Genomic DNA, 72,089 nt, shown 5'->3' on the forward strand with positions numbered 1-72,089 from the left:
TTTCTTTCGGTTCTCACTGTGCCATCGCATCAACTTGGCATGCTCTTCGGTTTCTGAACAGACGTTTCAACCGTGGTATTATAGGAGCATACCACATCACCTTCGCAGGAACCCTCTTCCTGAGGGGCTCGCCGTCAACATCACCAGGGTCATCTCGTCTGATCTTATACCGCAATGCACCGCATACCGGGCATGCGTTCAGATCCTTGTATGCACCGCGGTAGAGGATGCAGTCATTAGGGCATGCATGTATCTTCTCCACCTCCAATCCTAGAGGGCATACGACCTTCTTTGCTGCGTATGTACTGTCGGGCAATTCGTTATCCTTTGGAAGCTTCTTCTTCAATATTTTCAGTAGCTTCTCAAATCCTTTGTCAGCCACAGCATTCTCTGCCTTCCACTGCAGCAATTCCAGTACGGTACCGAGCTTTGTGTTGCCATCTTCGCAATTGGGGTATAACCCTTTTTTGTGATCCTCTAACATGCGATCGAACTTCAGCTTCTCCTTTTGACTAATGCATTGCGTCCTTGCATCGACAATGACCCGGCGGAGATCATCATCATCGGGCACATCGTCTGGTTCCTCTTGAATCTTCAGCAGCTTCACCCGTGGCAGCATCATTGGGCACATCGTCTGGTTCCTCTTGATCTTCACCAGCTCCCCCCGTTGCAGCATCACCGTATTCAGGGGGCACATAGTTGTCATCGTACTCTTCTTCTTCGCCGTCTTCCATCATAACCCCTATTTCTCCGTGCCTCGTCCAAACATTATAGTGTGGCATGAAACCCTTGTAAAGCAGGTGGGAGTGAAGGATTTTCCGGTTAGAGTAAGACCTCGTATTCCCACATTCAGTGCATGGACAACACATAAAACCATTCTGCTTGTTTGCCTCAGCCGCATCGAGAAACTCATGCACGCCCTTAATGTACTCGCGGGTGTGTCTGTCACCGTACATCCATTGCCGGTTCATCTGCGTGCATTATATATAATAAAGTGTCCAAATTAATAGAAGTTCATCATCACATTAAAACCAAAGTGCATACATAGTTCTCATCTAACAACATATAGCTCTCCAGAGCATCTAATTAATTAAACCATACATTGAAACTATGTAAAACATTTCAATGCGAAAACAAATGCGATCATAATCGCAACCAAGGTAACAATTGATCCAACGGCATCATGATACCAAGCCTCGGTATGAATGGCATATTTTCTAATCTTTCTAATCTTCAAGCGCATTGCATCCATCTTGATCTTGTGATCATCGACGACATCCGTAACATGCAACTCCAATATCATCTTCTCCTCCTCAATTTTTTTTATTTTTTCCTTCAACAAATTGTTTTCTTCTTCAACTAAATTTAACCTCTCGACAATAGGGTCGGTTGGCATTGCCGATTCACATACATCCTAGATAAATAAAATCTATGTCACGTTGGTCGGCATAATTTTCAAAACAATAAATGAACCAATAGTTATAAAGATAATATACATACCAAATCCGAATCATAGACAGGACGAGGGCCGACGGGGGCGGATACCAAAACCATCGCACTATATAAGATGCAATAATAAATGTAAGAAAATGATACAAGTATCTATCTAAACATACAAGTAAGAATATTTTTCCTTTCAGAAAGAAGATAAGAACAAGAGGCTCACCACGGTGGTGTCGGTGATGAGATCGGCGCGGGTGATCGACGGCGGTGAAGACGGGGACGGGGCGTGACGGACCGCTAAATCTAGACAAATCTCGAGGAAAATGGAGCTTGGAGGTCGAGCTTCGAGAGGAGAAAGCTTAAGTAGTGTGGCTCGGGCATTCCATCGAACACCTCATGTGCATAGGAGGTGAGCTAGAGCACCACAAAGCCCTCTCCCCCTCGGCCAGAAAAAACAGAGCACTGTGCTCTGCTCTTGCGCGAGGGGGTATATATAGGCACCTCATTGGTCCCGGTTGATGACATGAACCGGGACTAAAGGGAAGCCTTTGGTCCCGGTTCAAGCCACCAACCGGGACCAATGGTGGTGGGCCAGGAGCGAGGCCCATTGGTCCCGGTTCGTCCCACCAACCGGGACCAAAAGGTCCAGACGAACCGGGACCAATGGCCCACGTGGCCCGGCCGGCCCCCTGGGCTCACGAACCGGGACCAATGCCCACATTGATCCCAGTTCTAGACTGAACCGGGACTAATGGGCTGAGCCGGCCTGGACCATAGCCCTGTTTTCTACTAGTGCTTTTTTGTACTTTATTGTCACTTGCTCTAGTTCTGAATATGTTCTGTGGGAAAACCCGAGCGAAAGGACTGCCGGGTATGAATACAAGCTTTTGTATATTTCCCTTCTTTTGTGTGGCACACCGTTATTCACCATTTTGTACTTTGATGTTATTTTTATTTGGTCCTGTCCAATATGATTAGAACTCGCTAAGGCTTAGGGCAACTCCAACTCGGATCACCAAAACAAACAACTCCAAATGTCTGGGACACCAGATGTTGCATTGATTTTCTGATTTTTTTAATACATATCAAAAGGCCATAACTAAAACATCTAAAACACCCAAAAAAATTACTACTCATCAGAGTCTGCCTGGTCATCGTCGCCGGTGGAGGTGGGGTCGACGATCCCCATGCCGGACGGACTGGCCTTGTCGTTGTTGTGTGCTGGTGCGAATGAGGTGGAGCTACCAACGTTCGCCTTGCTTCCATAATCAACATGCTGGTCCGACGCGTTGTTAGTCATCACCTCTAGCACGTAAATGAGGCAGTTGTGCTCCATCTCATTGTAGAGGAGCTGCCAGCGCTCGCGGCAGATGATGCAGCACTATGCATGGAATCGATCATTGCTCCTACTCGTCGACAATACTCGAGTCTGCCGCGACCATGGCCATGCCGACATCTTTCGACGTCCGCTCCGTCGAGAGTTGGTCCTCCACTAGCCGGTGCTCCTCGAGGTGTACTTTGTTGTACTTGCTGCTCCTCCTGAAGAAGATGAAACACATAGACCGGCAGCTCCTCTAGTGGTGCAGCGCTTCCTCCTCCTTCGCCTCCGCCAGCACCCGGTCGTAGTGCTGCCTCGATTATACAATGCAGAACCTAGAGACCAGCTGTCCTCCTATGATGCAGGCTCTTGCTCCACAGTGACGCTAACTCCATGATGATCTCTGCCATGGCCATGGGTGGCCCTCCTTCATCTCCTTGGAACGCACCGGAGAGCTCTATGGTTGGCCCGCATAAATGCAAGCATGAATTCAGGCCTCCGCATCACAGACCTCCAACGTGATTTGCGTGAGGCACGCCGGCGTGAAGTTGTTGTACCACATGGCAAAGGAATGGGCCATGACCACAGTGGATGGAGGCTTGGATGGTGGGATAAGGGCGCAGAGAGGTCTAGTTTTGGGGCCATGGCTAGCCATCATAAATAGTCGGGGCGGGCGGAGCGGCCGGTTGAATGTGGAGTGCCCGATTAGGATTCTCATTCGCCACACTGTTGTGAATGTCGGAAGGTGAATGGCTGGTCAGCCAGCATGAATGTCGGTACATAGCCATCCCGTTTAGTTATGTCCCCTCTGACTGGCATTAATGCGGTGCCGAGAGTGATCAGATGCAGCGGGAGACAGGGTTTTAGGTGGGTCTGGGGTGTCTGGTTCCGATGGGGCAGACATCTGGTATCCCCCAAGCCTCCCCTTAGTTTGGTTCCGGTTGTTTTGGAATTTTGGACGTTTGGGCAGGGCTGGACAAATTTTGTGACCACCGTTCGATGGCAAAAAATGTCTGGACTGTTTGTTCCTCAGATTTATTTGGGATTTTGGAGTTTCTCTTATCCACTAGTGAGTATTTTCTAGTTTTCTCTGACTTCATTCTTGCATACACTGCTTCAATCACAAGCTGAGTACCTTTGGTCCTGATAGCAACTAGCCTTCTTCAGTCTTCATGAGCATGTGTGTCCTTACATATTCTATTGCCATCTAATTTTAGTGCAACTCTGAAATTTTGGTACTACAACTTATTAACATTGTTACTTTTTACTGTTTTGATCAATGCAAATTCTCTTGATGTATGTTGGAAGTAAACAAAAAGAATATCAATGGAGTCACTGTGATGTTACTTTCAATATAACATATGTTACTGATAGCATTTACAAATATATATTGTGTCTTTACACTACTCATTTTATGAATCACGCTGAAGATAATATTATGGAAGGTAATGTCTATGGAATATACAACTGCAGTTCAAAGAAAGTTTCCATAAAATAATTATTACTAACATTTTCGATAGACCCACTTTATGCTTGGCAACCGGTAAGGCTGGAGATGGCCTGTTATTGTAGTTGACACCACTTTAGAAAGGTTTGTTGTCTCAAGTAAGAAACAAACGGTGCTTATGGTTCTTTTTTTTTGCGCTGATAGCTAACTCGCATCCACATCCAATGCATCATTCAGCATAATACATATTTCTATATACTGTTGCGTCATGGAAGTCATTGAACACAGTTTACTAACATATAATTGAAACCAATATACCTATTTCTACTTGCACCCGACCGGGGTTTAGGGGTGGGGGTGCTCACTAGCTGAAACTCCGATGAACAGCTGATGCCAACCACCTGGTTTTTTGTTGATGCAGGCGTTCAAGGCATTCAGGTGGAAGCACTCACCCAGACCTCGAGTTCTTCCAACAAGATCCAGACTTCTTCTGAGACTCGGCTTCATGCCCGCCTGCATCCTGCGTTGAATGCTGCTTTGTTTCTGCTGTGCTCGATCGTGAACGCTTTACAGTACCAACCTGCTATGTATCGCAAATTGTGTTTGAAATAGATTCTGCTTGCGCTTGAGAACATGAATGTAAACTCCTATATTCACCTTCGAAACCGTGCTTTGTCATACTCGACTGTACAATTGTATGTAGAGTTGTCTTTGTAACCCTCTGTGCTTCTTATCTTAGCTAAGCTATTGCTGGAATGTCTTCCTCGTTGCTACTCAGTAGGCTTAATATTTGTTTCCAGTTTCTCCATATGCAGTATCACCCAGACCTCGAGTTCTTCCAACTAGACCCAGATTTCTGCTCTGTCTTGTTGCCGCTTTCCCTCGGCCTTGCAGCATCATTTTTTTTGGAACAAAGGCTCAAGAAGAGCCCGACTTTGAATTAACAAAGCCATCAACCGGCCAGAAGTACAAGACTGCAACTTATAGCAAGAAAGGGGAAAGCGGGAAGAAAAAGATAGAATGTGCTCAGCAGAACAACTCGAAGGAAAAGAGCACACACCACTCTTGCCATCGAACGACGCAAAGCCAAGAACTAGCTAACCTACGGAGATGCCAGGAGGAGGGCACCACCATTCATGATTTGTGTCGCTGGCTGCCACCAAAGGGATCAAATAGGGCAAACATGATTTGACTCCGCCGCCGCAAAGGGCCCCTACCCTACCACCCGGGTTCGATGGGTGCCGCACCGGCGGCCGATGGAGTGATTCACCCTAGAATCCAAATCAGAGTGCCCCAGCTGCCAAAGGAGAGGCACAAGGGACAAACCCACATGAAACGGAGAACCGACCACCAAAACACCATCGTCGGCAGCAGCAAGGCAAAACACCGAAGGAGTGTTATCGGACGCAGACGCTGAAACCTCAGAGAAGGCCAAAAGGATGCGACACCATGCCCCTGGTAATGGATATGAATCGCCACGCCGAAGGCCTACCGCGGGCATGGAGGCAGGGACTCCAATTCCCTCGAACCAACGGCTGGAACCCTCCGCACCTGGACCAGAGAAGGATGCCGTTGATGAAATCAGGCCACCACATGCCGCCCTCGAACCACACCCAACTCCACCACCACTAGAGTCATCCCCGGACGACACCCTCAAGAAGGAACACGCCACCGGAATGCCGTTGTCGCAAGGAAATGGGGACCTGAGGCTTTCACCTGCGCTCTTGGACGAGATGGGAGGAGGAGGAGTCCCACCGAAGCCTCCAACAAGGTAAACGACGCAAAAAGGCACCGCCTTCGGTGTGGCCGCCGCGCCGGCCAGGGGTTTCCCCCGGATCCGCCCCAAGCACCAGATCCGCGCACCCAACGCCGAGATCCAGCGACCATAGCCGCCAGAGGCCGAGATCCGCGCGAATCGGAGTAGATCTAGGTTGAAGACACTTCTCCAGGGCGTAAACGACTGGCGAGGAGTCGCCGCCGCAGCCGACGCCCACCGCCTCCGCGCCGCCCTCACGGCCAGGGAGGCGGCCCGCCTGCACCCGCCGACGCCACCCGTTGCATAGGCCACGTCGCGCGCCGCCGCCCCGGAAGCCGAGGCCCTCCACACAGGGTGAAGCCGCCGAGATCCCCGTCGCCACCTTCATCAGAGCCGCGCGGGCTCGCCGGGGTGCTCCTCTGGCGGTGGCGGAGGGGGGGGAGGGGGAGGGGAGGGGGTAAAGTGTGGCGGCTAGGGTTGGCCCTCGAGTCGCCTCGGAGGAGACGACGCAGGGGGGGTGATCGGAATCAAGGGCCTTCCCCTTGTAGCATCATCATTGCCGGAGCACCGACAGTCCTGCTTCATAGCAGCACAGACCGTCCATCAGAACCCCTGGTCTCTCTTCGCTGCACCACCACCATCCCACTACTGATCGCAGCATCGCCTAGCCATGGTTGTAGAATGCCTGCTGCGGCTCACAACACGGATGGTTGCCATCCCAGCCCCCTGCTCCGTTTGACATGGCTTCACTACTAGGAAAAGGGCTATTAATGGCGCACCAGTTTTGCCTACTAATAGCGCATCACTGGTACGCCATTAGTATCACGCCACTAGTATTTTTTACTAATGGCGCACCACTGGTGCGCCATTAGTATAGGCCACGGTGCGCCATTAGTATAGGCCACTGGTGCGCCATTAGTATAGGCCACTGGTGCGCCATTACTATTTTTGAATTTTGAAGGCGGGAAAATAGTAGTGGCGCACCGTCTAACCCCCACCGTGCGCCATTGCTATTTTTGAATTTTGAATTTGGATCTGGGTCGTGATTTTTTTGCCCATTTTTTGCTCGTTTTTTGCTCTTTTTTGGCATGATATTTTTTCAAATTTTGTTCCTGTTTTTGGATCTTGTACGTTCTTTTGCCGTGTTCTTTTGCCGGAGAGGAGTTCGCCGGAGAGGAGGAGGAGGAGGTCACCAGAGAGGCGCTCGCCTACATCGCCGGAGAGGAGGAGGAGGAGGAGTTCGCCGGAGAGGAGGGAGGAGGAGCTCACCGGAGAGGAGGAGGAGTTCGCCGGAGAGGAGGGAGGAGGAGCTCACCGGAGAGGAGGGAGGAGAAACCGTGAGGGGAGGGGAGGGGAGGAGAGGAGGCAGGAGGAGGTCACCGGAGAGGAGGAGGAGAAGGCCGCCGGAGAGGAGGAGGGTAGTATGGTGGAGGAGAGAAGGGAAGACGGAGTGGAGGAGAGGAGGAGATGGAGTGAAGGAGAGGTGGAGTGGAGGAGAAGAATGAAGAGGTAAGGAGGAGAGGACCACGCCCAGCCATATATACGGCATAGTAATGGCGCACCGCGGGCAGGTGCGCTATTACTAACCTTTTTTTTTATATTTTTTATTTATTTTGAATTTTGAAGGCGGGAAGATACTAATGGCACACCATGGGCAGGTGCGCCATTAGTAAATTTTTTATATTTTTTTAACTTATTTTGAATTTTGAAGGCGGGAAGATAGTAATGGCGCACCTATGGCGCACCATGGGTAGGTGCGCCATTAGTAAGTTTGAATTTTTTTGAATTTTTTTGCCTCTCCAGATCTTAAAAGCCCCGTATCTTTTTTTCTGTTAGGTTTTTGAGGATTTTGAAAATGTTTAACGGAGTCCTATTAAATTTGGATATAACTTTTCGAGTAGATGATTTTTCATATAAAAAACTTTTTCATCCGAGTTCGTACGCAAAAGTTATGCCCATTTTACAAATTCTCGAGAGATTTCGCAAATAAAGTCGAAATTCATATTTGTAAATTTTCACAACTAGACCACATATCACATGGGAAACTTTTTTTCTTTTATTTTTTTGACATTTCCATCATTTTTTTAAAAAAAACTGAAAAGGCGGTCCACGAGGGAGGGGGGGTGCATTCGGTGGAAGTGGTGGCCAAGCTACTAGTTCAACTAGTAATGGCGCACCAGTCCCACGATGCGCCATTAGTAAAAAAAATTTAATTTTTTTTTCAAAACTACTAATGACGCACCGTGGGAGTAGTGCACCATTACTAGTTCAACTAGTAATGGCGCACCACTCCCCCGATGCGCCATTAGTAGTTTTGAAAAATTTTAAATTATTTTTTTACTAATTTCGCACTGTGGATGTGGTGCACCATTAATATTTGGACACTAATGACGCACCAACACATGATGCACCATTAGTATATAGTAATGGCGCATCACATATCTGGTGCATCATTAGTGTTAATTCTATTTATAGCCCTTTTCCTAGTAGTGCTTGCAGCACTGCTAAGTGTCGTCATAGCACCATGGGCCATTGCTCACAGTCCCGGTGATCGCCGTCCGTAGCACCGCTCGGTCGTCATTGCTACACCAGGTTCTTGCAATCACTCGTGGCGGCTTCAGCTTCCCCATAGCAAAAACACTGGCAATCTTCGAGCGCCGCCGGCTGCCCTCTATAGCGGTGCCATCTCTACTCTCTTTGTGAGGATGGGGTAGAAGACAGCGGAGAGATTTGGGGATTTTGTGGAACAAAGGTGCACGTGGAGAATCTGGAAGGTAATACCCAAAACATATTAGGTTTGGGTCCTCTATCTTATAGGTAATCGAATAAGTGTTTTTACCGGAGCCGGGAGGTACCGGTGGACTCTATCCAATAAGCTGATGCCACCTTGTCTTGTACTCCCTCCGTTCGGAATTACTTGTCGCAGAAATGGATGTATCTAGACGTATTTTAGTTCTAGATACATCCATATCCGAAACAAGTAATTTCGAACGAAGGGAGTATCTGACTCCTATAGGATGTATTTGATTCATTCGCTGCTTTTGCGGTGATGGTATTTCTCTGCCAAGGCCCATCAACTTTATGATATGGGACCTACAAAATTCCCATCTCACAGACACTATCACATGCCCTATCTCATCCCACTGTCTCTTGAACTAGGAAGTGACTTTAACTATTTACTATTTCTAAAAATAGTACTAGTTATAGCTCTCTATTCTCTCAGAACAATGGCTTTAACTAATCACAACATCATTTTGAATTATTTGAACAATTTTAATTGGTTAAAAAGATTTCAAATATTTCATTAAAAGTTGAGGCCAGGTCCTTTAAAGAGCATATTTCAATTTTTTCAAATACATAATTTCACTAATTTTGTTCATTTTGAAAGACTAAATTCACTTGTATGAATAAACTGATTTCAATAATTTAAGAAACCGATTTCATTTCTTCTGGGAAATAGATTTCAGTATTTACCAAAACACATTTGTATTTCAGAAACTCAGTTCATTATATGAAATACTCCCTCCATTTTTATATACAAGGTCACTATGGAATATACGTTTTGCATCTATACAAGGCCACCAACAGTAATCGAGGCAAATTTAATGATATTTTCTCATACTAGCAACCCTGTTTAATAGTTGCATGCATGTAGTCATAATGATAGTCAGCTACTTCCTCCACTCAGTTTTCTTCCATGCATGTGGGGTATTAATGATCCCAGTAAATGAAAAGAAAAATTGACTTGCAAAGCAGGTATTAAATTTTACATTGGTACCTGTAATTTAAGTTTGTGGCCTTGTATATAAAAATGGAGGGAGTAACTGATTCCAACTCTTTCAAGTAATAGATTTGTATTTCAGAAACTCATTTCATCATATCAAATAACTGATTCCAACTCTTTCAAGTATTAGATTTGTATTTCAGAAACTCATTTCATCATATCAAATAACTGGTTCCAACTCTTTCAAGAAATAGATTTGTATTTCAGAAACTCATTTCACTCGCTTGAAACAACTAATTTCAATTCTTTCAAAAAACACAATTCAATCAATACAAAAACTAATTTCACTTATTAGAATAGGTTTAAGTTCTATAAAAGACTACCCTATTTCAGTTATTTCAAAAACAAATTTCAATAAAACTTGAGGTCAGGTCCGTTAAAGAACAAGTTTCAATTATTTCAAATACGTAATTTCACTAATTTCGTTCTTTTTGAAATACTAATTTCACTTATATGAATAAACTGATTTCAGTAATTTAGAAACCGATTTCATTTCTTCCAGGAAATACATTTCAGTTTTTACCAAAACACATTAGACTAATACAGAGAAAATGATTTCAATTGTTTCAAAAAATAATTTCATCTTATCAAATAACTGATTTCAACTCTTTCAAGTAATAGAATTTTCTTTTTCAGAAACTAATTTCACTAGCTTGAAACAACTAATTTCCATTCTTTGAAAAACTGAACTCAACTCTTTCAGACCATATTTTGGTTACTGCAAAAACAAATTTCAGTTGTTCCAAAACACATATTTGACTTGTTTCAAAATACTAATTTTACTCAATTGTCGAAACTGATTTGAACTCTTTTTAATAACATATTTCAATTCTATTTCAGCTATTTCACTAATTTCAGCAATCACAAAAAAATCAATATCATATATTTGCACATTAATTTTGACAATTCCAGAAAGAAATTTAGCTTAATTTCAGAATATCAATTATATCCATTGATTTCACTGGATTTCAAAGTGCACAAGTCGTGTTTCACAATTTCACAATTGACATATTTTGTAATTGGTCTCAAAGTCTGATGTATTTCACACAAATTTCACATTAAATACATCTATTGAATTCTCATTTCACCTCAAGTAAACAATAACCAATCATCTCAGTCACAAACATAACAAGATCTGAAATTAAATCCACGGCAAGGAGCAGGGGAGGCCAACCATCTGGGGAAAAAGGAAGGGAAGTTCAACTCATGAACAATAAAACCGAAATCATGAGGAACACAGAGAGAGATGAAATGGGAAGTGGGTTTCATAGTTCACTAGTCGTTCCCGTTGTTGAGAGACAGGGTGCGGCAAGTGGTTCGTCGCGGTGCACTCAGGTCCGAGAGAGAGAGAGAGAGAGAGAGAGAGAGAGAGAGAGAAACGGGAAGGGATCTGGTGGCGGCCATGCTTGGAAGTCGCCGGATCCGGCGACGACCGTGTGCAGGGACGTGTCGTGTAGGCCGTGCTGCAAGATCCACTCACGGCGAGCACGGCGGCCAGGCAGCAAGACAAAGGAGGACGGGGAACTGGCGCTGGCGCATAGGTACTGCCGTCGGCAGAGTTGGATCCGAGGATGTCCGGCGTTGGAGAAGACGCACAGCCAGCCGCCCATTCTGGATCGAGAGGCGAAGCACTATTAGATCGAGCGAATCTGAACAACGAGGTCGTGGGTAGGTACTCCCTCCGTTCCAAAATAGATGACTCAACTTTGTTTACAAAGTTGAGTAATCTATTTTGGAACGGAGGGAGTAGATATTTACTCGGGCGTGGGGTCCATTGGCTGTATTTAGGACGGTATATTGCTTTTGTATAGGAGATAAGGAGAAATATTAGCTGCAGGGGCACGAATCATGAAGCATCTGTGGAGGGCGGATGTTTGACCGGTAGCTCCCGCCTCCGGTAAAAAGGACTTTGCATATAGGTAATACCCTACTCGCACTGAGTGTTCTAATCAAGCCTCATATGATAATTTACATGTACCCTAGAAGGCCTCCAGTTAGATCATCATGGAATAAGAGGTGACAACAACGTGAAAAATCCTCGATAAATATTTTTTTAGAGGTTTCAGGAGTATGGAAAGGCTGGGGGCCAAGAGGCGGCAGAGGGGTGCCCTAGGGCCGCCACGCGCCTCGCCTCGTGATCAGCTCCCGAGCCGCATGGGCCCACCACATGGATCCTCTGGGGCTCCTCTCTGCCCCCTTTGGCACCCTTGGCTTCGTTCTGATCAAAACCTATGTGAAATATATTTTTGTATCCAAAATGGTGTTTTTTCTAAAGTCCAAAAATATGCAGAAAATACCAATTGCTCGTGGGTATTGGATTGATAGGTTAGTAAAATACTCCCTCCTTCTGGAAATACTTGTCGGAGAAATGGATATATCTAGACGTATTTTAGTTATAGATACATTCTCTTTTATTCATTTTTCTGACAAGTATTTGCGGACGAAGGGAGTAGCTGGTATGAAATCGTGTCAAAACTATGCAATTATGGTATAAAAGTAGCACAAATATAGCAAAAACTATAGATACATCTGAGTCTCTGAGACTCGCCATGGGCCTATACCATGGGATACCATTGTAACTAGACCCCGGGTCTTTTAGGGTCTCATTGTGATAGACAACTCTTTGGAAGAAGTTCTGTTTTGGAAGAAGTGTAGCATGTACCGCATAGTTCGCTTGCAAATAGACCCTGTTGGACTCAAAGAATGCTTGAGGAGGTCATATATGAACTACTCATGGTAAAGTCTTGACGACCCATGAATTTTTCTTTTAGGAATTGGCAGATCATCTGCCTATATATTGAGAAGGAGTAAAACAAATATAAAGGTCCTTATAGGACGAAGGGAAATAAAAGACTAACCTAATCAGGTTCAGGATCAGGAGAATTTTGGGTGTCGCTAGTACAATGAAAGGAGAGCAAAGGCTGGAGGATGTCTTGCTTGTTCAGCATAACTAGCTCATCTTCATGATGAACTTGCTTCTCAAACACCCATCGACTCCGTTCTTTCCAAATGTTCCATCGCGTGTAGATGGCAGTCTTAATCGCCTTGGTGTTTCCCTCCCGGGGCAACGCCCTCGGCAATTTTGGTGCCGTTCTGGGCTGATTTTCGGCGACGTATTCATCCATCAATAGGCATGTGCATATTCGGTGACGAGTCTCAGTGTCACAGTAAATGTTGGTGGGTCCTTTTTTGAAAATTCATTAGAAAAATAATAGGTAATTGTTTTTCAGCTAACTCATTTAGCGGGATCTCTTTTCATAATAGCGTGAAATTGGAATTGGTATCATCCGGTTCCCTCATAACAAAGGGAATTGGGAACGTTGGCTTAGGGCCATCCTCTCATACCATGCCCCGGCAAGTCGACAGGCTGCCACAGTGAGGTGCACGCGGCTGCGCGCCCCTTTTGAATGGAGAAGTCACACGCGACTGAGGCAGTGTGAAACAGGGGCGATTTCAGATGAGATCTTTTTACTGAAAGACATAGTAGCAAATTTCAGGTGTGCTGTATTTACTTTTGATCTTGTACAAACATTGGATTGTGGATGGATTACTCATGGAATGAAGCTGACGCCACCATACATGGCTGGTGTGAATCGGTGTATGAAATTCACGCTTGCTCAACAATGAGGCAGAAGATATGTTGCGCCCATGCAAAGATTGACGTAATGGGATCCGCCAAGCTATTGATATTGTCAGATGTCATGTAAATATCACTGATATGCTCGGGACCTATACGAGGTGGATCTATCATGGGGAATCAGTGCAAGCTGTGGTGCTGCCAATGATGATGGTTGTGAATCTGACGACTCTGATAATTTTAAGCTGTACAATCAATTTGTGTATGATGTGCTCGGAGCTCTTGTGGATGACATGAGCAGAACATCTGGAAATAAAGAAGATGCATCTGGTGGGTTGGACATTTTTAAAAAGCTCAACGAAGAAGCGATGAAACCCCTTGACGAGCGATGCTGCACTATGACACGGATGATGTTCATTATCAGGGTCCTTCATATTGAAACATATACCCGTATGACCAACAGGATATTCAATATGGTTTTTCAGCTATTGAGTCTTGATTTGCCTAAGGTGGAATTTCCAAAATCTTATGCTGATGTTAAGAGAATTATTTCTGATCTTGGTCCTCATTATCAGACAATTCATGTACGCAAGTATGACTACATTTTGTATTTGGGAGACCATTCCAATAGTACTCACTGTCCCCACTGTGGTACATCAAGGTGGAGACACGTCGATGGGAAGAAAAAGTTTCCTCACAAGATCCTTCGATACTTTCAAATAATCCCATGGTCACAAATAATTTTATTTCTTCGAGGGAAATATCAGAGCACACCCGGCGGCACGAGGAAAAGAGGGTTGAAGAGGATAATGTAATGAAGCACCCCGCTAATAGCAAGCAATGGAAGGCCTTCGACGGAATACATGAACACTTTTGCTGCAGATCCTCGTATCTTGATCTTAGGATTTTCAATTGATGGATTCGATCCCTTTGGACACATGAGCAGTGCATACAATATGTGGCATGTTTTTTCTCATACCTACAACTTCCCACCTTGGATGTGCATGGACCAATCCAATTTCATGATGGCATTGCTGATTCCTGGAAAATACTCACCAGGAAAGGATTTTCATGTAATTATGCAGCACTAATAGCAGATATGCGGAAGCAAAGAAGTTGATCAGTACTTACAACGTGCTATGGATAATTTCAAACTGGGGAAGTACCATGGTAGTGCAAGTAGAAAGAGAAAGCGCATGGAGAATAATCCCGCATGCCACCTGAGGGCGAGCTTACATGATTTGCCATACCAGAAGGATCTTTTGTTACCGCACAACCTGGATGTTATGCACATTGAGAAGAACATATGTGAGAGTATCATTGGTACACTCCTTGAACTTCATGGTAAGAACAAGGATACCATCGGGAAAAGATCGGATTTACAACATCTAGGGATGTGGGACAAGCATTGGTTGCAAAATAATAAGAATAAGGAGGGTTCTTACAAGAAGTATCCTACATCATGGACGCTTAGTAAGGAAGACAAAATAAAGTTGTGCCAGTTTCTGGCTAATGTCAAATTCCCATTTGGTCACGCTGCAAACCTGACAACATACGTGGTTGTTGAGACTAGTAAATTACACGATATTGAGACATGTGATTACCACATACTTCTGCAAACTATCTTACCAGCCAGTCTTAGAGGCATTGTCCCCAAGCAGACGTATGAGGCTATTACCGAACTAGGCAGATTTTTTAAGGAATTGTGTGGCAAGACATTAAGAATCGACATCTTGGAGCAATTGAGACTTGATATTCCTCAAATTCTTTGCAGGCTTGAGAAGTTCTTCCCACCTTCTTCCTTCGATGCAATGGTGCACCTAGCTGTACATCTTCCGGACGAGTCACTACTAAGGGGGCCTGTCCAATATGGTTGGATGTTTCTAATTGAGAGAAGGCTTGGGTACCTCAAGTCAACAATACGTGGCAAAGCAAGGCCCGAAGGTTCAATTACGGAGGCCTATATCGACGATGAGTGCTTGACTTATTGCTCTAGATATTTCAAAGATGACATAGAAACCACATTTAACAGGGAGATAGGAACATGCGTAAGAATGATAGGAAAGATAAGAACCAGGAATCTAGGAGAGGAAGCCTAGGAAGATGGTGGTGTTGTTGGCATTGAGGTGGCCCATAAGAAAGAATGCTTGGAGGAATGGGGCAAAATGCATAGATATGTACTTGACAATTGTCTAGAAGTACAACATTACATGGAGTAAGTTTCAATCATCCAACTAACTTATATAACAACGTTGTGAAGTATATTTTAACTAATTTCTTGACTATTTTACTTCTTTACTCGGTTTATGTCTGTGTAAGCCCAGAACCCATATTTTTACACACAGCTTAGGAGAAGAGTACAAGGCAATGCGTGATTTTCCAGTAGTGTTCACTATCCATGGACACGACCTTCCAAACATGTTTGCGAGTCCATTTTGATGTACGCCCATTAGAGATACCCTTAGTTACGAAGCGTTTCCTGTCCTCATGCATCGCCAGGTTAGTTAGATCACATTTACTCCTCTCTTGCCGCCTCCATGATGGACCGCTGGGCAAAGCCCTCGCAACGCCAATGGTGGTGGGGATGTCCTTCCAAGTTGTGGTTCCCTGGTGGGGAGCGTGAGATGGTGGGAGGTTGACTGCTCCACGTGTTGAGTCGTGTACATCAGCGGTGGCTAATGATGGTCTTGGCTGGTGGCTAAGCTCCAGCGCTTGGCAACCTTCGGTGGTGAACCCGCATGGCCAGGTCATCGGAGAAGTGGGCATCGCGTCGGGTTCTCAGTGGCGATAGGTTCTAGGTCGTCTTAGTCCATCCTTTGTATGAATAATGTTCCCCTGTCCTTTTCTACTTCCATTGGTGTGTTTATTCTCGACGGAGGGCGTGTGGAGCTATGTCTCCGATTGGTCTTCTGGGATCCAACTGGTTTAGGTTTCCGGTGGATCCCTTTGGATTCAACCGGCTTTGGTGGTCTTCGGAGTTTCTACAGGCTCTTCTCGGCATTTTCTTCCCGTGGTCGACGATTGCTTCACAGATCGTGGCCGCCGACATCTCCTTGTCTACATCAATGACTTCCTGGCCGCTGCTTCTACAAGCTCCCGGGTTCAAAAAATGTTTGCTTGGTCGAGGAAGAGGCCTAGAGGCAGCATCGAGCTACCTCACTGCGCCCGCCGGTGGATGCAGGAGAAAGAAGACTTTGGATCCCCCAAGAATTTATATGCAATTTTTTTGTATGGGTGAGTTTGTAAAGACCCGGTTTACTTAATATATCTGGCCTTAGGCCTTTTTGCAGAAAAAACTTAGTGCCATAGAAATGAATGTGCAAGCATTGAAGGTGATGATGGACGCGATGGGAACTGAAACTGAAGATCTCGGTTTGACTCTTTATTGAATGCTAGAGCTAGGTTGGAGGGCCGACAAGTTGAAGAGATGACTTCCTTTCACAAACTCGCTAACAACGAAAAAGAAAAAACTCTTAAATAAGGTGCAAAGACTTCGCCTCCCTTCCCGGGCTGCTTGCACGGGCAGCTCCGGAGGGTCAAAACCCTAGCCGTCGCCGCGACCCCTCCCCTCAGGTCTCCCCCACCGCCGGTGCCAGTGGTGGTGGCAGGGGTGGTCTGTGTGCCCCAGCGGGCCTCCCTCATGCGGGGGAGCGGCGCCAACTGGGCGGCGGGGGAGGTCTTCCCTGTACAGCAGCACATGGCGAAGAGCGCAAGGAGCGACGACGTGTAGCTTGGAGCTTCTAGAGGAGGTCGCGGCATGAGGTGGTCCTCCTGATGAGCATAGGCGGAGGAGGCGATGCAGTGGTGACCTGAAGGCAGTGATGCGGTGGCGCTTGGCCTGGTGTTCGTTTATGCATGATTGTTATAGCCTCGTATTTCTTTTCTGAATTATTCGTTTGGTTTGGCCAACTAGATTGATTTACCTGGCCATGGGGAGAAGTGATTTGTGACGGGACATGAATTTAATACACTAGATGCATGATGGATAGCGGTCGATGTGTGGAGTAATAGGAGTAGATGCAGGCAGGAGTTGGTCCACTAATCTTGAAAGTAATGCCTATATACATGATCATTGCCTTGGATATCGTAATAATTATTTTCTTTTCTATCAATTGCCCAACAGTAATTTGTTTACCCACCGTATGCTATTTTCTCGAGAGAAGCCTCTAGTGAAAACTATGCCCCTCGGGTCTATTTTGTATCATATATTAAAACCAAAAATACCTTGCTGCATTTTTTATTTTGTATTTTGTTATGTCTATTTATCAAAACCTATACAATTTAATCTTTCTCTTGATAGTTGAGGCGTTGACAACCCCTCTACGCGTTGCGTTTCAAGTATTTGTTGTTTGTGTGCAGGTGTTGTTTACATAGTGTGGTTTGGTTTTCCTACTGGATTAACAACCTTGGTTTCATAACTGAGAAAAAAACTTATCTCTACAAGTAGAATGCCCGTGCGTTGCTACGGGCAAAAGCCGAATACCCATGCGTTGCCACGGAATAATAAAAATATGGACACATTGATCAAATTATTCTTCTAATTTAGAAATACGGGTTAAGCATGGTTACATCCTGTTTTCATCATGCAATGACAAATATAAATTCTCTTTCACTTTTTTTCCCTCTCCGCTATCTTCCTATCTCCTTAAGCAGCCAAATTGCTCGCCACCCAAGAACTTATAACTAGATATATATATCATCCATTTATAAATAGTATTAGTATTCTCACTGTAAATACTCTTATATTTCTTTACAGAGGGAGTATCACTCAACTTCATGCATCCACCTGTCACTATTACATGGTACACAAAGATTGACAGTCAGTATTACAAGGTACGCAATGATTGACAATCACTATTACAAGGTACGCAAAGATTGACAAATTCATAAGCCTCTTATTTCAGCAATAATAGCATAATTGATGCAACCTTCAATAATAAGCTCATTGTATATAGGAAATGTTCCATTTATCTTGAATCAAGATTTTCAATAATAAGTTTGATAACCTAATGTTTTCAAAGCTGGGGGATTTGTATACAATTAGTATCCTTATTACCAACTCCATCCTCATGGACGTGGTCATGGCAGCAGGCGTCGAGGTCTTCACGGCACCACCGCTCTCCTTCTGCGCCTCCACCAAGTTCAAAGACGGTGCGACAGCGACTAACCTATCACCGGTATTTAGGTCTGTCAGCTTCACGCTGGCCACGATGGCCAACTTCGCCCCGGGCTTCGACTTCTTCAGCTGCGTGATGGCGGTTGCCGCGCTCTCCCTCAAAAACAACATGATGGCCACGGTCGCCCCTGTCCTGCCCGCCGGCTTGGTCATCATCGCATGCATCACCTTCCCGTCTAGCCCGCGCTCACGAACCGTCTCTCCCACGACCCGCTCCACAACTACTCGGCTCCTGCTTCCATGAAAACACAATATATTTCATATTCACCAAGAAGCAACAGAAGTTAGATCACTAATTAAATCCTAGTATGATGGACCATTTATGCTGAAATAGCTACAGAGCAACTCTCGTAGATTGAAGTTAAATCTAGCAATATGGTACACTTGGCCCCGGAGTAAACCCCAGATTAAACAATGTACTATGACTTCAGAAGAATATACATTAATTTGCCATATTGTAGGGAAAACAAGTCTGGAGCACAAAGTAGAGTGAAACACCTGTAACATACGTGCACGATATAACATGACCTGAATGTAACAAAATATAGTTGTATTTTCTAATGGAACAAAATATGTATCTGGGCATGGTACTCAAGATGTTCTTTTTTTCCCTCATTATTATTTTTGTTGGAGAAGAAGTTACATTTGTTACGTACTAAAAGGCACCAGGTAGCATATCAGGTCATCCGATAATCTTCTGTGGACTGGAGTTCTACTTCCTACTGCTTTATGATTTCTTTATAGTTGCTAGAAAAAATGAGAATGGTGTCAAACAGAAGCTTCCTTCGGCCGGCACACCTGCCACCGATTGATGTGTGATATTACATGAGCAGCTTACAACCTTTTCTCAAGGATGAGACGATTGAGCAGCTACAACTTGAATACTGTTCCTGGTAGTCTCATTCTTCCAAAGAAAATAGGAAAACAAAACCCATACATTTCAACACAGTCCCTTCTTCACATAAACTTCCAGTTAAATGAAAATACTATTATTTTTCGATGAATGACGCTTTATTACTTTAAAGGTTTAAAGCATTACACCCGGCCTCTGCATAAATGAAATAATAATAGCAACAGAAAAACTTAATAAGAAAACTCCGACAATATGGACCAAGATTAATTGACTTGGTAGTAGATCAAATCACATGCGTCCAAGCATGAAATCAATATTTCTCTTACAGAACTAAATTTCGACAACCACGTAAGCTCTGAACATTGTTCTTGATTAAAAGGACAAAGGATAAAGGAATGGAAAGTCTCACCATCAGTACTCAATAATGTTTGCATGCAATATTTTTGTCCTAACAACCACAATCAATATACATCCACACTTGCCTCAAGAGGCAAAGTAGAACCCCCCCTGCAAAATAGTATAGGAAAAAGAGGATAAAACAAGAACAGAGACATTAATAAAGCATAGAGAAATCAGTAGGCCAATAATGGAAGACTTTCGCGCAAGAGGAAAGAACTCACCATGTACACTTAGACATAAATATATTACTTCAAGTATACGCAATAAAGATAAATGTTGAAAGAAAAAGGATCTATGTTAATACTCTATACATCAAGTTTACATCATCTCAAAACAAAACCAACACGTGAATTGCTCTATTGACCAACATGACCCAAGCAGTTAAAATTTTTGTCATATATTACCCAAATTGTTGGGGCTCCAGCTATTGGGTTATTTGAAGTGTGGGTAACTTGTAGAGGTCAACAGCATGGACATCATTCCAGTTTGAGGCACGGGCAAAAACATGTCTCAATGCAAGTATTTAGGTCATGTATCCCGTTGTTTCTGCTTCTGCAATGAATATGTTGAAAGTTGAGTTACCTGTTAGGGAGAGACTCAACTCTTAAGTTACCCCAACTGAAATCAGTGTATCCTCTTTCTGTCGACCTTCTATATCTTTGAAATCTTCAAGCTCATGTCATGGTATTTGCTTCAAGGACAAAAAACAAATCAGGTATGTGATCCAACAAGAGAAAGGCAATTTAATAAATCCATTCAAAAATTGAGAAGATGTTAGTTTTATTTATGTGATGACTGCCTCGACCAAAATCCATACATCTCAGGAGATGCAGGGCGCCAATCAGAACCATATTAAAGCAGCGGACAGAGAGGTCCGAGAAGAAGAAATAAATGCAAGAACATAAATAGGGAAAAGGAAAAGGAAAATGAAGTGTATTGATGCCTCGAGAAGATACGACCTCGGCTCCTTCGCACCTAAGGAATGAAGAAACAATTTGCAATCCCAAGACTGATGGTGGTTTCTACACTGTTGAATCTTTAGATACATTGGTAAATGGATATATAATGAAACTGCAACAATACAAAGCTACATAGATTCTTATAAAAGAATTAACTACTCAAGTCAAGGCATGTCAGAAGATGAAAATTATTTGCATCAGACCCATCAGAATTAGCTTTTGCCATGTAGTGTATGAGCTAAAACTGAGCATTTACTTATCGATAAAAAAGCATCGAGCATCATCAGCTATAAAACAAAACTATATTTTCCTAATAGATGGTACAGGCATGAAATACCCAAGAAGCAGTCATGAGAAATCTGAACCTTCCTCGGGTTTCCTTTGTGTAAATAGGAGGCATTTTTGTCTGTGTAACCCTCAGAGCACAGAACCAAGCATGAGAAATCTGAACCTTCCTCGAGTTTCCTTTGTGTAAATAGGAAAATTGAAATCCTTTGCCACACATCTGAACCTTCCAAGAAGCTGCTATCAGGGTTACACAAAGCCAACAAAAACTACTCTGAAAATTTCATTTATAGCTAGAGATCTTGATCCTGAAAAGCAAAATAGACAGTCATGTTTTTATTTGACAAAAGATTTTGGCATATTTACCTCAGTTTAATTAAACCTCCAACGGGGATGATGCAGCCATCGTTGCAAAAGCTTCACCAGCATCAGAAGTTGGAACACCCCGCTGAAAGGGATAAGGTACTCTTATCCTGTCATTGTAGTAGAAGAAACAGAGACGTTCATGTTACTAAACAGCAAGGTTGGTGCAAATGGAATAAGCATATCTTTAGAAAAACAACAGCAGCGGTCGAGGATACCTAGCGCGGCAGTCGCCTGCATATGGTGCCTGGCCATCCAGGCGGCCATGGTGCGTAGGATACAGCGCCGCCGTTGAAGTCAATGTTGTCGATGTCCATCCCTTCCCCAGAGAAGCTCCTAACCCCTGCACACTGCTAACAATAGCTCTCTATCGTGGGTTAGTTCTCTCGCACGATCAACAGCACACCCATCGGTAGCTCACATTAGATTTAGAGTATCAAATATAGTAAAGTTTCAAACAATATGAGCACTGTCCTAACCAGCCCCAAGATACTTATGTGGATTTAGAATTCTTTCCCTGACATAAAATATTTTGAATTTCCTTTGCCCATATTAATATATACTCCCTCCGTCCCAAAATTCTTATCTTAGATTTGTCTAAATACAAATGTATCAAGTCACTTTTTAGTATTAGATACATCTGTATCAAGACAAATCTAAGACAAGATTATGGGACGGAGGGAGTATGTATCAGTGCCAAGCAGAGAATGCAAGTTTAGTCAGATAACCCACAATAGGGATATAGTTTTCAGAAAATAAACATTGTACTTGCCAAATTATATTAAGAAGTGAAATGTACAAGATTCACCTTATGCTTGGAAAGAGCCTTTCCAGTCATCTTTATCGGTCACCCTGGGTGAGAAATAGTTATTCTTCACCCCCCTCTATTTTACCATCAATGCACCGTAATTTTACGTTCCGTAAGTTTTGTCTTATTTCTGACGCAAAAAGAGACCGTAAGAAAATATATAATCACCGTAAAAAATATTTTATGTTATGTAAAATTACAAACGTAAAAACATAGTCTAAAATACACATAAACAGCAAAATTTCTTGTCTTATAACCTATGTTTTATTTTCTTATGTCAAATTTTACGTACTGAATCAATAGGAATGTAACTATTTGAATTCCAAACGTAATTTAATTATAAAATGATCGTAAGATTACCTCGGGTGAAAAATAACTTATTCTGCACCCTGGGTGATGAATAGTAATACTATATATATATATAATATATATATATATATATATATATATATATATATATATATATATATATATATATGTCCTGGGTGTCTATTCTTATCCTTTTTAGGTTCAAAGCTAAGCGCGCTCATTAGATTAAATTTTGGTATTGCATATATATACATAAAAAGCAGCCACCTCATACCAACAAATCAGAAGAGAAATTTCTTCAAACAGGTTGTGGGCAAGGTGAGTAAATATACTCCATATATCTACTGAACTCCAAATGGACAGCTTGGCTGGTGAGCTTACAGATCAGGTACGAGCTTCTCATAAAAAGTAGAAATCTAGGATTCTAAGTCTTTTTCCAGTTGCCAACGCAAACAAGATAAAAAAAATTAACAAGAAAAAATGCAAAGAGGAAAAAGAGGGCACAACCATCCACACAGATGAGCCGCCTCAAATTCTTCTAGATTCATACGATCTATGGTCATGCCATCGCCATTAGAACATGTACGCATCCAAGGAAACGCCAGCTAGCGAGCTAGCTACCCCCGCCGATCCAGATGCATCAGCGCCGCGATCGGACCAAGGAGCCGCCACACCGTCTATGCCATGGTAGGGACGCCCGCGCCTGACGCCGCCGAGATGAGCGGCGGGTGGCCTGCCTCCAAGAGGGGGGGGGGTGAGGGCGTCAAGCTTGGAGGGAAGATAGGGGCAAGGCGGCAGAAGCTGGGGCTGGTCGAGGAGGGTGCGGCTTTGATGTGCGGGGCGACGGCGAAGGGATGGATCGGCGGCGGAGGGATGGAACGGCGGCGGCGAAGGGATGAATCGGCGATGGTGGAGAGATGGATCTGGGGCGAAGGGATGGATCGGCACGGGCGTTGCAGTGGGGAAGAGGGTGGCTCTAGGTGGAGCGGCGGCGGCGAAGGGATGAAGGGTGGCGGCGAAGGGAGACCTCGCTCGAGGGCAGGAGTTGTCGATCGCACGTGCGGGCGATAGGTTTAGGTTTTCTTTTGTCGCTGGTTAGTTTCCCTAGGTCTTTTTTCATTGGTTAACCATCGTAGGTCTTTTTTCGGTCGTACGTGCATGGATGCGGGTTGGGGCCTCAGCACGAGGTTTTTTCGGTTCTTGGTGGCTAAGTCGGAGGTGGGAGGAGGTACCAAAAAAACCATGGGAGATGGGACGAAAAAAAACTGGAAGCGAGATTACCAACTGCTCCATTAGGAGTAGAGATTGTACTGCATCATCCTCTCCTCTTCTGGGAAATCCCAATACAGCTCATAAGTAGCATAGCTCTCATGAATTTTCGGGGATTTAAACCGCAGCAAACCACATGCTGCCGGCCAACCCTCGCCCCACCCCCCACCCCCGCACACCCTCTCAGTTGTGTGCGCAAGGCCTGGAAATAGACCAAAGACAATTGGCAGGTACTTCCTGCCCTTCCCGTCTAAGATTTTATGTGGCCAACGCCCCGTTCTTGAATTTTGGCATAAACCCCTGGAAATGCAGGAAATGCATGGAATGTAGCTGGCGGCCCCCGAAAAAACCCTGGACCTGGCACATGTCTTTCAGCGGGCTCGTGTGAGCGTAGAAAATGTTTGGAGGCCAATAGAGGAACAGGCCCACACTCCCTTCATAAACTGAATGCATCCCCGCTACAAAGCTAGATCTCTTGTGGGAGAAGGTCCCGTTTCCACACAACCTCCACGAAGACATATTCCAAACGGTATATGGTTTTTAGCACAGCCTCCAAGGCCCGTGTGAAGATGTCACGCCAGGTCCCGTCATTTTTCGGGCTCCCGTGAATTTCTGGGGATGCAACAGGCTACCCGTTGACGGCCTCCCCGTGCACCACCCACCCCCCCGGGTTAAGCCCACCCTCTCGATTGTGTGTGCAGGGCCTAGCTAGGCATGGACCGAAGACCGTGGGCAGGGACTCCCAGCCCTTTCCGTCCATGATTTCATGTGCCCGCTGCTCCGTTCTTAATTTTCCGGCATAAACCCTTGGAAATGCAGAAAATGCACGGAAAAATGACTGGCGGCCCCGAAAAAGGCTAGGTCCTGGCACGTGTCTTTCAATGGACTCGTATGAGCGCAGAGAAAGTTTTGAGACCATCGGAGGAACGGGCCCCAAACCCCCCTTCACAAACCTGATACATCCCCGCTACAAAGCTAGATCCCTTGTGGGAGAAGGTCCTGTTTCCAAACAACCTTCGTTAAAGGTTACGAGCCACCGCCTGCCCTGATCGATAGAATTGTTTCGGAGTGACGCCTAGGGCTTGGTTGGTTAAGTACCGCACAGTTCGCCGACTACCATTCATCGGGGTCTCGGCACAGGTCGCCCACCGTCACGGGTCAGCTACAAACGGCCATGCCACGTGGCTCCTATTTGTCAGGTGCCTCTGACTAGTTTCCCGGCATATTGGGCATAAGCTGGGTAGCTTTGACTAGGTTCCCAGCAAAGCGTCCCCACCGTCACGGCCGTCAGCTGTAGACAGCCAGGCCACATGGCTCGTATTTGTCGGGTGCATTTGAATAGGTTCTCGGCACACTACGCATAAGCCGAGTTCTTCCATGTCTGCCAAGTGCATTTTGCATGGGGCTCGATAGTGCCTCCCATGTGTCGTGTCCTGTTGTTCACCGAGAGGCAAACTCGGTGAACACAGCTTTTGTCATGATCCCGTGTTCTAGTATTCGGCAAACAAAAAAGAAAGAACTCAGTGACGACGATTTTCTAGTAGTGTCTTCTTGGTGTTTTGTTCTGTGGGCCGGCGATGTGCTTCACAGATCATGGCCGTCGGCATCTCCTGATCTACATCGATGACTTTCCCGCCGCTGTTTCTACAAGCTCCTAGGTATAAAAATGTTTGCTCAGTCGAGGCGGCATCAACCTATGCTCACGGCACGCCGCTGGTGGATGCAGGAGGAAGAAGACTTTGGCTCCCCTAATAATAATTCAAATATAATTTTATTTTCTGTACGGGTGAGTTTGTGAAGACACGTGTAACTTAACATATCTGCCTTAGGCCTTCTCGCAAAAGAAACTAAAAAAAAACTTAGTGCCATAGGAACGAACGTGCAAGCATTCAAGGTGACGATGGACGCATGATGAACTGAAACTGAAGACTTCGCTTTGACTGAAACTGCCGCGACGACTTCCTTTTGCAAAGTCACTGATGCGCTCGGGCAAGCCATACTCAGATGGGACCTACTCAGATCTCAGTTACTAGTACTTGTTAGTCCTTTTCATTCCCCCCCGACCCAGCCTCTCCTCTGCTCCCTCGTCCCCTTCCTTTTCTAGGGCGCCGCCACTCCACCGCCGCACCGTCCCACGCCGCCCCGTTGCTCCGCCGCGTATCCCCAGGACTCCCTCCCATCACCGCTGCAGTCTCCGGCCCTTCCCCGATGTCTGACCCGGCATCACTGCCTCCGCTCTGCTGGCCGCGCCCCCACGCCCGACCCGCCCTCGCTCCCTCCGTGCTCACCTCCAGATCCACGCCTGGTAATATGGATTTTCTAATTTGGACGCTGCCTGTTGCTGCCCATGTAGCCTGACGTTGAGAGCGCAATTCGTCAATAAACAGGTACTTCTCCAGAACGCCGCGAGACCACCGCCTCCACGACCGAGCGCAGTGACCGACGACCGACGCCTACAGCGTCAGGATGGTGACCGCCGAGGCCGCGATGGCGGTCGTGAGGGCCGCGCGCCCCGTCTTCATTTCCGCCCACGACGGCATCGTGTTCGCTGCAAACGCCGCGTTCCTCGCCGACGGATACTCCCTCTGCGCCGCCGGTCCTGCCGCGCTCATGGATCGCCTGCCCGCAGGTGCGTTCCGCCTTACGCCCTTAGCCCTAGGGGTTATGTTATGTACGTATATATGTGTTTTTTAGTGTGAGCGTACTGTAGTCTGCAAGTTAGGATTTGACAGACCCCATGTTTAGGGCTCCTGTTGCATATCTATGATGATTCTCCGGTTGAGTTCCCGAGCAGATTGATGTAGATCTATTTCAGGCATGGTCGATTTGGGGAATGTGTCCCTGAGTCAAACAGTTTAACGGCTCCATGTTTAGGGCTCCTGTTGCATATCTGATGATGATTCTCGGGTTGAGTACCCAAGTGGATAGATGTAGATCGATGGTTCGGCTATATTTAGGTGTAAATGGTGCAATGTCAGTAGCAGCTTCTTCTATTTCAGGCGTGGTTGATTTGGGAAATGTGTCCCTGAGTCAAAACACTTTAAGTGCTTAATTGTCAACTTAATTCAGAGAATCAGTCCCTTCCCTAGATTTATGATCTATTGTTTGATCTTCTCCGGTAGTTAGTACTCCCTCACGTCCAAAAAAAAGTTGTAATCAAAGACACTTATTTTAGGACGGAGGGAGTAATACAGTATGCCATTTTAGAATTCTGAATCCTTTTTGAGCTGAAGTTTATGTTTATATATTCTGATCTAAAATTAGCAGTTCAATCCATGAAGTGGAGAGTGAAACTCCTATTTCGGAATTGGTAATTCAAATTTGCTGTGTGACTGAACTTAGTAGTGTACTGTATGTTACTATGCTAAATTTCGTAAGTTCTGTATTGAACCTCTGGCTTCAGACTTGGATCACTACGGAACTACAAAAGTACTACTACTTGATCGTTGCAATGTTATGTTCTATATATACTAACATCTCTATTACTGTAGTTAATACACCGGTTTTGAATTTACCACCTCACCTTCTGTTTTCCCACCTAAAGATATAGCATGGCAATCATAGTATTAAATAGCGCGTTACCTCGGTGCTATAGCGTTTGCAGGGGCCTCGTGCCAAAATGCATCACATACAATTTGGCTTCATTTAGCGCGCTATAACGTCGATTTAGCGCCAAACATAGAATCACATAGCCTGCTATTTAAAGCTATGATCTCAATATCCACCATTGAATTTACAACCTTTGATCTCCACCCTACATAAATCAAAATAACCACCGAATCGTATGGCCAAAGACCACTGGATTAATTCACTCAGCCTTCCTGATATTCATGCCGCACATTACTTGTCAAGTGAAGACATAAAAACAAATGGCATCACGAGCCTTGCCAACATCAAGAAACAGCCAGCAAATTCTAGTCACCTCATCATGTGGGAGTCTCTTTAATTATTCGACGGTTTACTTGCTGCCTTGCTCCGTGCTTGCTAAACATGGCAGAATTTTTTCAAACATAGTAGATCAGTATGTTGTAGTGCTTGGCCGGCAGAACTTACCAAAAGCTAATATCAAGTAATTTGAACCTTAAACGAACTTGGTTACACATGCATGTAACTGAACAACTCAATTTGAACTACAGATTGTGAATCAATTAAAACATAAACCTTCAAAAAAGTACATTTCCTTATGCTTGCACATGCTTGCCATTGTATTCACAAATTCAACCACTTCCTTCTGTTCGAAATTATTAATTGAAACAATGATTAAGCGATTGGTTTTAAGTTTATATACCAAGGTACATTTCAATGTTGAAGTCTTCTTTGATTGGATTGAAATATCTTTGAAGGAATTTTTGCAGCACTTCTGTTACACATTTATTTTCATTTGATTTTTGGCGAGGGTTTTTTCCTAGCAACTGGCAGGAACGCCACCTTTCTATTGAACAAGAGTTTAAAGCTCTTACAAATTCCTTTTGTGTATTGTATGTGTATTCACTCTCTCAAATTGTTGTGAAATAACATCATTGCAAATTCATGTTCCTCGGATTCTCGTGAAATTAACAAAGGCATGGTCACTTTATTATATAATTTCTACTTTTGTCTTTGTGCATTCGAGAATCCATCATTGCAAAAACTATGTTTTTTTGGACTTAAGAGAGAACGTTCATATTACTCATGTGTTTTGTATTGTAAAGGCCGTGATTTACCTACTACTTTATTGTTTATGTGATTGCGTACTTTAGCTTCCAATTGAATCAATACTTATTTGCAAGGATCTACTACTAACATAAACCTAATTACTGAAAAGTAGATAAAAGTAAAAAACAATAATCTTCTCTGCTTTATTGAGATGGGTCAGCCAAGAAGCCGGTAGATCTATTCAAATACATGACCAATAAGTCAATAAATCTATTCAAACTCTACGATATCCAAATTAACTAGACCCTTTCCTAACAAAGTTTCTTAATCAACTAGCACTCTAATTAAGGGACAAAACTCCACATATGATGAGTTAGCCACATAACATTATCTCCCTTCCTCGAAAAACAGCATATCTGCAAGTTGTAGGTTGTCAATTACCTCCTAGGGGCCATGGGTGCTATCAGTTGTGGAGCTATCTTTGTCGTAGTCATCTGCCTCGATGAAGAAGAATCGCATCCACCGGTGATCCCGAACATAGATCTGTCACAGTTGAGGCAAAGGCCTTGACTATGACATTCTGCAAACTCAGCTGGAGTCAGGCGCCGAACCTGTTGTGGGTGGGTTGGTTCTGTAGTGTTCAATGGAAGAACATGTGCTAGTAGTGGTGTTGGAGAAGAAGGTTATGTAACTGCATTGACCGCAGGAAGATCGGAGGGGTACAAGGCCCCGTAGGCCCAAAAGGCTGGTGTGGTGATGTTGTTGGAGGGAAATGTTGCTGCTCATAGGCCTTGTTAAAGGATATGGCAGTGTGGAGGTCAGATGGCCGCTGAAGCTTAACGTTAATACGAAGACCATGTACCAAAACCGTAAATGGGGTGATGTTAATGGATCATTGTTGTGGCACTTGACCACTAGCAACCTGCTGATGTAGTCTGCAAGAACGGCAGATGCGCCAACTCACTCAAGGAATTTGCACGAAGTGATGGCCCAACTAAGCGTGGTAGGCCTCCTTGAACGGCTCCCATGTTGGCATGCCAAAGTCTAGCTCAAGCTGTAAGTAGCACAACTGAACCCCATTGGTGAGGTGGCAGGCTATAGTCCAAACATTGTCGGCCTCATTATGTGCGCTACCCACGAAAAAACTACTTGCACATATTGAGCCAACCAAGGGGATCGACTGAGCCATCATATGTTGGGAAGTCGAGCTTGTGGAAGCGGGGCAATGGCAGAACTTGATCCTGAGTCGAGGTGATAGTCAGTGGCGGTGGCACGAGTAATTTTTAGGTGTGGCAGAGTTTGTGAAGGAGAAACATGTATAAATACAACTGTGTAAGAGCGAGATCACTAGAATACTAGATATATACTACTTGTGCAAAAAATACGACTACAATCTAAAAATAAGTACCGGCACTCAAAATATCTCACTAGATATTTTAGTGAGTTGCTGTCGCCAGTCGATGACCCACACACAGCGGGTCGCCGCCTCGCCGATTGACGGCCGTTGGTCGCCACCTCCTTCTGGGTCCTACCGCTGCTGTTACGCATGATCATGTTTTCAGTATGAGTACAAGAGTAGTTTTAGTCGCAAGTTCGGACATATCGCTAATACTATGGTAGACTCGCGTACATGCATTGACAAGGCCCAACAAAAGGTAGCTTTAGACATAAATATTGACTAGTGCAATATGTACGTACGTATATGTACAGCAAGCAGCAGCGTTTAGGTATTGACCGTGTCAAACATAACCAAATAGTTGCGCTCACCACCGGTGATGGTTAGGCAAGGTCAGAAGGGAGGTGATGGGCGGGGTGGTTCAGTAGATGGGTTTGGAGGGGGTCACGGCCATAACGGCATATGAAATAGGTTGGCAGGCGGAGGCGTGAAGGTGGCTGTGATTTGTAGCTGCTGCTTCTACTACATACATAACCCACCATAATTACTGAGAAGTACATAAAAGTAAACGGCACTATTCTTCTCAGCTTTATTTAGAGGGTCCGGCCCTTTTCTAAAGTATAGAAAAGACTTGACCAACAATCCCGTACATCTATTCAAATTCTAATACAGTCTGTAAACTGACTTGACTCTTTGCTAACAAATTTGCTTAATTAACTAGGACACTAATTAAGGGATAAGACACCATGTTTGATGGACTGACCCTCATAACATTATTGACTTACCAATGAAACATGATTTTATTTGGTAAAAATAAGAAGTGGGGCAGTTTAGTTGGTTTTCAAGGAATCGGTGGGAAAAATTAAATAAAATTGAGGTGGCATGGGGACAGAGCTTACGTAGGGAGGTGAGGGGAATTGGACGAAAAGACAACGTAAGGCAGACCTTACCATTTTTTAGAAGAGATAAAATTGGAATTATTTTCAGGGTCAAACTTATCTTAATAGGCGAGGAATTGAAATCCGAATTTTAAAACATAGCTTTACGCTAAATAGTTGTGACCAATAGTGAGGGACGGAACATCCGGTCATTAAATGAATGGAACCGGTGGCTTTCTTTTCCTGCTTGCATTGTGGAACTAATGTACTCGTCATTCTAACTGGAATATAATAAATTGTAAATATCTAATGGGAGTTTCAAATCTGTCTAGTTGGTTCACTCGATGGGAATTAATTAAGTTATATTTTGGTGTGAGATGAAAGAGGAAAGTGACTCTGCAGAGTCCTGAATTGCATTGTAATTGCCAGCCTTTAATTATATATTTAATGTTTTTATTTTTCTTGATTCTAGACGAGGTGGAGGTGGGATTTGAGGGTTGGAACAGTATGTACAACTGCTATGCCTTTTTGTACTCCAAGGAGGAGGAGGGCAAGAAGAAGTGCATCTTAATGGAATGTCTACGGATTGCTGACTTCCTTGCTATTAATGCGCGAGATCTTGAGGCACGACACAAGAAACCCTGCAATGTCCACATAAAGTATGTTCCAGTCTTGTTATTATTGTTGTATATCATTCTTAGATTCCATGTGCTTTTCTTATTATTGTTACTAGAACACATGTCACTTGCTTCACACGGAAATATGTTTTGTGATCTAAGACATGTACATTATGTGGTAATCTTCACTCCAAAAATATTTCAGTCGGTAGTGATGATCTTTTCACCTTCCCACTATTTGGTTACTAACAAGTGGGGCTAAATTAGAAATTTGTTGATGGTCGGTTTACTCTATCACCATCGTTGCCACCTCGGCTGACTAAAATATTTGGTAACATAATAACATGAATTGTAAGCCATGCATGGTTTTCACTTTCAGTGAGATTTCACTGAATTTCATTAATTTCAGTAGAAACTGAAATATTATGTTTCGGTCAAAATATTTCAGCAAATTCAGTAGTACACAGGAAATCAAATATTTTTTGAAAATTTTAAATATTTAATTAAATTCAAATGAATATTTCGGCCTTTTGGCTGAAATGCAAACTGAAATAACTGAATTTCAGTGATTTCAGTTGGTGCTGAAATTTTGTTGAAACTGAAATTGAAACCCATGAAGCCATGCTATTTGAACTCAAGACCTGCTTCTTTTTTATGTGTGGAGACATTTTATATATGTAAAGACTACTTCAATTAATGGTTGAGCTACTGTGATGGTTTTTTGTGCTTTGTTGTATGCACATTCTTTTTGTCAAGTCCCTTCACTTGTATTAACAAGCTTTATAGAAATGATGTCGCTATAAGCGGAACAGTATAAATGGTATAACTAGTGACGATGAGCTAGACTTATAGAGACTGTTTATGAATTCGGCCAACCTGTTAGTGTGCTTGCTCTATTCTACTATGTGATGACTTGGGTTGCTACAACTATCTTAGTATAGAAATGTATTCTGTTTGATTGAGTATGATTTTCTGCACAAGATATGGTTATCGATATCCAGTGTGATACAAGGGGCAATAAGTGATATTAAATCTATTTCTAATTTATTTCTTAAGAAAGACCTAGTGCAGCCAAGAGGACAATTTTGTCATGTTTAGTTTATCATTATGTAAAATATTTTGAGTACTTGCTCTGTTGACTGGCCTTATGTTGAATAGTCTGGATATTCCAGTTTATAGTTTCGAGTTTTTGACCCTGGTTCTGTGTATATAGTGTGAAGGATTTCTTCTCTGAAGAACAGACCAGGAAGTATAAAGATTTGTACAAGAATTTTCCGGACTTCATTAATATCCTGAACTTAAGCTTATTGGCTGAATTGAATGGTAAGGATGCTGCTGCCGCCCAGAATCCTAATGTTGAGAGCAGTTCGTCAATAAACAGGTATTTCTATGCTGGGTTTTAAGGCATGTCCCATCTCCATCTTTGACACTAAAAATCAGACTAAGTTTCTGTTTATCTCATCGCAAACAAATAATCTAGTATATTACCCTCTGTAATTACTTCCATGTTGCACTTTTACTTGGTACAAATGAATTAATATCATTATTTGGGGAATTTGGGCTTTTATGGTAATATTCTGATGATTTTACTCCTTTGCCTAAAGTTTAACTTCCAAAGCTTTTCTGTTGTAGCTGACTCCATTTTTCAATAATTCTAACACGTGGCACTTCTCCTTGCAGTTCTGGAAATGTTCCGTGCGAAAACCCAAGTACAAGGATAACTGAACCAGCCGGGTAAGAATACCACCATTTGTATTTCCCCTTCTTCTTTTGTGTGGCACTCCTTTTATTCACCTTTTTGGTACGTTCTTGGAACTTCTTCCAGTTCTGAATATGTTCTGTGGGAAAACCGGAGTATAAGGATGATTGAACCTGCCGGGTACGAATACAACCATTTCTATTTCCCTTTCTTCTTCTGTGTGGCACTTCTTTATTCACCTTTTTTGTACTTTGTTGTCACTTCTACTTCCAATTCTGAAAATGTTCTGTGGGAAACCCCAAGTACAAGGTACAACCATTTGTATGTCCCATTCTTCTGTTGTGTGGCACTCCTTTATTCACCGTTTTGTACTTTGTTGTTATTTTATTGAGTCCTGTTCAATCTGATTTGAAATCTCTAAGGCTTAGCCACTAGTGAGTCTTTTCTAGTTTTCTTCTACTTCATTCATGCCTACACCGCCTTCAATGACAAGCTGAATGTCTTGGAACATGCCTTCGGTCCTGATATCAACTGGCCTCGTTCACTTTTCATGGGCATGCATGTCCTGACGCATATTCTATTGCCATCTAATTTGGTACGCATATATATAAGAACATCATTTTGCTCTATACTTATACTCTGTCCTGTCCTTTTGCTACATCACGCATATGATTATTTATTTATTTGAAATTTGGTACATGTGCCTGAATTGACACTTTATAGTACTCTGAATTTCCTAAGAATTTTCTTTACAAGTGCACAAACTAGTGAAGGGGCCTGTTCATGTCAACTTAATTCCGGTTCTACCAAAATTTGCACTCACTAGCACTCTTTGTAGGATAAATAGGCTACCAGTGAATTGGTTATAGGATATTGATAACGGGGCTAATATTTCTGTTTATGTATTGTTGTACAGGCTGATTTATCCTCCAGTAGCTCCAGTTGGTCATGATGACACCTTCCCTGTTCCTGATGTTGGCTTCTACCCTCACAGGTCTGTCTCCAACCATAATATACATGTAAAAGCATCGACAGATCAGTTCTTCCGCACATAATTAACCATGTGTCTTATTTTTTGCAGTGGTGGGACAGGTGGTAGTATGCACGTTGGTAATATGTTAACTGAGTATCTGTGGAATCTCTTTACATTTGCTCCTCTGTACTGTCTAACATGGAACCTATTTGATTACTACAGGTCCAAATGATCCACGTTTCTTTCCTACAAATCCTTCTACTCCTTTTGGTGACCTTGGGTATGTTCATTTTACCTTTACTAAATATACCATTGCAGTATTTGTTCTATCATAAACGGAATCAAATATTAATAGGAGTGTTCCGCCCGGTGGTCGCTACGAGCCAATTGGCCCGCCTGATGTTCCAGGTTTTGAACCATCTCGCTTTGTGAGGTAAGTTAGCTTTTCTTAACATTTTCTATGTACCCACTTTATGCTTGGAAACCGGTAAGGCTCAAGATGACCTGTTATTGTACCTGATACTACCGCTTTAGAAAGGTTTGTTGTCTCAAGTAAGAAAAAAACCGTTCTTATAGTTCATTTTTTTCACACTGATTCCTAACTCACATCCAATGCAACATCATGACCGTTCTTATATATATTCTTGTGTCATGGAAGTCATTGAACACAGTCCACTAACATATAATCAAAACAACTATGCTTATTCCTAGTTGCATCCTCCTCCTAGTTGCATCCTCCTGGGGTTTAGGGGTGGTTACTGGCTGAAACTCTGATGAAGAGCTGTATGCCAACCTCCTAGTTTTCTGTTGACGCAGGCATTCGAGGCATTCAAGTCCTTCAGGTGGAAGCACTCACCCAGACCTTGAGTTCTTCCAGCAAGGCCCAGACTTCTTCTGAGACTCGGCTTCATGCCCACCTGCACCCTGTGCTGAATGACTCTGCTTTGTTTCTGTTGTGCTCGATCGTGAACGCTTTGCAGCACCAATCTGCTATGCATCACAAATTGTGTTTTAAAAAGACTCTGCTTGTGCTTGAGAACATGAATGTAAACTACCGTATCGCTGTATTCCCCTTCCAAACCATGCTTTGTCATATTCGACTATACAATCGTATGTGGAGCTGTCTTCATACCCCTCTGTGGTTCTTATATTATAGATAAACTATTGCTGCAATGTCAGTCTTGTCGCCGCCTAGTAGCCTCAAAATTTGATCCTAGTTTCTCCATATGCAGTGTCACCACAAAGATTTCTGCAATGTCTTTGTTGCCACTCGCCCTCACTCTCGTACCATCATTATTGCTGGCGCACCAAGACTCCTGCTTGGTAGCAGCGCCGACCGCCCATCTCAGCACCCCTGGTCCCTCTTCGCAGCAGCACCACCGTCCAACCACTGCTTGCAGCATCGCCTCACCATGGTTGTAGGAAGCCCGCTGCGGTTTACAACACCGATGGTTGCGCCCCCCCCCCCCCCCCCCCACTCAGTGTTGTTGTAGCACCAAGGGTCATCGCTTGCAGCCCTGGTGATTGCCATTCGTAGCCCGGCCCGGTCGTCGTTCCTACACCAGGTGCTTGCAATCGCTCATAGCAGTCTTCAGCTTCCTCGCAGAAAAAACATCGGTGAGCTTCGAGCGGCACCGGCTGCCCTCTATAGTGGTGCAATTTCTACTCATAACAGCTAGGTGAGGTGCTTGAAGCAGCGATGATTGGGGGTGCGCCAGTGGCAGCAAGCTTGTCGTGGTGTGGTGCGGATGGGGAAGAAGATGACGGATAGGGAGAGGTGAACTTGTTATAAATAGGCTAGTGAGTAGAGTGTTATTATGTGGTAATAAAATAATTCATTTTCTTTTGTCGAAAGGTCACAGGTATTCGCGGCTATACTCATGATTTGGGGATTTTGTGAAACAAGGTGGGCGTGGAGAATCTAGGAACAGGATTCACAAGAGAAATATCAACTAGGTTTGGGCCCTCTATCTTAGAGGTTATATCCTACTCGTGCTGAGTGTTCTAATGGTGTTCTAACCAGGCCTCGTATGTGTTGACACTAGATTTGGGCATAGTCAAAAACTTGATTAAGATGGCCACAAATAGGGAAGTTCTCAATACGAGAAAGTGTCATATCGTCAAAATGAGAAAGTTTCATGATTGGGTCATCACCATCCGATCTCATCTAAAGAGCCGAAACTATGTTTGAAATACTAAAAATTTGTATTCAGAGTACTGTTCGGCTGATTACGCCTTCAAGACAACCTCATATGAGAAAATGTTCTCTTCTTCTCAGTCAGTGTGACCCATTGGTTGGGCAGAAACTTCAACAGACTGCATTTTCCTGTGAATAAGAATAGACGTGAGGTAAACGGGGTAGGGTTACAAATGCACACAGCAAAGATTTTCAAGAGAAATTATTTTTCGAAGATGTAGACCTAGACTTTCACTACTAGGGAAAATCTTATACACGGTCTTACCAGCAGCGCGGTTTAAAATAAGGCGCTATTGCTACTTAGCAGTAGCGCGTATCAACGAAACGCGCTACTGATACACACGTAGTAGTAGTGCGTCAGCAGTAAACAACGCTACTAGTATAATTGCCACGACCTTGCCGCCAAACTAGTTATAGCAGTAGCGTCTGTTTAATTAACGCGCTACTGCTATTGGGCTTAGCAGTAGCGCTTTGCCGTAAAGAGCGCTACTGCTAAAGCCATCCTATCTTCTCCACCCGGCCCGGCCGCCCCTCATTCTCCCCTCTCCACTCCACTCACTCTCCCCCGCAACCCGCGTCCGGTGCAGCCGCATTGCCGCCAGCTGCTGCCGCCGTCGACCCCTCCCTCCCTAGCTCCCTCCTCCATCCCCTCCCTCCTCCATCCCCCTTCCATCCCGCCGTCGTCGCCCCCCTTCCCCCCCCCCCCTTGCCATCACCCGCCACCGAGGTAGCTCCTCCTAACTCCCTCCCCTTCCTTTCCCGCCTCCTCCCTCCTTCCTCCCCCTCCCTCCCTCCCTCCTTCCTACCCCTCCTCCCTCCCTCCCTCCCTTGTCTCTGTTCTTGTAGAATGTAGGTAATTTAAATGTAGATTTTAGAATGTAGACATTGTAGAATGTAGGTTTTTTAATAGAATAAATTTTTAAACTATTTTAGGTGTTTTGAATAAAATAGAAGAAAATTTAGGGTAGAACTAGGGTACTAGAATTTTTAGCAAGTGTTTAATAGAAATAGTTTATTTAGTAAGTGGTTAATATAACTAGTTTATTTATTGTAAGTGCTTAATATAACTAGTTTATTTATAGTAAGTGCTTAATAGAACTAGTTTATTTAGTAAGTAGTTAATAAAACTAGTTTATTTAGTAAGTGCTTAATAGAACTAGTTTAGAGAGAGACCTATATTGGCAAATTTAGTTATGTTAGGATTATATATAAGATATTTTGAAATGTCTATCTAGTGTTGCTCAAACAGGATATGTGCTTGCCCAACTGGCCATGTTTTGCAGGGAACACATATATTGGGAATTTGGGCTTTTCTGGTTATATTCTGATGATTTTCCTCCTTCGCATAAAATTTAACTTCCAAAGCTTTTCCTGTTGTAGCCGACTCCATTTGCTAGTAATTCTCTTAACACGTGGCACTTCTCCTTGCAGTTCTGGAAATGTTATGTGGGGAAAGCCGACTACAAGGACTACTGAACAAATCAGGTATGATACAACCATTTGTATTTTCCCTTCTACTTTTGTGTGGCACTCCTTTATTCGCCTTTTTTGTACTTTATTGTAACTTGCTCCAGTTCTGAATATGTTCTGTGGGAAAACCCGAGCGCAAGGACTGCCGGGTATGAATACAAGCTTTTGTATATTTCCCTTCTTTTGTGTGGCACACCGTTATTCACCATTTTGTACTTTGATGTTATTTTTATTTGGTCCTGTCCAATATGATTAGAACTCGCTAAGGCTTAGGGCAACTCCAACTCGGATCACCAAAACAAACAACTCCAAATGTCCGGGACACCAGATGTTGCATTGATTTTCTGATTTTTTTAATACATATCAAAAGGCCATAACTAAAACATCTAAAACACCCAAAAAAATTACTACTCATCAGAGTCTACCTGGTCATCGTCACCGGTGGAGGTGGGGTCGACGATCCCCATGCCGGACGGACTGGCCTTGTCGTTGTTGTGTGCTGGTGCGAATGAGGCGGAGCTACCAACGTTCGCCTTGCTTCCATAATCAACATGCTGGTCCGACGCATTGTTAGTCATCACCTCTAGTATGTCAATGAGGCAGTTGTGCTCCATCTCATTGTAGAGGAGCTGCCAGCGCTCGCGGCAGATGATGCGGCACTATGCATGGAATCGATCATTGCTCCTACTCGTCGACAATACTCGAGTCCGCCGCGACCATGGCCATGCCGACATCTTTGGACGTCCTCTCCGTCGAGAGTTGGTCCTCCACTAGCCGGTGCTCCTCGAGGTGTACTTGGTTGTACTTGCTGCTCCTCCTGAAGAAGATGAAACACAGAGACCGGCAGCTCCTCTAGTGGTGCAGCGCTTCCTCCTCCTTCGCCTCCGCCAGCACCCGGTCATAGTGTTGCCTCAGTTATACAATGCGGAACCTGGACACCAGCTGTCCTCCTATGATGCAGGCTCTTGCTCCACAGTGACGCTAACTCCATGATGATCTCTGCCATGGCCATGGGTGGCCCTCCTTCATCTCCTTGGAATGCACCGGAGAGCTCTATGGTTGGCCCACATAAATGCAAGCATGAATTCAGGCCTCCGCATCACAGACCTCCAACGTGATTTGCGCGAGGCACGCCGGGGTGAAGTTGATGTACCACATGGCAAAGGAACGGGCCATGACCACAGCGGATGGAGGCTTGGATGGTGGGAGAAGGGCGCAGAGAGGTCTAGTTTTGGGGCCATGGCTAACCATCGTAAATAGTCGGGGCGGGCGGAGCGGCCGGTTGAATGTGGAGCGCCCGATTAGGATTCTCATTCGCCACACTGTTGTGAATGTCGGAAGGTGAATGGCTGGTCAGCCAACATGAATGTCGATACATAGCCGTCCCGTTTAGTTATGTCCCCTCTGACTGGCATGAATGCGGTGCGGAGAGTGATCAGACGCAGCGGGAGACGGGGTTTTAGGTGGGTCTGGGGTGTCTGGTTCCGATGGGGCAGACATCTGGTCTCCCCCAAGCCTCCCCTTAGTTTGGTTCCGGTTGTTGTGGGATTTTGGACGTTTGGGCCGGGCTGGACAAATTTTGTTACCACCGTTCGATGGCAAAAAATGTCTGGACTGTTCGTTCCCCAGATTTATTGGGGATTTTGGAGTTTCTCTTATCCACTTGTGAGTATTTTCTAGTTTTCTCTGACTTCATTCTTGCATACACTGCTTCAATCACAAGCTGAGTACCTTCGGTCCTGAAAGCAACTAGCCTTCTTCAGTCTTCATGAGCATGTGTGTCCTTACATATTCTATTGCCATCTAATTTTAGTGCAACTCCGAAATTTTGGTACTACAACTTATTGACATTGTTACTTTTTACTGTTTTGATCAATGCAAATTCTCTTGATGTATGTTGGAAGTAAACAAAAAGAATATCAATGGAGTCACTGCGATGTTACTTTCAATATAACATATGTTACTGATAGCATTCACAAATATATATTGTGTCTTTACACTACTCATTTTATGAATCACGCTGAAGATAATATTATGGAAGGTAATGTCTATGGAATATACAACTGCAGTTCAAAGAAAGTTTCCATAAAATAATACATTCTCCCAAAAATTTGGTACAGATGACAATGAACTCATGTCCATATGCACCCGTTCCTGAGTTTATAGATTCAGACATTTTCAAGATTCTCAAAAAAAGTTATGGCATTAGAACTCTCTCTCTCTCTCTCTCTCTCTCTCTCTCTCTCTCTCCTTTGAAATTTGGTACATGTGCCTGTATTAAAACTTCATAGTACTATGAATTTCCTGATAATTTTCTTTACAAGTAGTGCACAAACTAGTGAAGGGGTTCATGTCAACTTAATTATGTTCGGTTTTACCAAAATTTGCACTCTAGCACTGTTGTAGGATAAATAGGCTACCAGTGAATTGGTTATAGGATATTGATAACGGGGCTAATATTTCTAGTTATGTATTGTGTTACAGCCTGATTTATCCTCCTGTAGTTCTGTTTGGTCATGATGACACCTTCCCTGCTCCTGGTGCAGGCTTGTACCCTCACAGGTCTCTCTACACATCAGTTCTTTCAAACATAACTAACATATGGGTCTTATTGTTTGCAGTGGTGAGACAGGTGGTAGTATGCACGTTGGTAATATGTTGTCAACTGAATATCTCTGGAATCTCTTCACATTTGTTCCGTTGTACTGCCTAACTAACAATCTATTTGATTACTACAGGCCCAAATGATCCATGCTTCTTTCCTTCAACTCCTTCTACTCCTTTTGGTGACCCTGGGTATGTTCAGTTTTCCTTTACTATATATTCCATTGCAGTATTTGTTTTGTCATAAACGGAGAATCAAATACTTCACAATAGGAGTGTTCCACCTGGTGGTCGCTATGATCCAATTGGCCCGCCCGATGTCCCAGGATTTGAACCATCGCGCTTTGTTTTTTCGATAATTATTACTAACATTTTCTATAGACCCACTTTATGCTTGGCAACCGGTAAGGCTGGAGATGGCCTGTTATTGTAGTTGACACCAATTGAAAGGTTTGTTGTCTCAAGTAAGAAACAAACGGTGCTTATGGTTCTTTTTTTTCGCGCTGATAGCTAACTCGCATCCACATCCAATGCATCATTCAGCATAATACATATTTCTATATACTGTTGCATCATGGAAGTCATTGAACACAGTTTACTAACATATAATTGAAACCAATATACCTATTTCTACTTGCACCCGACCGGGGTTTAGGGGTGGGGTGCTCACTAGCTGAAACTCCGATGAACAGCTGATGCCAACCACCTGGTTTTCTGTTGACGCAGGCGTTCAAGGCATTCAGGTGGAAGCACTCACCTAGACCTCGAGTTCTTCCAACAAGATCCAGACTTCTTCTGAGACTCGGCTTCATGCCCGCCTGCATCCTGCGCTGAATGCTGCTTTGTTTCTGCTGTGCTCGATCGTGAACGCTTTGCAGCACCAACCTTCTATGTATCGCAAATTGTGTTTGAAATAGATTCTGCGTGCGCTTGAGAACATGAATGTAAACTCCTGTATTCACCTTCGAAACCGTGCTTTGTCATACTCGACTATACAATAATATGTAGAGCTGTCTTCGTAACCCTCTGTGCTTCTTATCTTAGCTAAGCTATTGCTGGAATGTCTGCCTCATTGCTGCTCAGTAGGCTTAATATTTGTTTCCAGTTTCTCCATATGCAGTATCACCCAGACCTCGAGTTCTTCCAACAAGACCCAGATTTCTGCTCTGTCTTGTTGCCGCTTTCCCTCGCCCTTGCAGCATCATTTTTTTTGGAACAAAGGCTCAAGAAGAGTCCGACTTTGAATTAACAAAGCCATCAACTGGCCAGAAGTACAAGACTGCAACTTACAACAAGAAAGGGGAAAGCGGAAAGAAAAAGATACAATGTGCTCAGCAGAACAACTCGAAGGAAAAGAGCACACACCACTCTTGCCATCGAACGACGCAAAGCCAAGAACTAGCTAACCTACGGAGACGCCAGGAGGAGGGCACCACCATTCATGATTTGTGTCGCTGGCTGCCACCAAAGGGATCAAACAGGGCAAACATGATCTGACTCCGCCGTCGCAAAGGGCCCCTACCCTACCACCCGGGTTCGACGGAGTGATTCACCCTAGAATCCAAATCAGAGTGCCCCGGCTGCCAAAGGAGATGCACAAGGGACAGACCCACATGAAACAGAGAACCGACCACCAAAACACCATCGTCGGCAGCAGCAAGGCAAAACACCGAACGAGAGTTATCGGACGCAGACGCTGAAACCTCAGAGAAGGCCAAAAGGATGCGACACCATGCCCCTGGTAATGGATAGGAATCGCCACGCCGAAGGCCTACCGCGGGAATGGAGGCAGGGACCCCAATTCCCTCGAACGAACGGCTGGAACCCTCCGCGCCTGGACCAGAGAAGGATGCCATTGATGAAATCAGGCCACCACATGCCTCCCTCGAACCACACCCAACTCCACCACCACTAGAGTCATCCCCGGACGACACCCTCAAGAAGGAACACGCCACTAGAATGCCGTTGTCGCAAGGAAAAGGGGACCTGAGGCTTTCACCTGAGCTCTTGGACGGGATGGGAGGAGGAGGAGTCCCACTGAAGCCTCCAACAAGGTAAACAACGCAAAAAGGCACCGCCTTCGGTGTGGCCGCCGCGCCGGCCAGGGGTTTCCCCTGCATCCGCCCCCAAGCACCAGATCCGCGCACCCAACGCCGAGATCCAGCGACCATAGCCGCCAGAGGCCGAGATCAACGCGAATCGGAGTAGATCTAGGTTGAAGACACCACTTCTCCAGGGCGCAAACGACTGGCGAGGAGTCGCTGCCGCAGCCGACACCCGCCGCCTCCGCGCCGCCCTCACGGCCAGGGAGGCGGCCCGCCTGCACCCGCCGACGCCACCTGTTGCATAGGCCACGTCGCGCGCCGCCGCCCCGGAAGCCGAGGCCCTCCACACAGGGTGAAGCCGCCGAGATCCCCGTCGCCACCTTCATCAGAGCCGCGCGGGCTCGCTGGGGTGCTCCTCTGGCGGTGGCGGAGGGGGGGAGGGGGAGGGGAGGGGGTAAAGTTTGGCGGCTAGGGTTGGCCCCCGAGTCGCCTCGGAGGAGACAACGCAGGGGGGGGATGATCGGAATCAAGGGCCTTCCCCTTGCAGCATCATCATTGCCGGAGCACCGACAGTACTGCTTCATAGCAGCATAGACCGTCCATCAGAACCCCTGGTCTCTCTTCGCTGCAGCACCACCATCCTACTACTGATCGCAGCATCGCCTCGCCATGGTTGTAGAATGCCTGCTGCGGCTCACAACACTGATGGTTGCCATCCCAGCCCCCTGCTCCGTTTGACATGGCTTGCAGCACTGCTAAGTGTCGTCATAGCACCATGGGCCATTGCTCACAGTCCCGGTGATCGCCGTCCGTAGCACCGCTCGGTCGTCATTGCTACACCAGGTTCTTGCAATCACTGGTGGCGGCTTCGGCTTCCTCATAGCAAAAACACTGGCAATCTTCGAGCGCCGCCGGCTGCCCTCTATAGCGGTGCCATCTCTACTCTCTCTGTGAGGATGGGGTAGAAGACAGCGGAGAGATTTGGGGATTTTGTGGAACAAAGGTGCACGTGGAGAATCTGGAAGGTAATACCCAAAATATATTAGGTTTGGGTCCTCTATCTTATAGGTAATCGAATAAGTGTTTTTACAGGAGCCGGGAGGTACCAGTGGACTCTATCCAATAAGCTGATGCCACCTTGTCTTGTACTCCCTCCGTTCGGAATTACTTGTCGCAGAAATGGATGTATCTAGACGTATTTTAGTTCTAGATACATCCATATCTGAGACAAGTAATTTCGAACGGAGGGAGTATCTAACTCCTACAGGATGTATTTGATTCATTCGCTGCTTTTGCGGTGATGGTATTTCTCTGCCAAGGCCCCATCAACTTTATGATATGGGACCTACAAAATTCCCATCTCACAGACACTATCACATGCCCTATCTCATCCCACTGTCTCTTGAACAAGGAAGTGACTTTAACTATTTACTATTTCTAAAAATAGTAGTAGTTATAGCTCTCTATTCTCTCAGAACAATGGCTTTAACTAATCACAACACCATTTTGAATTATTTGAACAATTTTAATTGGTTAAAAAGATTTCAAATATTTCATTAAAAGTTGAGGCCAGGTCCTTTAAAGAGCATATTTCAATTTTTTCAAATACATAATTTCACTAATTTTGTTCATTTTGAAAGACTAAATTCACTTGTATGAATAAACTGATTTCAGTAATTTAAGAAACCGATTTCATTTCTTCTGGGAAATAGATTTCAGTATTTACCAAAACACATTTGTATTTCAGAAACTCAGTTTGTTATATCAAATACTCCCTCCATTTTTATATACAAGGTCACTATGGAATATACGTTTTGCATCTATACAAGGCCACCAACAGTAATCGAGGCAAATTTAATGATATTTTCTCGTACTAGCAACCCTGTTTAATAGTTGCATGCATGTAGTCATAATGACAGTCAGCTACTTCCTCCACTCAGTTTTCTTCCATGCATGTGGGGTATTAGTGATCCCAGTAAACGAAAAGAAAAATTGACTTGCAAAGCAGGTATTAAATTTTACATTGGTACCTGTAATTTAAGTTTGTGGCCTTGTATATAAAATGGAGGGAGTAACTGATTCCAACTCTTTCAAGTAATAGATTTGTATTTCAGAAACTCATTTCATCATATCAAATAACTGATTCCAACTCTTTCAAGTATTAGATTTGTATTTCAGAAACTCATTTCATCATATCAAATAACTGGTTCCAACTCTTTCAAGAAATAGATTTGTATTTCAGAAACTCATTTCACTCGCTTGAAACAACTAATTTCAATTCTTTCAAAAAACACAATTCAATCAATACAAAAACTAATTTCACTTATTAGAATAGGTTTAAGTTCTATAAAAGAATACCCTATTTCAGTTATTTCAAAAACAAATTTCAATAAAACTTGAGGTCAGGTCCGTTAAAGAACAAGTTTCAATTATTTCAAATACATAATTTCACTAATTTCGTTCTTTTTGAAATACTAATTTCACTTATATGAATAAACTGATTTCAGTAATTTAGAAACCGATTTCATTTCTTCCAGGAAATAGATTTCAGTTTTTACCAAAACACATTAGACTAATACAGAGAAAATGATTTCAATTGTTTCAAAAAATAATTTCATCTTATCAAATAACTGATTTCAACTCTTTGAAGTAATAGAATTTTCTTTTTCAGAAACTAATTTCACTCACTTGAAACAACTAATTTCAATTCTTTGAAAAACTGAACTCAACTCTTTCAGACCATATATTGGTTACTGCAAAAACAAATTTCAGTTGTTCCAAAACACATATTTGACTTGTTTCAAAATACTAATTTTACTCAATTATCGAAACTGATTTGAACTCTTTTTAATAACATATTTGAATTCTATTTCAGCTATTTCACTAATTTCAGCGATCACAAAAAAATCAATATCATATATTTGCACATTAATTTTGACAATTCCAGAAAGAAATTTAGCTTAATTTCAGAATATCAATTATATCCATTGATTTCACTGGATTTCAAAGTGCACAAGTCGTGTTTCACAATTTCACAATTGACTTATTTTGTAATTGGTCTCAAAGTCTGATGTATTTCACACAAATTTCACATTAAATACATCTATTGAATTCTCATTTCACCTCAAGTAAACAATAACCAATCATCTCAGTCACAAACATAACAAGATCTGAAATTAAATCCACGGCAAGGAGCAGGGGAGGCCAACCATCTGGGGAAAAAGGAAGGGAAGTTCAACTCATGAACAATAAAACCGAAATCATGAGGAACACAGAGAGAGATGAAATGGGAAGTGGGTTTCATAGTTCACTAGTCGTTCCCGTTGTTGAGAGACAGGGTGCGGCAAGTGGTTCGTCGCGGTGCACTCGGGTCCGAGAGAGAGAGAGACAGAGAGAGAGAGAGAGAGAGAGAGAGACGGGAAGGGATCTGGTGGCGGCCATGCTTGGAAGTCACCGGATCCGGCGACGACCGTGTGCAGGGACGCGTCGTGTAGGCCGTGCTGCAAGATCCACTCACGGCGAGCACGGCGGCCAGGCAGCAAGACAAAGGAGGACGGGGAACTGGCGCTGGCGCGTAGGTACTGCCGTCGGCAGAGTTGGATCCGACGCTGGCCGGCGTTGGAGAAGACGCACAGCCAGCCGCCCATTCTGGATCAAGAGGCGAAGCACTATTGGATTGAGCGAATCTGAACAACGAGGTCGTGGGTAGGTACTCCCTCCGTTCCAAAATAGATGACTCAACTTTGTTTACAAAGTTGAGTAATCTATTTTGGAACGGAGGGAGTAGATATTTACTCAGGCGTGGGGTCCATTGGCTGTATTTAGGACCGTATATTGCTTTTGTATAGGAGATAAGGAGAAATATTAGCTGCCAGGGGCACGAATCGTGAAGCAGCTATGGAGGGCGGTTGTTTGACCGGTAGCTCCCGCCTCCGGTAAAAAGGACTTTGCGTATAGGTAATACCCTACTCGTACTGAGTGTTCTAATCAAGCCTCATATGATAATTTACATGTACCCTGGAAGGCCTCCAGTTAGATCATCATGGAATAAGAGGTGACAACAACGTGAAAAATCCTCGATAAATATTTTTTTAGAGGTTTCAGGAGTATGGAAAGGCTGGGGGCCAAGAGGCGGCAGAGGGGTGCCCTAGGGCCTCCACGCGCCTCGCCTCGTGACCAGCTCCCGAGCCGCATGGGCCCACCACATGGATCCTCTGGGGCTCCTCTCTGCCCCCTTTGGCACCCTTGGCTTCGTTCTGATCAAAACCTATGTGAAATATATTTTTGTATCCAAAATGGTGTTTTTTCTAAAGTCCAAAAATATGCAGAAAATACCAATTGGTTGTGGGTATTGGATTTATAGGTTAGTAAAATACTCCCTCCGTCCGGAAATACTTGTCGGAGAAATGGATATATCTAGACGTATTTTAGTTATAGATACATTCTCTTTTATTCATTTTTCTGACAAGTATTTGCGGACGAAGGGAGTAGTTGGTATGAAATCGTGTCAAAACTATGCAATTATGATATAAAAGTAGCACAAATATAGCAAAAACTATAGATACATCTGAGTCTCTGAGACTCGCCATGGGCCTATACCATGGGATACCATTGTAACTAGACCCCGGGTCTTTTAGGGTCTCATTGTGATAGCCAACTCTTTGGAAGAAGTGTAGCATGTACCGCATAGTTCGCTTGCAAATAGACCCTGTTGGACTCAAAGAATGCTTGAGGAGGTCATATATGAACTAATCATGGTAAAGTCTTGACGACCCATGAATTTTTCTTTTAAGAATTGGCAGATCATCTGCCTATATATTGAGCAGGAGTAAAACAAATATAAAGGTCCTTATAGGACGAAGGGAAATAAAAGACTAACCTAATCAGGTTCAGGATCAGGAGAATTTTGGGTGTCGCTAGTACAATGGAAGGAGAGCAAAGGCTGGAGGATGTCTTGCTTGTTCAGCATAACTAGCTTATCTTCATGATGAACTTGCTTCTCAAACACCCATCGACTCCGTTCTTTCCAAATGTTCCATCGCGTGTAGATGGCAGTCTTAATCGCCTTGGTGTTTCCCTCCCGGGGCAACGCCCTCGGCAATTTTGGTGCCGTTCTGGGCTGATTTTCGGTGACGTATTCATCCGTCAATAGGCATGTGCATATTCGGCGACGAGTCTCAGTGTCACAGTAAATGTTGGTGGGTCCTTTTTTGAAAATTCATTAGAAAAATAATAGGTAATTGTTTTTCAGCTAACTCATTTAGCGGGATCTCTTTTCATAATAGCGTGAAATTGGAATTGGTATCATCCGGTTCCCTCATAACAAAGGGAATTGGGAACGTTGGCTTAGGGCCATCCTCTCATACCATGCCCCGGCAAGTCGACAGGCTGCCACAGTGAGGTGCACGCGGCTGCGCGCCCCTTTTGAATGGAGAAGTCACACGCGACTGAGGCAGTGTGAAACAGGGGCGATTTCAGATGAGATCTTTTTACTGAAAGACATAGTAGCAAATTTCAGGTGTGCTGTATTTACTTTTGATCTTGTACAAACATTGGATTGTGGATGGATTACTCATGGAATGAAGCTGACGCCACCATACATGGCTGGTGTGAATCGGTGTATGAAATTCACGCTTGCTCAACAATGAGGCAGAAGATATGTTGCGCCCATGCAAAGATTGACGTAACGGGATCCGCCAAGCTATTGATATTGTCAGATGTCATGTAAATATCACTGATATGCTCGGGACCTATACTAGGTGGATCTATCATGGGGAATCAGTGCAAGCTGTGGTGCTGCCAATGATGATGGTTGTGAATCTGACGACTCTGATAATTTTAAGCTGTACAATCAATTTGTGTATGATGTGCTCGGAGCTCTCGTGGACGACATGAGCAGAACATCTGGAAATAAAGAAGATGCATCTGGTGGGTTGGACATTTTTAAAAAGCTCAACGAAGAAGCGATGAATCCCCTTGACGAGCGATGCTGCACTACGACACGGATGATGTTCATTATCAGGGTCCTTCATATCGAAACATATACCCGTATGACCAACAGGATATTCAATATGGTTTTTCAGCTATTGAGTCTTGATTTGCCTAAGGTGGAATTTCCAAAATCTTATGCTGATGTTAAGAGAATTATTTCTGATCTTGGTCCTCATTATCAGACAATTCATGTACGCAAGTATGACTACATTTTGTATTGGGGAGACCATTCCAATAGTACTCACTGTCCCCACTGTGGTACATCAAGGTGGAGACACGTCGATGGGAAGAAAAAGTTTCCTCACAAGATCCTTCAATACTTTCAAATAATCCCATGGTCACAAATAATTTTTTTTCTTCGAGGGAAATATCAGAGCACACCCGGCGGCACGAGGAAAAGAGGGTTGAAGAGGATAATGTAATGAAGCACCCCGCTAATAGCAAGCAATGGAAGGCCTTCGACGGAATACATGAACACTTTTGCTGCAGATCCTCGTATCTTCAGGTTAGGATTTGCAATTGATGGATTCGATCCCTTTGGACACATGAGCAGTGCATACAATATGTGGCATGTTTTTTCTCATACATACAACTTCCCACCTTGGATGTGCATGGACCAATCCAATTTCATGATGGCATTGCTGATTCCTGGAAAATACTCACCAGGAAAGGATTTTCATGTAATTATGCAGCACTAATAGCAGATATGCGGAAGCAAAGAAGTTGATCAGTACTTACAACGTGCTATGGATAATTTCAAACTGGGGAAGTACCATGGTAGTGCAAGTAGAAAGAGAAAGCGCATGGAGAATAATCCCGCATGCCACCTGAGGGCGAGCTTACATGATTTGCCATACCAGAAGGATCTTTTGTTACCGCACAACCTGGATGTTATGCACATTGAGAAGAACATATGTGAGAGTATCATTGGTACACTCCTTGAACTTCATGGTAAGAACAAGGATACCATCGGGAAAAGATCGGATTTACAACATCTAGGGATGTGGGACAAGCATTGGTTGCAAAATAATAAGAATAAGGAGGGTTCTTACAAGAAGTATCCTACATCATGGACGCTTAGTAAGGAAGACAAAATAAAGTTGTGCCAGTTTCTGGCTAATGTCAAATTCCCATTTGGTCACGCTGCAAACCTGACAACATACGTGGTTGTTGAGACTAGTAAATTACACGATATTGAGACATGTGATTACCACATACTTCTGCAAACTATCTTACCAGCCAGTCTTAGAGGCATTGTCCCCAAGCAGACGTATGAGGCTATTACCGAACTAGGCAGATTTTTTAAGGAATTGTGTGGCAAGACATTAAGAATCGACATCTTGGAGCAATTGAGACTTGATATTCCTCAAATTCTTTGCAGGCTTGAGAAGTTCTTCCCACCTTCTTCCTTCGATGCAATGGTGCACCTAGCTGTACATCTTCCGGACGAGTCACTACTAAGGGGGCCTGTCCAATATGGTTGGATGTTTCTAATTGAGAGAAGGCTTGGGTACCTCAAGTCAACAATACGTGGCAAAGCAAGGCCCGAAGGTTCAATTACGGAGGCCTATATCGACGATGAGTGCTTGACTTATTGCTCTAGATATTTCAAAGATGACATAGAAACCACATTTAACAGGGAGATAGGAACATGCGTAAGAATGATAGGAAAGATAAGAACCAGGAATCTAGGAGAGGAAGCCTAGGAAGATGGTGGTGTTGTTGGCATTGAGGTGGCCCATAAGAAAGAATGCTTGGAGGAATGGGGCAAAATGCATAGATATGTACTTGACAATTGTCTAGAAGTACAACATTACATGGAGTAAGTTTCAATCATCCAACTAACTTATATAACAACGTTGTGAAGTATATTTTTACTAATTTCTTGACTATTTTACTTCTTTACTCGGTTTATGTCTGTGTAAGCCCAGAACCCATATTTTTACACACAGCTTAGGAGAAGAGTACAAGGCAATGCGTGATTTTCCAGTAGTGTTCACTATCCATGGACACGACCTTCCAAACATGTTTGCGAGTCCATTTTGATGTACGCCCATTAGAGATACCCTTAGTTACGAAGCGTTTCCTGTCCTCATGCATCGCTAGGTTAGTTAGATCACATCTACTCCTCTCTTGCCGCCTCCATTATGGACCGCTGGGCAAAGCCCTCGCAACGCCAATGGTGGTGGGGATGTCCTTCCAAGTTGTGGTTCCCTGGTGGGGAGCGTGAGATGGTGGGAGGTTGACTGCTCCACGTGTTGAGTCGTGTACATCAGCGGTGGCTAATGATGGTCTTGGCTGGTGGCTAAGCTCCAGCGCTTGGCAACCTTCGGTGGTGAACCCGCATGGCCAGGTCATCGGAGAAGTGGGCATCGCGTCGGGTTCTCAGTGGCGATAGGTTCTAGGTCGTCTTAGTCCGTCCTTTGTATGAATAATGTTCCCCTGTCCTTTTCTACTTCCATTGGTGTGTTTATTGCCGATGGCGGGCGTGTGGAGCTATGTCTCCGATGGGTCTTCTTGGATCCAACTAGTTTAGGTTTCCGGTGGATCCCTTTGGATTCAACCGGCTTTGGTGGTCTTCGGAGTTTCTACAGGCTCTTCTCTGCATTTTCTTCCCGTGGTCGACGATTGCTTCACAGATCGTGGCCGCCGACATCTCCTTGTCTACATCAATGACTTCCTGGCCGCTGCTTCTACAAGCTCCCGGGTTCAAAAAATGTTTGCTTGGTCGAGGAAGAGGCCTAGAGGCAGCATCGAGCTACCTCACTGCGCCCGCCGGTGGATGCAGGAGAAAGAAGACTTTGGATCCCCCAAGAATTTATATGCAATTTTTTTGTATGGGTGAGTTTGTAAAGACCCGGTTTACTTAATATATCTGGCCTTAGGCCTTTTTGCAGAAAAAACTTAGTGCCATAGAAATGAATGTGCAAGCATTGAAGGTGATGATGGACGCGATGGGAACTGAAACTGAAGATCTCGGTTTGACTCTTTATTGAATGCTAGAGCTAGGTTGGAGGGCCGACAAGTTGAAGAGATGACTTCCTTTCACAAACTCGCTAACAACGAAAAAGAAAAAACTCTTAAATAAGGTGCAAAGACTTCGCCTCCCTTCCCGGGCTGCTTGCACGGGCAGCTCCGGAGGGTCAAAACCCTAGCCGTCGCCGCGACCCCTCCCCTCAGGTCTCCCCCACCGCCGGTGCCAGTGGTGGTGGCAGGGGTGGTCTGTGTGCCCCAGCGGGCCTCCCTCATGCGGGGGAGCGGCGCCAACTGGGCGGCGGGGGAGGTCTTCCCTGTACAGCAGCACATGGCGAAGAGCGCAAGGAGCGACGACGTGTAGCTTGGAGCTTCTAGAGGAGGTCGCGGCATGAGGTGGTCCTCCTGATGAGCATAGGCGGAGGAGGCGATGCAGTGGTGACCTGAAGGCAGTGATGCGGTGGCGCTTGGCCTGGTGTTCGTTTATGCATGATTGTTATAGCCTCGTATTTCTTTTCTGAATTATTCGTTTGGTTTGGCCAACTAGATTGATTTACCTGGCCATGGGGAGAAGTGATTTGTGACGGGACATGAATTTAATACACTAGATGCATGATGGATAGCGGTCGATGTGTGGAGTAATAGGAGTAGATGCAGGCAGGAGTTGGTCCACTAATCTTGAAAGTAATGCCTATATACATGATCATTGCCTTGGATATCGTAATAATTATTTTCTTTTCTATCAATTGCCCAACAGTAATTTGTTTACCCACCGTATGCTATTTTCTCGAGAGAAGCCTCTAGTGAAAACTATGCCCCTCGGGTCTATTTTGTATCATATATTAAAACCAAAAATACCTTGCTGCATTTTTTATTTTGTATTTTGTTATGTCTATTTATCAAAACCTATACAATTTAATCTTTCTCTTGATAGTTGAGGCGTTGACAACCCCTCTACGCGTTGCGTTTCAAGTATTTGTTGTTTGTGTGCAGGTGTTGTTTACATAGTGTGGTTTGGTTTTCCTACTGGATTAACAACCTTGGTTTCATAACTGAGAAAAAAACTTATCTCTACAAGTAGAATGCCCGTGCGTTGCTACGGGCAAAAGCCGAATACCCATGCGTTGCCACGGAATAATAAAAATATGGACACATTGATCAAATTATTCTTCTAATTTAGAAATACGGGTTAAGCATGGTTACATCCAGTTTTCATCATGCAACGACAAATATAAATTCTCTTTCACTTTTTTTCCCTCTCCGCAATCTTCCTATCTCCTTAAGCAGCCAAATTGCTCGCCACCCGAGAACTTATAACTAGATATATATCATCATTTATAAATAGTATTAGTATTCTCACTGTAAATACTCTTATATTTCTTTACAGAGGGAGTATCACTCAACTTCATGCATCCACCTGTCACTATTACATGGTACACAAAGATTGACAGTCAGTATTACAAGGTACGCAATGATTGACAATCACTATTACAAGGTACGCAAAGATTGACAAATTCATAAGCCTCTTATTTCAGCAATAATAGCATAATTGATGCAACCTTCAATAATAAGCTCATTGTATATAGGAAATGTTCCATTTATCTTGAATCAAGATTTTCAATAATAAGTTTGATAACCTAATGTTTTCAAAGCTGGGGGATTTGTATACAATTAGTATCTTTATTACCAACTCCATCGTCATGGACGTGGTCATGGCAGCAGGCGTCGAGGTCTTCACGGCACCACCGCTCTCCTTCTGCGCCTCCACCAAGTTCAAAGACGGTGCGACAGCGACTAACCTATCACCGGTATTTAGGTCTGTCAGCTTCACGCTGGCCACGATGGCCAACTTCGCCCCGGGCTTCGACTTCTTCAGCTGCGTGATGGCGGTTGCCGCGCTCTCCCTCAAAAACAACATGATGGCCACGGTCGCCCCTGTCCTGCCCGCCGGCTTGGTCATCATCGCATGCATCACCTTCCCGTCTAGCCCGCGCTCACGAACCGTCTCTCCCACGACCCGCTCCACAACTACTCGGCTCCTGCTTCCATGAAAACACAATATATTTCATATTCACCAAGAAGCAACAGAAGTTAGATCACTAATTAAATCCTAGTATGATGGACCATTTATGCTGAAATAGCTACAGAGCAACTCTCGTAGATTGAAGTTAAATCTAGCAATATGGTACACTTGGCCCCGGAGTAAACCCCAGATTAAACAATGTACTATGACTTCAGAAGAATATACATTAATTTGCCATATTGTAGGGAAAACAAGTCTGGAGCACAAAGTAGAGTGAAACACCTGTAACATACGTGCACGATATAACATGACCTGAATGTAACAAAATATAGTTGTATTTTCTAATGGAACAAAATATGTATCTGGGCATGGTACTCAAGATGTTCTTTTTTTCCCTCATTATTATTTTTGTTGGAGAAGAAGTTACATTTGTTACGTACTAAAAGGCACCAGGTAGCATATCAGGTCATCCGATAATCTTCTGGACTGAGTTTCTACTTCCTACTGCTTTACTGATTTCTTATAGTTGCTAGAAAAATGAGATGTGTCAAACAGAAGCTTCCTTCCGCCGGCCACTGACATGCCACCGATGATGTGTGAATATTACATGAGCAGCTACAACCTTTTCTCAAGGATGAGACGATGAGCAGCTACAAACTTGATACTGTTCCTGGTAGTCTCATTCTTCCAAAGAAAATAGGAAAACAAACCCATACATTTCAACACAGTCCCTTCTTCACATAAACTTCCAGTTTAAATGAAAATACTATTATTTTTCGATGAATGACGCTTTATTACTTTAAAGGTTTAAGCATTACACCCGGCCTCTGCATAAATGAAATACTAATAGCAACAAAAAAACTTAATAAGAAAACTCCGACAATATGGACCAAGATTGACTTGGTAGTAGATCAAATCACATGCGTCCAAGCATGAAATCAATATTTCTCTTACAGAACTAAATTTCGACAACCACGTAAGCTCTAAACAAAGGATAAAGGAATGGAAAGTCTCACCATCAGTACTCAATAATGTTTGCACGCAATATTTTTGTCCTAACAACCACAATCAATATACATCCACACTTGCCTCAAGAGGCAAAGTAGAACCCCCCCTGCAAAATAGTATAGGAAAAAAAGGATAAAACAAGAACAGAGACATTAATAAAGCATAGAGAAATCAGTAGGCCAATAATGGAAGACTTTCGCGCAAGAGGAAAGAACTCACCATGTACACTTAGACATAAATATATTACTTCAAGTATACGCAATAAAGATAAATGTTGAAAGAAAAAGGATCTATGTTAATACTCTATACATCAAGTTTACATCATCTCAAAACAAAACCAACACGTGAATTAGTCTATTGACCAACATGACCCAAGCAGTTTAAAATTTTGTCATATATTACCCAAATTGTTGGGGCTCCAGCTATTGGGTTATTTGAAGTGTGGGTAACTTGTAGAGGTCAACAGCATGGACATCATTCCAGTTTGAGGCACGGGCAAAAACATGTCTCAATGCAAGTATTTAGGTCATGTATCCCATTGTTTCTGCTTCTGCAATGAATATGTTGAAAGTTGAGTTACCTGTTAGGGAGAGACTCAACTCTTAAGTGACCCCAACTGAAATCAGTGTATCCTCTTTCTGTCGACCTTCTGTATCTTTGAAATCTTCAAGATCATGTCATGGTATTTGCTTCAAGGACAAAAAACAAATCAGGTATGTGATCCAACAAGAGAAAGGCAATTTAATAAATCCATTCAAAAATTGAGAAGATGTTAGTTTTATTTATGTGATGACTGCCTCGACCAAAATCCATACATCTCAGCAGATGCAGGGCGCCAATCGGAACCATATTAAAGAAGCAGACAGAGAGGTCCGAGAAGAAGAAATAAATGCAAGAACATAAATAGGAAAAAGGAAAAGGAAAATGAAGTGTATTGATGCCTCGAGAAGATACGATCTCGGCTCCTTCGCACCTAAGGAATGAAGAAACAATTTGCAATCCCAAGACTGACGGTGGTTTCTACACTGTTGAATCTTTAGATGCATTGGTAAATGGATATATAATGAAACTGCAACAATACAAAGCTACATAGATTCTTATAAAAGAATTAACTACTCAAGTCAAGGCATGTCAGAAGATGAAAATTATTTGCATCAGACCCATCAGAATTAGCTTTTGCCATGTAGTGTATGAGCTAAAACTGAGCATTTACTTATCGATAAAAAAGCATCGAGCATCATCTGCTATAAAACAAACTATATTTTCCTAATAGATGGTACATGCATGAAATACCCAAGAAGCAGTCATGAGAAATCTGAACCTTCCTCGGGTTTCCTTTGTGTAAATAGGAGGCATTTTTGTCTATGTAACCCTCAGAGCACAGAACCAAGCATGAGAAATCTGAACCTTCCTCGAGTTTCCTTTCTGTAAATAGGAAAATTGAAATCCTTTGCCACACATCTGAACCTTCCAAGAAGCTGCTATCAGGGTTACACAAAGCCAACAAAAACTACTCTGAAAATTTCATTTATAGCTAGAGATCTTGATCCTGACAAGCAAAATAGACAGTCATATTTTTATTTGACAAAAGATTTTGGCATATTTACCTCAGTTTAATTAAACCTCCAACGGGGATGATGCAGCCATTGTTGCAAAAGCTTCACCAGCATCAGAAGTTGGAGCACCCCGCTGAAAGGGATAAGGTACTCTTATCCTGTTATTGTAGTAGAAGAAACAGAGACGCTCATGTTACTAAACAGCAAGGTTAGTGCAAATGGAATAAGCATATCTTTAGAAAAACAGCAGCAGCGGTCGAGGATACCAAGCGCAGCAGTCGCCTGCACATGGTGCCTGACCATCCAGGCGGCCATGGTGCGTAGGATACAGCGCCGCCGTTGAAGTCAATGTTGTCGATGTCCATCCCTTCCCCAGAGAAGCTCCTAACCCCTGCACACTGCTAACAATAGCTCTCTATCGTGGGTTAGTTCTCTCGCACGATCAACAGCACACCCATCGGTAGCTCACATTAGATTTAGAGTATCAAATATAGTAAAGTTTCAAACAATATGAGCACTGTCCTAACCAGCCCCAAGATACTTATGTGGTTTTAGAATTCTTTCCCTGACATAAAATATTTTGAATTTCCTTTGCCATATTAATATATACTCCCTCCGTCCCAAAATTCTTGTCTTAGATTTGTCTAAATACGGATGTATCAAGTCACTTTTTAGTATTAGATACATCCGTATCAAGACAAATCTAAGACAAGAATTTTGGGACGGAGGGAGTATGTATCAGTGCCAAGAAGAGAATGCAAGTTCAGTCAGACAATTAGTTTGACCATTGTTTGACCACAGTTTGCCCACTGTTTGCCCACTGTTTGAATATTTTTCAATTTTTTCCACTCTAGATCTTAAAAGCCCCGTAACTTTTTTTCTATTAGGTTTTTGAGGATTTTGAAAATGTTTAACGGGGTTCCCCCAGTTAAATTTGGATGTAACTTTTCGAGTAGATGATTTTTCATATAAAAAACTTTTTCATCCGAGTTAGTATGCAAAAGTTATGCCCATTTTTACAAATTTCAGAGAGATTTTGCAAATAAAGTCAAAATTCACATTTGCAAATTTTCCCAACAATTAGACCACATATCACATGAGAAACTTATTTTCTTTTTTTTTTGACATTTCCATTATTTTCTTTTATTTTTTTAAAAACTGAAAAGGCGATCCACGGGGGGGGGGGTAGAGTTTGAAAATGGGACCTTTAGTACCGGTTCGTGGCACGAACCGGGACTAAAGGTCTCAACCCCATTAGTCCCGGTTCGTGCCTCAAACCGGGACTAAAGGTCTAATCTTTAGTCCCGGTTCGAGGCACGAACCGGGACTAAAGGTCATCGCACCCTTTAGTCCCGGTTCATGTCTTAAACCGGGACTAAAGGGCCCGAGTGAACCGGGACTAATGCCTTAGCCGCACGAACCGGGACCAATGCTCACATTAGTCCCGATTCTAGACTGAACCGGGACTAATGGGCTGAGCCGGCCTGGACCATAGCCCTGTTTTCTACCAGTGCCACAACAGGGATATAGTTTTCAGAAAATAAACATCATACTTGCCAAATTATATTAAGAAGTGAAATGTACAAGATTCACCTTATGCTTGGAAAGAGCCTTTCCAGTCATCTTTATCGGTCACCAAACACCATCATAAGTCTTGATGTTTTACGCTTGTGCTAAAAAAAGCATAAATGATTTATAAGTGATGCTTGATGCTTGTTCTAAAAAAGCATAAATGATTTATCAGTGCAATTGATTGAACATGTAAAAAATCATAACATACCTATTATTACTACGGGGAGGTAGCACTCTAGTGTTTTTAAGATATACACAAATTTAGGAGCTTAGAGCTGATTCAGTTCAACCAAGTTGCCATTTTCCGGTGCTCATCTGGACAACCTGAAAAAAAGGAAAACTGCACAATAGAGGCTATAGAACATTCACAGGATGTGCTCAACAATGCAATACCAAAATTTAATCTAATGAGCGCGCTTATCTTTGAACCTAAAAAGGAAAAGAATAGACACCTAGGACATATACATTCACAGGAAGTGTTACTATTCATCATCCAGGATGATTCATCAGTTATTCTTCACCCGAGGTAATCTTACGATCATTTCATAATTAAATTACATTTTGAATTCAAATAGTTACATTCCTATTGATTCACTATGTAAAATTTGACATAAGAAAATAAAAATGTAGGTCATAACATAAGAAAATTTGCAGTTTATATGTATTTTAGACTATGTTTTTACGTATGTAATTTTACATAACATAAAATATTTTTTACGGCGATTATATATTTTCTTACGGTCCCTTTTTGCGTCGGAAATAAGGCAAAACTTACGAAATGTAAAATTATGGTGCATTAATGGTAAAATAGAGGGGGTGAAGAATAACTATTCCTCACCAAGGATATATCAAGGATATATCTATACCAAGGACTAGCACCCACATAAAAATTACGAAGAAAAACTGAAGTAGATTGCTTCCTGGTAGCTCTGTTTTGAGCATTGCAAATTCTATACCAAGCGTCTTTCAGATTTTCTGCCTCCCTTTGTTTAAAATTTAGAACTTCGTTCTCGAGAGATAACAGAGAAGATATAAGACTAGCCATGATGACAAGACAAGCGAGAAAAAGGCAAATGGAGAAGGAGAAGGAGAAGGGGAAGGAGAAAGAGAGGGCGAATAAAATGGCAAGGATGAAGTGGGGGAGAGGAAAACGAGAGGCAAACACTGGTAGAAAAAGGGCCTGTTGTCCCGGTTCGTAAGGGCCTTTAGTCCCGGTTCCTGAACCGGGACTAAAGTGTCGGTACTAATGCCCTGTCCCTTTAGTCCCGGTTCAATCCAGAACCGGGACTGATGGGCCTCCACGTGGCCTATGCGCGGAGCCCAGGCAGGAGACCCTTTGGTCCCGGTTGGTGGCACCAATCGGGACCAATAGGCATCCACGCGTCAGCATTTCTGTGGCTGGGGTTTTTGTTTTTTTTGAAAGGGGGGCGTTGGGGGTTTTGGGGGGTTAATTTAGGTGTTTCATATATTGTGTTAGCTAGCTATAATTAATAGAGAGAAGTGTCCTCTCTTATGTCCGTGCTTGGTCGACGCTACGTACTATACATACGTATAGAGAGGACTAGACACGCTAGCTAGCTAGTAAGCAAACGAAGGAAACAGAAGATCGTCATGAACATATATGCATACAGAGAGAAGTGATATCGACCACCTCTCCTTCTCCGAGAGATTGGTCGAACAACAAGTTCTCGTATATCTATCTGACACTACCGGCTACATATATACAATAATTATCTCTTACAAATATAATCATACGGACTCATGGTCCACATAGTATTCTCCGTCTTCAGCGATCACGTGGTCAAGAAAGAATGCCGCCAATTCCTCTTGAATTGCTCGCATGCGGGAGATAGGGATTGTGATGGGTACTTGGTATGTTGACTTTTTGCGCAGACTCCCCGGCAACGGCGCCAGAAATTCTTCTTGCTACCTCTTGAGCTTGCGTTGGTTTTCCCCGAAGAGGAAAGGATGATGCAGCAGAGTAGCGTAAGTATTTCCCTCAGTTTTTGAGAACCAAGGTATCAATCCAGTAGGAGGCCACGCGCAAGTCCCTTGTACCTACACAACACAAAGAGCTCAACGCAACCAACGCGATTAGGGGTTGTCAATCCCTTCACGGTCACTTACGAAAGTGAGATCCGATTGATAATATTTTTGGTATTTTTGATATAAAGATGCAAAGTAAAAAGTAAAAGGCAAAGTAAAAACAAACAAGATTAAAGTGATGGAGATTGATATGATGAGAATAGACCCGAGGGCCATAGGTTTCACTAGTGGCTTCTCTCCAGAGCATAAGTTTTCTACGGTGGGTGAACAAATTACTGTTGAGCAATTGACAGAATTGAGCATAGTTATGAGAATATCTAGGCATGATCATGTATATAGGCATCACGTCCGTGACAAGTAGATCAAAATGATTCTGCATCTACTACTATTACTCCACTCATCGACCGCTATCCAGCATGCATCTAGAGTATTAAGTTAAAAACAGAGTAACACTTTAAGCAAGATGACATGATGTAGAGAGATAAATTCATGCAATATGAAATAAACCCCATCTTGTTATCCTCGATGGCAACGATACAATACGTGTCTTGCTGCCCCTTCTGTCACTGGGAAAGAACACCGCAAGATCGAACCCAAAGCTAAGCACTTCTCCCATGGCAAGAACTACCAATCTAGTTGGCCAAACCAAACGGATAATTCGAAGAGACTTGCAAAGATAACCAATCACACATAAAAGAATTCAGAGAAGATTCAAATATTGTTCATAGATAGACTTGATCATAAACCCACAATTCACAAACACACCGCAAAAGAAGAAGATTACATCGAATAGATCTCCACAAGAGAGGGGGAGAACATTGTATAGAGATCCAAAAAGAGAGAAGAAGCCATCTAGCTACTAACTATGGACCCGAAGGTCTGAGGTAAACTACTCACACTTCATCGGAGGGGCTATGATGATGTAGAAGCCCTCCGTGATGACGGCCCTCTCCGGCAGAGCTCCGGAATAGGCCCCAAGATGGGATCTCGTGCATACAGAAAGTTGCGGCGGTGGAATTAGGTTTTTGGCTCCTGTTCTGATCGTTTGGGGGTACGTGGGTATATATAGGAGGAAGGAGTACGTCGGTGGAGCACCGAGGGGCCCACGAGGCAGGGGGCGCACCCTGTAGGGGGGGGTGCCCCTACCCTCGTGACCGCCTCCGGTACTTCTTGGAGTAGGGTCCAAGTCTCCTTGGTCTTATCCGAGAAGAAAATCACGTTCCAAAAAGGATTTTTCTGTTTGGACTCCGTTTGATATTCTGTTTCTTCGAAACACTGAAATAGGCAAAAAAATAGCAATTCTGGGTTGGGCCTCCGGTTAATAGGTTAGTCCCAAAAATAATATAAAAGTGGAAAATAAAGCCCAATATAGTCCAAAACAGTAGATAATATAGTATGGAGCAATCAAAAATTATAAATACATTGGAGACATATCATGAGCTTATAGATCAGGTACGAGCTTCTCGTAAAAAGTAGAAATCTAGGATTCTAAGTCTTTTTTCCAGTTGCCAACGCAAACAAGCTAAAAAAATTAACAAGAAAAAATGCAAAGAGGAAAAAGAGGGCACAACCATCCACGCAGATGGGCTGCCTCAAAGTCTTCTAGACTCATACGATCTATGGCCATGCCATCACCATTAGAACATGTACGCATCCAAGGAAACGCCAGCCAGCGAGCCAGCTACCCCCGCCGATCCAGATGCATTAGCGCCGCGATCGGACCAAGGAGTCGCCGCGCCATCGATGCCATGGTAGGGACGCCCGCGCCTGACGCCACCGAGATGAGTGGCGGGTGGCCTGCCTCCAAGAGGGCGGGCGGTGTGAGGGCGTCAAGCTTGGAGGGAAGATAGGGGCAAGGCGGCAGAAGCTGGGGCTAGTCGAGGAGGGTGGCGGCTTTGATGTGTGGGGCGACGGCGAAGGGATGGATCGGCGGCGGAGGGATGGAACGGCGGCGGCGAAGGGATGAATCGGCGACGGCGGAGAGATGGATCTGGGGCGAAGGGATGGATCGGCACGGGCGTTGTAGCGGGGAAGAGGGTGGCTCTGGGTGGAGCGGCGGCGGCGAAGGGATGAAGGGCGGTGGCGAAGGGAGACCTCACTCAAGGGCAGGAGTCGTCGCTCGCACGTGCGGGCGATAGGTTTAGGTTTTTTTGTCGCTGGTTACTTTCCGTAGGTCTTTTTTCATTGGTTAACCATCGTAGGTCTTTTTTCGGTCGTACGTGCATGGATGCGGGTTGGGGCCTCAGCATGAGGTTTTTTTGGTTCTTGGTGGCTAAGTCGAAGGTGGGAGGAGGTACCAAAAAAACCATAGGAGATGGGACGACAAAAAAACCTGGAAGCGAGATTACCAACTGCTCCATTAGGAGTAGAGATTGTACTACATCATCCTCTCCTCTTCTGGGAAATCCCAACGCAGCTCATAAGTAGCATAGCTCTCATGAATTTTCGGGTATTTAAACCGCAGCAAACCACATGCTGCCGGCCAACCCTCGGCCCACCCCCCACCCCCGCCCACCCTCTCAGTTGTGTGCGCAAGGCCTGGAAATAGACCAAAGACAACTGGCAGGTACTTCCTGCCCTTCCCGTCTAAGATTTTATGTGGCCAACCCCTGGAAATGCAGGAAATGCATGGAATGTAGCTGGCGGCCCCCGAAAAAACCCTGGACCTGGCACATGTCTTTCAGCGGGCTCGTGTGAGCGTAGAAAATATAATGTTTGGGGGCCAATAGAGGAACAGGCCCACAACCCCTTCATAAACTGAATGCATCCCCGCTACAAAGCTAGATCTTTTGTGGGAGAAGGTCCCGTTTCCACACAACCTCCATGAAGACATATTCCAAACGGTATATGATTTTTAGCACAGCCTCCAAGGGCCGTGTGAACATGTCGCGCCAGGTCCCATCATTTTTCGGGCTCCCGTGAATTTCTGGGGATTCAACAGGCTGCCCGTTGACGGCCTCCCCGTGCACCCCCGCACCCCCCCGGGTTAAGCCCACCCTCTCGATTGTGTGTGCAGGGCCTAGCTAGGCATGGACCGAAGACCGTGGGCAGGGACTCCCAACCCTTTCCGTCCTTGATTTCATGTGCCCGCTACTCCGTTCTTAATTTTCCGGCATAAACCCTTGGAAATGCAGAAAATGCACGGAAATATGACTGGCGACCCCGGAAAAGGCTAGGTCCTGGCACGTGTCTTTCAATGGACTCGTATGAGCGCAGAGAAAGTTTTGAGACCATCGGAGGAACGGGCCCCAAACCCCCTTCACAAACCTGATGCATCCCCGCTACAAAGCTAGATCCCTTGTGGGAGAAGGTCCTGTTTCCAAACAACCTTCGTTAAAGGGTACGAGCCACCGCCTGTCCTGATCGATAGAATTGTTTTGGAGCGACGCCTAGGGCTTGGTGGTTTAAGTACCGCACAGTTCGCCGACTACCATTCATCGGGGTCTCGGCACAGGTCGCCCACCGTCACGGGTCAGCTACAAACGGCCATGCCACGTGGCTCCTATTTGTCAGGTGCCTCTGACTAGTTTCCCGGCATATTGGGCATAAGCTGGGTAGCTTTGACTAGGTTCCCAGCAAAGCGTCCCCACCGTCACGTAGACAGCCAGGCCAAATGGCTTGTATTTGTCGGGTGCATTTGAATAGGTTCTCGGCACACTACGCATAAGTCGAGTTCTTTCATGTCTGCCATGTGCATTTTGCATGGGGCTCGATAGTGCCTCCCATGTGCCGTGTCCTGTTGTTCACCGAGAGGCAAACTCGGTGAACACAGCTTTTGTCATGATCCCGTGTTCTAGTATTCGGCAAACAAAAAAGAAAGAACTCAGTGACGACGATTTTCTAGTAGTGTCTTCTTGGTGTTTTGTTCTGTGGGCCGGCGATTTGCTTCACAGATCATGGCCGTCGGCATCTCCTGGTCTACATCGACGACTTTCCCACCGCTGTTTCTACAAGCTCCTAGGTACAAAAATGTTTGCTCAATCGAGGCGGCATCGACCTATGCTCACGGCACGCCGCTGGTGGATGCAGGAGGAAGAAGACTTTGGCTCCCCTAATAATAATTCAAATATAATTTTATTTTCCGTACGGGTGAGTTTGTGAAGACACGTGTTACTTAACATATCTGCCTTAGGCCTTCTCGCAAAAGAAACTAAAAAAACTTAGTGCCATAGGAACGAACGTGCAAGCATTTAAGGTGACGATGGACGCACGATGAACTGAAACTGAAGACTTCGCTTTGACTGAAACTGCCGCGACGACTTCCTTTTGCAAAGTCACTGATGCGCTCGGGCAAGCCATACTCAGATGGGACCTACTCAGATCTCAGTTACTAGCACTTGTTAGTCTTTTTCATTCCCCCCGACCCAGCCTCTCCTCTGCTCCCTCGTCCCCTTCCTTTTCTAGGGCGCCGCCACTCCACCGCCGCACCGTCCCACGCCACCCTGTTGCTCCGCCGCATATCCCCAGGACTCCCTCCCATCACCGCTGCAGTCTCCGGCCCTTCCCCGACGTCTGACCCGGCATCACTGCCTCCGCTCTGCTGGCCGCGCCCCCACACCCGACCCGCCCTCGCTCCCTCCGTGCTCACCTCCAGATCCACCCCTGGTAATATGGATTTTCTAATTTGGACGCTGCCTGTTGCTGCCCATGTAGCCTGACGTTGAGAGCGCAATTCGTCAATAAACAGGTACTTCTCCAGAACGCCGCGAGACCACCGCCTCCACGACCGAGCGCAGTGACCGACGACCGACGCCTACAGCGTCAGGATGGTGACCGCCGAGGCCGCGATGGCGGTCGTGAGGGCCACGCGCCCCGTCTTCATTTCCGCCCACGACGGCATCGCGTTCGCTGCAAACGCCGCGTTCCTCGCCGACGGATACTCCCTCTGCGCCGCCGGTCCTGCCGCGCTCATGGATCGCCTGCCCGCAGGTGCGTTCCGCCTTACGCCCTTAGCCCTAGGGGTTATGTTATGTACGTATATATGTGTTTTTTAGTGTGAGCGTACTGTAGTCTGCAAGTTAGGATTTGACAGACCCCATGTTTAGGGCTCCTGTTGCATATCTATGATGATTCTCCGGTTGAGTTCCCGAGCAGATTGATGTAGATCTATTTCAGGCGTGGTCGATTTGGGGAATGTGTCCCTGAGTCAAACAGTTTAACGGCTCCATGTTTAGGGCTCCTGTTGCATATCTGATGATGATTCTCGGGTTGAGTTCCCGAGTGGATAGATGTAGATCGATGGTTCGGCTATATTTAGGTGTAAATGGTGCAATGTCAGTAGCAGCTTCTTGTATTTCAGGCGTGGTTGATTTGGGAAATGTGTCCCTGAGTCAAAACACTTTAAGTGCTTAATTGTCAACTTAATTCAGAGAATCAGTCCCTTCCCTAGATTTATGATCTATTGTTTGATCTTCTCCGGTAGTTAGTACTCCCTCACGTCCAAAAAAAAGTTGTAATCAAAGACACTTATTTTAGGACGGAGGGAGTAATACAGTATGCCATTTTAGAATTCTGAATCCTTTTTGAGCTGAAGTTTATGTTTATATATTCTGATCTAAAATTAGCAGTTCAATCCATGAAGTGGAGAGTGAAACTCCTATTTCGGAATTGGTAATTCAAATTTGCTGTGTGACTGAACTTAGTAGTGTACTGTATGTTACTATGCTAAATTTCGTAAGTTCTGTATTGAACCTCTGGCTTCAGACTTGGATCACTACGGAACTACAAAAGTACTACTACTTGATCGTTGCAATGTTATGTTCTATATATACTAACATCTCTATTACTGTAGTTAATACACCAGTTTTGAATTTACCACCTCACCTTCTGTTTTCCCGCCTAAAGATATAGCATGGCAATCATAGTATTAAATAGCGCGTTACCTCGGTGCTATAGCGTTTGCAGGGGCCTCGTGCCAAAATGCATCACATACAATTTGGCTTCATTTAGCGCGCTATAACGTCAATTTAGCGCCAAACATAGAATCACATAGCCTGCTATTTAAAGCTATGATCTCAATATCCACCATTGAATTTACAACCTTTGATCTCCACCCTACATAAATCAAAATAACCACCGAATCGTATGGCCAAAGACCACTGGATTAATTCACTCAGCCTTCCTGATATTCATGCCGCACATTACTTGTCAAGTGAAGACATAAAAACAAATGGCATCACGAGCCTTGCCAACATCAAGAAACAGCCAGCAAATTCTAGTCACCTCATCATGTGGGAGTCTCTTTAATTATTCGACGGTTTACTTGCTGCCTTGCTCTGTGCTTGCTAAACATGGCAGAATTTTTTCAAACATAGTAGATCAGTATGTTGTAGTGCTTGGCCGGCAGAACTTACCAAAAGCTAATATCAAGTAATTTGAACCTTAAACGAACTTGGTTACACATGCATGTAACTGAACAACTCAATTTGAACTACAGATTGTGAATCAATTGAAACATAAACCTTCAAAAAAGTACATTTCCTTATGCTTGCACATGCTTGCCATTGTATTCACAAATTCAACCACTTCCTTCTGTTCGAAATTATTAATTGAAACAATGATTAAGCGATTGGTTTTAAGTTTATATACCAAGGTACATTTCAATGTTGAAGTCTTCTTTGATTGGATTGAAATATCTTTGAAGGAATTTTTGCAGCACTTCTGTTACACATTTATTTTCATTTGATTTTTGGCGAGGGTTTTTTCCTAGCAACTGGCAGGAACGCCACCTTTCTATTGAACAAGAGTTTAAAGCTCTTACAAATTCCTTTTGTGTATTGTATGTGTATTCACTCTCTCAAATTGTTGTGAAATAACATCATTGCAAATTCATGTTCCTCGGATTCTCGTGAAATTAACAAAGGCATGGTCACTTTATTATATAATTTCTACTTTTGTCTTTGTGCATTCGAGAATCCATCATTGCAAAAACTATGTTTTTTTGGACTTAAGAGAGAACGTTCATATTACTCATGTGTTTTGTATTGTAAAGGCCGTGATTTACCTACTACTTTATTGTTTATGTGATTGCGTACTTTAGCTTCCAATTGAATCAATACTTATTTGCAAGGATCTACTACTAACATAAACCTAATTACTGAAAAGTAGATAAAAGTAAAAAACAATAATCTTCTCTGCTTTATTGAGATGGGTCAGCCAAGAAGCCGGTAGATCTATTCAAATACATGACCAATAAGTCAATAAATCTATTCAAACTCTACGATATCCAAATTAACTAGACCCTTTCCTAACAAAGTTTCTTAATCAACTAGCACTCTAATTAAGGGACAAAACTCCACATATGATGAGTTAGCCACATAACATTATCTTCCTTCCTCGAAAAACAGCATATCTGCAAGTTGTAGGTTGTCAATTACCTCCTAGGGGCCATGGGTGCTATCAGTTGTGGAGCTATCTTTGTCGTAGTCATCTGCCTCGATGAAGAAGAATCGCATCCACCGGTGATCCCGAACATAGATCTGTCACAGTTGAGGCAAAGGCCTTGACTATGACATTCTGCAAACTCAGCTGGAGTCAGGCGCCGAACCTGTTGTGGGTGGGTTGGTTCTGTAGTGTTCAATGGAAGAACATGTGCTAGTAGTGGTGTTGGAGAAGAAGGTTATGTAACTGCATTGACCGCAGGAAGATCGGAGGGGTACAAGGCCCCGTAGGCCCAAAAGGCTGGTGTGGTGATGTTGTTGGAGGGAAATGTTGCTGCTCATAGGCCTTGTTAAAGGATATGGCAGTGTGGAGGTCAGATGGCCGCTGAAGCTTAACGTTAATACGAAGACCATGTACCAAAACCGTAAATGGGGTGATGTTAATGGATCATTGTTGTGGCACTTGACCACTAGCAACCTGCTGATGTAGTCTGCAAGAACGGCAGATGCGCCAACTCGCTCAAGGAATTTGCACGAAGTGATGGCCCAACTAAGCATGGTAGGCCTCCTTGAACTGCTCCCATGTTGGCATGCCAAAGTCTAGCTCAAGCTGTAAGTAGCACAACTGAACCCCATTGGTGAGGTGGCAGGCTATAGTCCAAACATTGTCGGCCTCATTATGTGCGCTACCCACGAAAAAACTACTTGCACATATTGAGCCAACCAAGGGGATCGACTGAGCCATCATATGTTGGGAAGTCGAGCTTGTGGAAGCGGGGCAATGACAGAACTTGATCCTGAGTCGAGGTGATAGTCAGTGGCGGTGGCACGAGTAATTTTTAGGTGTGGCAGAGTTTGTGAAGGAGAAACATGTATAAATACAACTGTGTAAGAGCGAGATCACTAGAATACTAGATATATACTACTTGTGCAAAAAATACGACTACAATCTAAAAATAAGTACCGGCACTCAAAATATCTCACTAGATATTTTAGTGAGTTGCTGTCGCCAGTCGATGACCCACACACAGCGGGTCGCCGCCTCGCCGATTGACGGCCGTTGGTCGCCACCTCCTTCTGGGTCCTACCGCTGCTGTTACGCATGATCATGTTTTCAGTATGAGTACAAGAGTAGTTTTAGTCGCAAGTTCGGACATATCGCTAATACTATGGTAGACTCGCGTACATGCATTGACAAGGCCCAACAAAAGGTAGCTTTAGACATAAATATTGACTAGTGCAATATGTACGTACGTATATGTACAGCAAGCAGCAGCGTTTAGGTATTGACCGTGTCAAACATAACCAAATAGTTGCGCTCACCACCGGTGATGGTTAGGCAAGGTCAGAAGGGAGGTGATGGGCGGGGTGGTTCAGTAGATGGGTTTGGAGGGGGTCACGGCCATAACGGCATATGAAATAGGTTGGCAGGCGGAGGCGTGAAGGTGGCTGTGATTTGTAGCTGCTGCTTCTACTACATACATAACCCACCATAATTACTGAGAAGTACATAAAAGTAAACGGCACTATTCTTCTCAGCTTTATTTAGAGGGTCCGGCCCTTTTCTAAAGTATAGAAAAGACTTGACCAACAATCCCGTACATCTATTCAAATTCTAATACAGTCTGTAAACTGACTTGACTCTTTGCTAACAAATTTGCTTAATTAACTAGGACACTAATTAAGGGATAAGACACCATGTTTGATGGACTGACCCTCATAACATTATTGACTTACCAATGAAACATGATTTTATTTGGTAAAAATAAGAAGTGGGGCAGTTTAGTTGGTTTTCAAGGAATCGGTGGGAAAAATTAAATAAAATTGAGGTGGCATGGGGACAGAGCTTACGTAGGGAGGTGAGGGGAATTGGACGAAAAGACAACGTAAGGCAGACCTTACCATTTTTTAGAAGAGATAAAATTGGAATTATTTTCAGGGTCAAACTTATCTTAATAGGCGAGGAATTGAAATCCGAATTTTAAAACATAGCTTTACGCTAAATAGTTGTGACCAATAGTGAGGGACGGAACATCCGGTCATTAAATGAATGGAACCGGTGGCTTTCTTTTCCTGCTTGCATTGTGGAACTAATGTACTCGTCATTCTAACTGGAATATAATAAATTGTAAATATCTAATGGGAGTTTCAAATCTGTCTAGTTGGTTCACTCGATGGGAATTAATTAAGTTATATTTTGGTGTGAGATGAAAGAGGAAAGTGACTCTGCAGAGTCCTGAATTGCATTGTAATTGCCAGCCTTTAATTATATATTTAATGTTTTTATTTTTCTTGATTCTAGACGAGGTGGAGGTGGGATTTGAGGGTTGGAACAGTATGTACAACTGCTATGCCTTTTTGTACTCCAAGGAGGAGGAGGTCAAGAAGAAGTGCATCTTAATGGAATGTCTACGGATTGCTGACTTCCTTGCTATTAATGCGCGAGATCTTGGGGCACGACACAAGAAACCCTGCAATCTCCACATAAAGTATGTTCCTGTCTTGTTATTATTGTTGTATATCATTCTTAGATTCCATGTGCTTTTCTTATTATTGTTACTAGAACACATGTCACTTGCTTCACACGGAAATATGTTTTGTGATCTAAGACATGTACATTATGTGGTAATCTTCACTCCAAAAATATTTCAGTCGGTAGTGATGATCTTTTCACCTTCCCACTATTTGGTTACTAACAAGTGGGGCTAAATTAGAAATTTGTTGATGGTCGGTTTACTCTATCACCATCGTTGCCACCTCGGCTGACTAAAATATTTGGTAACATAATAACATGAATTGTAAGCCATGCATGGTTTTCACTTTCAGTGAGATTTCACTGAATTTCATTAATTTCAGTAGAAACTGAAATATTATGTTTCGGTCAAAATATTTCAGCAAATTCAGTAGTACACAGGAAATCAAATATTTTTTGAAAATTTTAAATATTTAATTAAATTCAAATGAATATTTCGGCCTTTTGGCTGAAATGCAAACTGAAATAACTGAATTTCAGTGATTTCAGTTGGTGCTGAAATTTTGTTGAAACTGAAATTGAAACCCATGAAGCCATGCTATTTGAACTCAAGACCTGCTTCTTTTTTATGTGTGGAGACATTTTATATATGTAAAGACTACTTCAATTAATGGTTGAGCTACTGTGATGGTTTTTTGTGCTTTGTTGTATGCACATTCTTTTTGTCAAGTCCCTTCACTTGTATTAACAAGCTTTATAGAAATGATGTCGCTATAAGCGGAACAGTATAAATGGTATAACTAGTAACGATGAGCTAGACTTATAGAGACTGTTTATGAATTCGGCCAACCTGTTAGTGTGCTTGCTCTATTCTACTATGTGATGACTTGGGTTGCTACAACTATCTTAGTATAGAAATGTATTCTGTTTGATTGAGTATGATTTTCTGCACAAGATATGGTTATCGATATCCAGTGTGATACAAGGGGCAATAAGTGATATTAAATCTATTTCTAATTTATTTCTTAAGAAAGACCTAGTGCAGCCAAGAGGACAATTTTGTCATGTTTAGTTTATCATTATGTAAAATATTTTGAGTACTTGCTCTGTTGACTGGCCTTATGTTGAATAGTCTGGATATTCCAGTTTATAGTTTCGAGTTTTTGACCCTGGTTCTGTGTATATAGTGTGAAGGATTTCGTCTCTGAAGAACAGACCAGGAAGTATAAAGATTTGTACAAGAATTTTCCGGACTTCATTAATATCCTGAACTTAAGCTTATTGGCTGAATTGAATGGTAAGGATGCTGCTGCCGCCCAGAATCCTAATGTTGAGAGCAGTTCGTCAATAAACAGGTATTTCTATGCTGGGTTTTAAGGCATGTCCCATCTCCTTCTTTGACACTAAAAATCAGACTAAGTTTCTGTTTATCTCATCGCAAACAAATAATCTAGTATATTACCCTCTGTAATTACTTCCATGTTGCACTTTTACTTGGTACAAATGAATTAATATCATTATTTGGGGAATTTGGGCTTTTATGGTAATATTCTGATGATTTTACTCCTTTGCCTAAAGTTTAACTTCCAAAGCTTTTCTGTTGTAGCTGACTCCATTTTTCAATAATTCTAACACGTGGCACTTCTCCTTGCAGTTCTGGAAATGTTCCGTGCGAAAACCCAAGTACAAGGATAACTGAACCAGCCGGGTAAGAATACCACCATTTGTATTTCCCCTTCTTCTTTTGTGTGGCACTCCTTTTATTCACCTTTTTGGTACGTTCTTGGAACTTCTTCCAGTTCTGAATATGTTCTGTGGGAAAACCGGAGTATAAGGATGATTGAACCTGCCGGGTACGAATACAACCATTTCTATTTCCCTTTCTTCTTCTGTGTGGCACTTCTTTATTCACCTTTTTTGTACTTTGTTGTCACTTCTACTTCCAATTCTGAAAATGTTCTGTGGGAAACCCCAAGTACAAGGTACAACCATTTGTATGTCCCATTCTTCTGTTGTGTGGCACTCCTTTATTCACCGTTTTGTACTTTGTTGTTATTTTATTGAGTCCTGTTCAATCTGATTTGAAATCTCTAAGGCTTAGCCACTAGTGAGTCTTTTCTAGTTTTCTTCTACTTCATTCATGCCTACACCGCCTTCAATGACAAGCTGAATGTCCTGGAACATGCCTTCGGTCCTGATATCAACTGGCCTCGTTCACTTTTCATGGGCATGCATGTCCTTACGCATATTCTATTGCCATCTAATTTGGTACGCATATATATAAGAACATCATTTTGCTCTATACTTATACTCTGTCCTGTCCTTTTGCTACATCACGCATATGATTATTTATTTATTTGAAATTTGGTACATGTGCCTGAATTGACACTTTATAGTACTCTGAATTTCCTAAGAATTTTCTTTACAAGTGCACAAACTAGTGAAGGGGCCTGTTCATGTCAACTTAATTCCGGTTCTACCAAAATTTGCACTCACTAGCACTCTTTGTAGGATAAATAGGCTACCAGTGAATTGGTTATAGGATATTGATAACGGGGCTAATATTTCTGTTTATGTATTGTTGTACAGGCTGATTTATCCTCCAGTAGCTCCAGTTGGTCATGATGACACCTTCCCTGTTCCTGATGTTGGCTTCTACCCTCACAGGTCTGTCTCCAACCATAATATACATGTAAAAGCATCGACAGATCAGTTCTTCCGCACATAATTAACCATGTGTCTTATTTTTTGCAGTGGTGGGACAGGTGGTAGTATGCACGTTGGTAATATGTTAACTGAGTATCTGTG

General features: G+C 43.6%; 2 protein-coding genes across 2 annotated transcripts in view; both read left to right on the forward strand.

Annotated features, from left to right (window-relative positions):
* Positions 1 to 26,212: 26,212 nt before the first annotated feature.
* Positions 26,213 to 34,842, forward strand: LOC125516451 (probable proteasome inhibitor). The gene is made up of 10 exons (XM_048681889.1): positions 26,213 to 26,375; positions 31,128 to 31,314; positions 32,486 to 32,653; positions 32,953 to 33,006; positions 33,098 to 33,151; positions 33,888 to 33,965; positions 34,053 to 34,081; positions 34,167 to 34,224; positions 34,300 to 34,377; positions 34,761 to 34,842. Exons 1-10 carry the CDS (start codon positions 26,213 to 26,215, stop codon positions 34,840 to 34,842), a joined length of 951 nt encoding a protein of 316 aa, XP_048537846.1.
* A 29,353-nt stretch (positions 34,843 to 64,195) lies between these two features.
* The window catches only part of LOC125516452 (probable proteasome inhibitor), a 7,964-nt gene continuing 70 nt past the window's right edge, over positions 64,196 to 72,089 (forward strand). Inside the window, exons 1-7 of the mRNA XM_048681890.1 lie at positions 64,196 to 64,358; positions 69,111 to 69,297; positions 70,469 to 70,636; positions 70,936 to 70,989; positions 71,081 to 71,134; positions 71,871 to 71,948; positions 72,036 to 72,089. The exon at positions 72,036 to 72,089 is cut by the window's right edge and continues 70 nt beyond it. Coding sequence (XP_048537847.1) covers positions 64,196 to 64,358; positions 69,111 to 69,297; positions 70,469 to 70,636; positions 70,936 to 70,989; positions 71,081 to 71,134; positions 71,871 to 71,948; positions 72,036 to 72,089 — 758 coding nt within the window. The remainder of the gene's footprint in view (positions 64,359 to 69,110; positions 69,298 to 70,468; positions 70,637 to 70,935; positions 70,990 to 71,080; positions 71,135 to 71,870; positions 71,949 to 72,035) is intronic.

The sequence above is a fragment of the Triticum urartu genome, chromosome 6 (assembly GCF_003073215.2).
Source record: "Triticum urartu cultivar G1812 chromosome 6, Tu2.1, whole genome shotgun sequence".
Classification (NCBI taxonomy): domain Eukaryota; kingdom Viridiplantae; phylum Streptophyta; class Magnoliopsida; order Poales; family Poaceae; genus Triticum; species Triticum urartu.

What these genes read in the sequence shown, in the direction of transcription:
- LOC125516451 (XM_048681889.1), top strand. Translation starts at nt 26,213, where the DNA reads ATGGTGACCGCCGAGGCCGCGATGGCGGTCGTGAGGGCCGCGCGCCCC. An exon ending in CCCTGCAATGTCCACATAAA is followed by an intron (nt 31,315 to 32,485) that starts GTATGTTCCAGT and finishes CTGTGTATATAG; the next exon opens with TGTGAAGGATTTCTTCTCTG. An exon ending in AGGATAACTGAACCAGCCGG is followed by an intron (nt 33,007 to 33,097) that starts GTAAGAATACCA and finishes AACTTCTTCCAG; the next exon opens with TTCTGAATATGTTCTGTGGG.